At 40.0% G+C, this 72,089-nt stretch overlaps 1 protein-coding gene and 1 long non-coding RNA gene across 2 annotated transcripts; both read left to right on the forward strand.

Annotated features, from left to right (window-relative positions):
* The first annotated feature begins 23,662 nt into the window (after positions 1-23,662).
* On the forward strand, positions 23,663-25,336 carry LOC107272458 (EF-hand calcium-binding domain-containing protein 1-like). Its single transcript, XM_015749630.2, has 5 exons — positions 23,663-23,858; positions 24,016-24,176; positions 24,236-24,316; positions 24,383-24,493; positions 24,564-25,336. Exons 1-5 carry the CDS (start codon positions 23,732-23,734, stop codon positions 24,750-24,752), a joined length of 669 nt encoding a protein of 222 aa, XP_015605116.1. The 5' UTR covers positions 23,663-23,731; the 3' UTR covers positions 24,753-25,336.
* Positions 25,337-69,646: 44,310 nt separating this feature from the next.
* LOC112495057 lies at positions 69,647-70,977 on the forward strand. Its single transcript, XR_003061226.1, has 4 exons — positions 69,647-69,820; positions 69,878-69,986; positions 70,357-70,604; positions 70,727-70,977. It is a non-coding gene; the product is annotated as an uncharacterized LOC112495057 (long non-coding RNA).
* Positions 70,978-72,089: the final 1,112 nt, after the last annotated feature.

The raw sequence follows: 72,089 nt of genomic DNA on the forward strand, positions 1-72,089 counted from the left end.
AATGAGTTTTGAAGATTATCTTGGCGACGCTTACTGGTGGCTTGTTATAAGTGCGCCGGTCGACACTCTATTTTGGCAGATCAGACAATCAGCCTGTCACAATATGTACCAGTTCAGTTCTGTACCACGTGAGTAAACTGCCAATCATAATATTGATCAAAATCATCATATTGAAATGCCGTTTTTTTTGTACTTGTCAAAAAATCCATTCGATATTTTCATAATCCATTTTTTATTTACGTAATTGGAAAACGTGCTAATATCAAATTACAAACAGAACCTGACTCGTTCAAAGTCTCCACTTTTCTCCGTCAGATATCCCTGCAATCTTTTCTTTAATCAAGCACGGAACACACCCTCTTCATAGAATGTTTACTTGTGGTGTTATACACGAGGAATGATCCTGAGATCGTACGTGGTTGAATTATATATTTTCAGGATGGCCATATTTGAAATTGGCTTTTTTATCGTCAAGACTAATAACGTCATTAAGAGTCGTTTGCAATTTTGTTGCGCAGTCGATTCGAACGGTACAGCCTGAAATGAGATTCTTGGCGGTGTTTCTTCGGGTAAAATAAAATTAAAAAATAAGAATGATGAAAATTAAAGATTAAAATTATTATTAACAAATACGATAATATTTTAGTTCTACTTCGAACGCATGACGCATGTAACCGTTGACCGACAGAGAAGACGAAATGGAAGAAGAAAAAAAGATTGAAAATCCTCAGCAGCTAAAGGGCATTGCCTACGCTTCACGTGGCATAACTGCTAAGGGTAGTTAAGTGAGTCGAGGATGCATTCAAGGGCCGGAAGTGGGCGGAACTGCAGGCTGCGCTTCTGCATTGTCGAGAAACTTGGTTTTTTTTTCTCTTCAAACTACGTGGGTCTTTCACATTATAACCAAGGCATGGAGGTACTGGGCCAAAAAGGACATTCGATATCCGTAATACCGTAATAACAAGAACTGCTAGAATTTACCAGAGAGTAGGTACCCACTTCTCTATGTAAAAAAGGAATAGCTAGGGAACTAGAAGAAGAGGATGAAAAAAATATTCAATGGTACAACAGAGAATTATTTAAAGAGGCGTGGAAGCATCTGACGTAAGCCGAAAGTAAAGCAGGAAATCGAGTGGGTACAACCTTTAAAAAAAAAAAAAAAATCAAATTTGACTATACTTCAACAAAACTTTGAATGATATTAAAAAGTGTAAAAAAAAGTTTTCCACTAACGTTGCAATTATTCATTGAACTGCCTGTGGGGTCCTGCTCTAGATTTCCAAAAAATAACACTCGTCCAGCACTAGGGTGGTATGATTTTTCGTAACTACCACACCCATAGACGCCCACGCGTCTCGCCTTAGGTAGAAAACAAGTAAAACGTTTTTCCACCCTTGTATTCTTGTCTATGGGGGTTTTATGGCGGTTATACGACGACGTAGAAGATACGTGTAGTTGGCTTGACACACCCTGTACCACCCACTTCCATCCTGCCCAATGTTATGGGACACCGGTTAAGAACCCATGTAAGTCAAACGCACGTGTATTATTTTCTATAAGGGATACTCGAGATTTGCATCGTGTACACCAGTTGCGTTACACTTCTATGGTATTCTCGCCATGAAATTGAACAATTTTTTTTTTCCACGCGAATTTAATTTATCACCCAAGATTCGCATCCGTTTATCCGTACAAGGGAACGACAATGATGCTCTTGTGAGAGCAGCAGGTAAAAGCATCGAATAAACGTCAAGATTATTTATCACGAGTTATGTATAAGGCTATGGCCACATTAAGTCACTTCTGCGACCGTACGAGTATCAAACTTTACCACGGCTCGTACGAGTCATTAAGTGCCTTCGATGTTCGGGTGTGCAGTAAGTACTAAGCGCGCCTTAATAAGACGAAAAGCTTCCTTCAGACAAAGCGTCTTTCTATACGCAAAGTCATAAACGATAGCCGAAGGCATTGCGATAAGAGGACCAGACCACTCTATACATATCGCCTTTATATATGTCTATATATATGCCTTCCTCATGGCCTAACTCGCCTCTTGGTTCGGTTTTAGTACTTTAGTATTCGCGATTCCATTTTATTACACGATTCCACCGTGAACGTGAACTCCCGAATGGCTCGTAAAAAGATACGTGGATCCACGCGTCCACGAGAAGCAGAAAGAACTTCTTGGTACCAGGTCCATACACTTTACGGCATTCTGGAGCAGCTTCATCTGTCTGGTAGTACTATAAGAATACCATAAGATTCATCCGTTAACATATGCCATACACTTTTACGTCCTTACATACCTATGTCCACATACTATTTTTTAATGCTCTATTAAAATGTGTCTGAGATATTTTTTTGGAGTATACCAAGATTTTTTGAGTCTGCAAAAAAAGATGTCATCTTGGTGCAACATGGTCGAAGCCACAAGTATCGCTCGAACATTTCTAATTAACCACTGACTATGGTGATCTGGAAAATCTCAGTGTTGAGTTCGCAAGGTTTTCACATGTGGGCACTAGGGAAATAATGCATGGGTTTTGGGATTGACTTTTTTTTTTTAAAAGAATACTACCTCTCTCTTTTCGAGGATAGGCTGGGTGCCTGAGAGTGACCACGTTGCACGCCGCTTCTCGTGAACTTCTGGAGTGCAAGTGGTCGGTAACTGGAAACCTAACGAACGGGATCGACAACAAACAGGAACTGAAATGGGCGGTCCACTTATCGGGTTACGTACGGTCAGCGAGACAGATTTACTGATTTATTGGCGGAAGTCGATTAGGCACAATCTTACACTTCGTTATGAGTCGACTGAAATTTAGCCCGAAACTTGTGCAAATTGTTGAATAAGCAAAAACACAATATTGCGTATACCGTAAGAAATTCACATAACCGTCAATTTGGTATAGCTGTATTTCTTTAAAAAAAAATCAGTATCCGAATTTGCTGTTGAAAAATCGTTCACCCTTATAATTTCATGATTCTACGTAATCCGTATCAGAACCGTACAAAGATTTCCCTGGAATAGAAAAATCAAAGAAATTCATAGGGATGATCCTAAATAAACACGAGCATGGTCACACGACCCATATCCCCACTTCATCGGATGGTGGTACCTCTACCCGCATCAGGATAGGATTTTTCCGTACAGCCCTTGAGCAAACAACCATCTACAATGGTCGCCATTGTCGTGTCCCGTACAAGAGAGATCTGTGCATGTTCCATTTCGAAGGTTGGTACCTACAGCCACCTATTCACTTTGGTAAAGGGAAGAAATTCGTACGAGGGCGTAAAAGGTGCAACCTTTTTGGCAAGCCCTTATTTTCTATCCTTACAATGCACTGCCTACGAATTCACCACCTTTCGTCCATATTATGTCACTAGCCCTTCGTGACTCGTATTTTGAAATAGGAGCAGTGACTGTGCACTGGTAGAAACATCTTGCGAATACAAATAATAGCAAGGGATGATGGATTGGATGCTGGAGTTAGTCAACTCAGAAAAAATCTGTCCAACTTGTATTTAAGCTCGGTCCACGTGGTTGGTAACCTTATAACCATACGCATCTGCATATAGCTGGATATTTGAATGGATGTAGAACTGTTCTAGCGATGCTAATTCCAAGCTAGGATATATCCATGGTATAGAATCTAGTTCTTTTCGTGGTCAGGTTATCCTGGTGAAAGAACATTCGTCATTACGTCTGTCCGTTGGCAACCGGGATCTGGCCTTTCGAGTCCCACAGGAAGTGGGTCGGCCGGATCAAGGAGCAAGCTGCCCTTTTCCATTTTACTGCCCTCCATTCAGGTGTAATGGTCAGTTAAAGACTATCCAAACACAGGATCCATACCGGTTTTGGTACCAGAGAAATATAAGTGTATCCTGTAGATTGACGTTACACTTTCGGTCATTGAATAGAACCTAATATAAATTTTCAACTCGTACGTTTTATTGCACTCCAATTGAAGGTAACGATTGATTATATTGGGTGTGGTATTTATAAAATTTTCGAATCGTCATACCCACTGATCAGTTCCTAAGGATCAAACGTTTAGGGGCTCTTGATGAGAATTCACGAAGAGGCCACCCGCGGTAACTAAATAAAGAAATCATCTTGGAGTATATTTATCCACGTGATCTTCGAATAACAAACCTAGAAATCCTTAAATCCTAAATCAACCTGCTGGCAGCCTAAACCGTAGCCAGACTGCAAACAAGCAGCGGTAGCCGAAGACCAGGGTCTGCAGTCAGTGCAATCTGCCGAAAGTCAAATATTAGATAAATAAATAAAGGACTCACTTCAACCCTATGGAAAATGTCACGAGCTCACTTTTTCTTGTTCAACGCCATTTTTACAATAGATGCCATTAGGACGTTTAACTTTATTAAGTTTAGGATAAAATAAATCTTGTATTGACCCATAATAAGTGTTATTTCTGGCATGAAAAATTTGTCAAAGCGAATCCTCTTTATTGAAATTTTGAAAAAGGAAATTTTTCATAAATAGTAGAGGATTGCATTTTTGTAGACAAAATTTTATCCAGCAGGACTAAGAGCCTTCCTCATCCAATGCATTCACCTTTTCGCAGTATAGTAGCGAGGAAGAAAATGGCACAGGGAGACAATGCCTCCTGTTTAAACAGCAGCCGACTTCAAAAGTCCTGCCGGCGGATTTCGTGCGAGTTGCCACTGGCCTGACATTAGCAGACGCAGCCACTTCCTCGGAGTGTCGTACCGTGCGTATCCATCCTTTCGAGTTCTCTAAGGACATCCGGAGCCTGAAATAATAAATATTTGAGGAGAATGTACGGAACAGTGGAGACGCGGCGAACCCTTTCATTTGTACGGACAAGCTGAAATTAGTAGAATTAGGCGGAAGAAGTTATTACCAGAGGATGTTTTACTAGGACACTTCAAATATGGATGTAGCGACTGCTTTTACTGTCAAGAACTTGAAATAACTATATCTCTGTAAATACAGGTGCCACTACTAAGCATCACACCCTCTTTAGATAAGTTTCCGTGAAATTGTTTCTTGGAAAAAAATTTACTACCAAATTTTGACACGCTACTGTCTGCTTTTTTTTTGAATTCATTTCAGTAAAATATTAATTTTCATCTCCTTATTTTAGTCGAAAATCTCGTTGAATGCATCGGCAGGTTTAACCCGCTAACCCAGCAGCTGATGGCAGAAAGATCCCTTGATGATTTTTCTTTTTAAAATCCAAAGAACGCATAAGCACGTATCTGCATACGCCGATCCGCTTTGACTTGACTGACGAGCGCCGCCTCCCTAATCGCTCAATCACCAAAAAATTAACAAAAAACAAGCAAGCCCCACGTCGGAGCTTAAGAACAAACTGAGACCAAACTCGAGCGGGACCGCCCCTGCACTCCACCCATCCATCTCAGCCTGCATATTTTGGGCAGCTAGTTTTTTACACGGGAAGATTTATCACATCCCTGCGCCTCCGCAGTCTGAGTGCATACTCAGTCGCGATGCATGTCGAGCAATAATTGGCAAGTTCAAAGTCAGCTGACATTCTATGCGCGGAATGAAAATGGTAAAAAAAAATAATTTTAAGAGTTAAATTAAGTATATGTTAATTTTCACCTTCGACATCAGGAGCCACTGACGTCAGATGGACCGTACTTGAAAAATTGGATGCAAAGAGTTAAAATGAAGTCACTTGGAGTAATTAAGTCTTTTTACGTAGCGATACGAACCTCGTTCGTAACTACCGTGGACGAGGGGCTGGGGAAGATGGGGGCAGGGTTAATCGACCCACTTCCCTTCGGCATTTCTGCAATTTCTGAACGACGTAATTGCGATCCGAAGAAAATAACTGACTGCACCAAGAGCGCACGGAGCGTTAACGCGATTCTTTGTAAGTTGGTACACTCCGTGAAGAAATATTCTTCATTGCCAGCAATTACATAGGGGCTTTCGTTTCGACTTTATCGAGACAATATTTAAGTACCTCAGTCGCAGGGTTCGCAAACTGCACGTGCATAAATGATTAAAGGGCAAAGTATAGTAGGGCAGGATACAACTGTTTGTTAAGACGTAGTAATTACAAAGCATCAATCAGTGGTTGTCTTCACCTGTAGTCAAAGATCCACACCCAACGTACGTAAGAAAAGTATAGAAACCATATTCGAATACGTACAAGAGATTTACATTCTTGATTGTCCTCAATGTTGTCTTGAAGAAAAAGCCAAGAAAAAATTATACAACCGGTCAGTCCTGAATATTAAAAGATACAAAACTGCGAATGGATCTACCAGCAGATTAGTGAAGCATTTTAAATAAACAAAAAAAAATTTAGGCTGTATATACAGCGTGACTCCGAGCACTCGAGGAAAAATAAATCAGCAGCTGTTTCGGTAGTTAGCTAAGCGTCGAAGCCTTTCATTCGTCAAATAAGCAGGAATTAGTTGGAACACAGAAGGGAGGTTCTATTGGCAAAATACAAGAAAGACTTCGTGCAAACTGGCCTCAGTGGATTCCGTGCAAATACAGGTGTGGAGAAAGCCACGTTCCCTCACGTCAGAACGAAAGGGATTATACAGTCCGTAGAGTCGAGTGGTTGACTATTTTTTAAAAATGATATTTAAAATATTCAACAGCAGATTACGGCAAAAAAATGTTCCCATTATCTTCTGCTTGATTCTTATTGTAATCTCCTTCGTTGAGGGATCCTCTTTTTTTTCGTCTCCCTCATTTTATTAGTCGAAGGGGTAATTTTTCAACAGCGGCAACTATTAGCTCGATCGTTGCTCGCGGCCCAGCTACGGCAATCCGTCAACCGGTGGCATTTTGCGGTGCAAAAAGTGTACCGTCCATTTTGAAAAGGAGGCGGTATTCGTCTTACCGTTCTTTTCCTCTTGAGCGACAGCGTAACTGTGTAAGCATCCCAGCGGCCACACTCAATCATACACAGACTTTCACGGCTTGGTTACGTGTTGGTACATTAGCCAAGGGCTACCAGAGATGCATCTACTGAGAGAAGCGAACACCTTGCGCACTTAAATGCAACGTAGAGATGCTGAGAGCCCATAGATTGCGTTTGTGGATGAAAATTGTTAAGAGCAAATCGTTGTTTGATCGTTCCTAAATTCCACTACCACCACAACCATGGACAATAGGTCGGTGCTCGAGATGCAGAGATGATCGGATCGCGGTCCAGTGGATGCTGCGAAAATTTTTTTACTTTTGCACAGTGAGTGATTTAAAAAAAAAATGTCTTCAACGATACCGGCAGGGATCGTGAAGAGATAAAGGTGAAGGGCGTGGATATGGGGAAGACCTTTGGATATTGGACCTTTAGTCTACATGAGAAAATCGCTTTTTTAACCCCTTTAACCTTAAGCATCCTTGCATTTCGTTACCTACGTCAGAACCTCGTTTTCTTCTTGACGCATTCATCATTCTCGGCGATTAACATCTTCCGATCGAAAATCAGTGTTCCCCTGCCAACCCCTACTATCGAGTATTAGTTTCTTCCTAGTTAATTACAAGAAGCGTTTAGGCGTTGCTTGACACCTGCTGCACTCATCGATCATAGCTCGATCCATATTTTGACTGTAGCTATAACGCTTAAGCATTTACCTATGGAAGATTGAACATTACCAAGGCGTCTATTAACAGACAGTTTTTTAGGTTAGGTAACCCCAGGCAAGGTAAAATACCTATAGGCTCATTTAGAACAATATTATTTTATTTTAAGAGAACACTTGCGTATCTCGAATCTAAATAGATTTTTATCCCACGCTGTTTACATCTGTATATCATTTTATATTAACACGTTGATTAAAGTAATAACGAGCATGAACAGAATCAAGGATACATTTCTTATATAAATTTCATTATTTTTTTAATTAAAAAAAATTTTATTTCACTACCCCAATAGCAGCTACTGAAAAATCCACTTTTCGTGAGTCATCCCAGCATCCAACGTGTATCTGTTAAACTATAGGAATGCTTCCATACCCTTCCAGAATGCATTACTGGAACAATGGAAGCAGGAATCCTGGTCAGAGTCTGGACCAGGCCAAAGAAGAGGGCATTAAGACTGCCTAGTTTAGCTGGAAGGCGTCTTAAGCAACGTCCCGATACCAGGAGGCCTAATGTCCGAGGAAGTTTGGTGAGAAAGTTCATAAGTCAGTCCCGAACACCTTGAAACGTACCACGAAGAGACGTGCTGGTCGTTTTTCGTGCCACGAGCCATTATTATCCGCCGAAGAATTCAACGCTGGAACGAGCATAGCTGGTATATACAATAATAATGAAAAAGAAACTAGATATCAGAATTATCGGTATATATGAAAAGATTACGATAGAAATATTTTTTAAGATAAATTTATTCCCAATCATCTCATCCACCTTGGGCAGCTTCATCGTATGGGGAATTCTTTGGTACGTAAATATATTGGTACATGCTATATTGTATACTCAATTTACGTTGGGCACAAACTCGACTTTGAATAGGTGCAAAAAATACAAAAGTCAAGGACGAGCAAAACATCGAGTCCATCAGTTCTGCCACCGTTACGACGTAATCGGTGGTGGTGGTGCCGGTGGCAGGTGCCAGTTTGTGCAGAAATGAATTTGCGAGACGCAAGTTTTTCATCGGCACGCCCCGAAAGAGGCGCGATACGCTGTACCGGGTTGCGTAGTGTATAAAAGTGACTGCCCTCGTAAAGAGGGAAGAGGGCATTTATCGTGGTGGTCGCTTCAGCTTCTTGGACGTTGGCCGATAAAAACAAATCGCATCTTTGGAAAAACACACGCGCGCCCTGGCGAAAAAAAGTATTCAGCAATTTTGGCGCTGATGGAGGACGTTCCTGTCGTGGTAACTTTTGTCGGTCTTTCTGATCATGTCCGTGTCGAGTTAGCGCGACGCCACGTCGAGTATAAATCATAAAGTAAGCACGCGTTTGTCTCCTCTTGGCTTTTTCGCAACTTTACGCGAATCTCGTTCGTAGCTGCCTCGTCGAGGAACACGAAAACTTTCACTACGGAGATGATCTATGTTGGAGTCGGGTAACAGCTTGGTCGAAAAATGACCCGTGGAAATTACCGGTCGTGAATTCGGTTCATGTGTAATAGGAAATTCCTGGCAGTCTAGCGAACAGTAGACCAAAATTAACACGGTACGATAAATGATTTGCATTTAATTGAACTTCATTGTAAATAAATTTGTTTGATATTTTGGAAAATTGTTGTTTTGAATAATTTAACAGGTGAACATGTTGCATGCGGACTTTGTCTACTGTGGAACAGTGTTATATGTTAATGTGACAGGGAGACACGTGGACTATGGGAATCACGAGAGCAACGTTAGCTAACCTGTAATTTGCTAGCCGTTTAAGTGCGAGCAGTTGCTGAGCAGGCTGACATTTATTGCCAGGTACGTTTGATAGTTTCTATGCAAAGTAAAATCGTTGCATGTTACGTAGTAAAAAAAGTGCAAAAAAATGAAAAGAGAACTGTACCGCTTGCTATGCGTCTCAGGTCCGTGCATAACCTGGGGCCTTGTGGGGCGAAGGGATCGGCAGTGGGTCCCCTTTTGAAGCCCACAATGCCCACAAAGCTAACCAAAGGGGGATGATTACACGTGTCTTGTTAACACAAAAGGCTCGAAAACCAACACCGTAATACGACGGCCGTAGCGCGCCCTGTAATCTATGCTGGGAGTGAGGCCAGTGATGAGACAACCATTTTCAAAATTACGATAGCTGGCCCCAAAGTAAGGTGAGATTGGTTTAAGCGCCGCGCCAGACGCTCCAGCCGCACCAGTCGCGCCTCGTGGGCAAGTTATTATTTGTTTTTACCCCAAGGAGACCCCTAACGCTACTTATCGACTCACTGTTTGCGTCCGCTTCGGGTTGCCTTCACGCCCATTTTTTTCAAAATTCTCCAAAATCTGAGGAAAAAATTAGAAACGATCGTTAAAACTGTCCTCGTGACTTCAACCTTCCTAAAAGACATTTATACAATCAGATATCAATATTTTAAGATGATTACAAGAAATTTAGCAAATAGCGACCATTTCCAGTGATATGATCTTCAGTCAGACGTATATTTCATCATGGATATTTTTCATCTCCAGACACTAACTGTATGTACCATCGTGAAGGATCTGTGCAAAAAATTCAGTGGTAAATCATGAAACGAGTAAATTGGCAAGTAGCGAGGGAATCGGATGCTGAAAAGTGGTACAGCCCGAGACCTTACATAACAGTCTCGGCGGCTTTCGATCGGTAATTGATATCACCTGCCATGTAAATTTTGGGTTTCACGGACAGTGTGGCATCTAAACGAAAACGGGCGTTAGGTGTGGAGTCAAGAGGGATGGCAGAAAAACGAAAAATGACGAAATGACTGAGCGCGAGATAATTAAGTGTTGGTTTTAGAAAATCGACTGAACTTTAATACCACGTCCAGCCGTCAAAAAGTGGCTCCAGCGTTTCGTAGGGGTGAATTAGCCCAGGACGTGAAGAGAATTTGGCCGAAATTTCTCTGCTGCGCGATCCCAGGTCTCTTTCCGATCATCAAACAATACCGATCCTCGATAAATCATCGATAAAGAGCTACGATGCTCAATAAATAACATATAGATCTAGGGCAACGATACACAACAATAGCAACCTAGAGAAATCAAAGCTGTTCGTATAAAATTAAACTAAGTTCCATCCTCCATATCGCAGATCTTAAATCATCTCACCTCTAATAAACGAACTCAATTTGAGTAGCGATTTTAAAACTGGTTTTCATCGAGATATCAATTCGGAGTCTGCATTCGATCGGTTCTATCTTGGTGCGTTAACGACCAGTCTTCAAGTATAGCGAGACGCGGATCGAGATCACGAATAAGCACCTTCGATATCTTTGGTACTTGATTTGTGTAGGATTGGTAATGAAAAGAAAAAAAAAAGAAAAAAAAAACATTCAACAGCAAACCAGGATGAGTACCAGCGTTGAGAACGAGTGTTCGTGTTGAACCGTCTGGCGGCTCTTTGGCACCTGTAGTGAAGATCCATGGCAATACGCGAGACATTTCATATCTCGATCTTCACTCAACACCTTTCTTATCGATGGCCCTTTACGCGCCCGGTAATGACACGTTATGCCGATTTGCCCCTGCGGCCATATTGGTTTTAAAAAGTATAGCGTTTGCTTAGTAACGCGATAGGTTACCGGTTGCCCCGGAGCATATATTCCTCGGATACATTTGCGACCTCGAGAGAAGTATCTTCGCGCTCCTTGTACGTACCGATCTATAGATCATAGACAATAGATTCATAAATCGTTGTCCGTGGCTTCAACACCATCACGTGCACCACTGCGTTATGGAAATTAGGAAGCCTCTGGCTAACCTTCGTCTTCGTGCGGGTCTTTCGACCTGTTCGAAAAATCCTTGAGGAGAACGAGCAAGAGAGAGAGAGAGAGAGAGAGAGGAGGAAAAAAGAAAAATAAGGTTATGAATTCTGACACAAGTCTCTTCGGTCAGGTCACGGAATAAGGTAGGGTTTTTCGATATATATTTTTTTTCCTTTTTTTTTTCTCTCTAGGCTGTTCTTTTTTTTTAACGCTTTTTTAAGCTTTCGCCAGAGAGGAAAAGATAAAACTGTCAAAATCGTGGGCGTCGCGTAGACGTAGAACTTGATTTGGGTCTTCGAGGAAGATTCAACGTTTCGATAATTAAATGTTTGAACAGTGGCCTGTAATTAAGGGCGTTAAGAAAGAGTTTCTCCGCGATGGGCTGGGCAGTGGATATGCGGCAGCTGCATTGTGCATTCTTAAGAGGCGTTAAACCATTGTGAACGATAAGCTGCAATTAAATAGATTGGCCTGCGGAATACAGTCACGGGGAATAATCGCGCTTTTAAATAATCCACGTAGTCCAAACGAGTTTCTTAACTTTTTTCTTGCATATACATCATGGTCGCTCCGACTTGTTTTTCATGCAGGTTGCCTTACAAGGGGGAAAAAGAAAATCTCTTACATTACCGAGTCACCTCAAATAGATTTAATTGAAGTTAAACTGTTTTTCATTCAGCAAGAAAATCGGTACGAGATATAAAAAAAATTAGTAAAACAATAAAAAGGGGGTGAGCATCTCGTAAACACGCAACAAGGGTTTCATGTAGTGCGGTCTGGCGAACCGATGAAGTGTGCCTATAAATAACCCCAAGATCGGTATTTATGGCAGTCTAATTAATTCCTATGTGTTTTCAGCCACTTCCCATGCAAATACCCCCCCTTTTTATGGGTCTTCATGCGATATAAATGATCTGATAAAATGTTTAAACGTCTACGGCCACATGCCAGGCGGCAGCGAAGCAAGCGAGCGACCGAGAGTCGATCGTGAAGCGGAGGATGGCTATTATAAAAATAAATGTGTTAAAAATGTTCCTCGCTGTTATAGGTGTCTCGATTCTCATGAATATTCATACGCTTAAATATTCCTCGAACCCCATGCAATTTCACTTATTTATGAAACACCGCCGGTAAGTGTGAACCGCGTCGGAACGTCGCCGTTGTCTTTCCCGCATAAAGTACGAAAGAATTAAATTTCATTAGCAGGCACGATTCCGCAGAATACAACAAAATCACAAACGCGATCTCCCCGGCTGGATTCTTGTTTAAAACTCACGATCTTCATTAGCCTAAAAAGAAGAAAAAAAGAAAGGTTCATTACTTTCTAAAGGAATGCCCACTTCACATGCCATCGCAAATTCCTAACTATGTAGCTTGCATTTGCATAGGTACCTATCCCACCTAATTTATGACAGGAAAAATTAAAAATAAATACACAATAACAAAAGATCGAATACGTTAATTTTTTAGTATTAAAAAATTCACGTCAATCTTTTCATATATTTTTAGTACCGCTTCCCGTTTGCTTATATCGATAAACAGTCAGGAGATCTAACGAAAAAATTAAGTACCAAATGCCTATAAATAAACACGAGTTACAGAAATAGTCTTATACAAGTACGCCTCGGCATTTCTCACAATTGTGGATTTTATTGCGCAACCGAGTAACGCGTACGCGCAACTACGAGCTATCGCCACAGGGTATCCCCAGGGTAAGGAATATCCCAGTTGGCGCAGAAGGAATCGCATAAAATTAGCATTTATACCGTCGGGCTTAGCTTCCCACGGTGCCACGGTACCGCGGTGCAATATCTGCTACGTGGCGAACTAGTCTTGCGGAATAATAAGAAGCGGAATCCCGTCCCTCTTCTTCGAATTGACGCAGTCGAGAACGGTTCGCCAATAGGAAATTAGAAGGGATAAGTGGTGGAGGGTAGTGCTGATGATAATAATGATAGTGGTAGTGGGTCCTGATGACGGTGAGCGAAGTCCTATGTTCGTATGTATATACATATATACTATATATATGTATATACTAGGCTGAGAGAAGATTCCTAACTGCAGCACTCTGGACTCTTATACTATAGCTGTGTATAACTATATCTATACCTATTCATCTTCTCTCTTTGTTGCTCTACCTACTTCTAACTATACTACTGTGCCTCTACGGCCACTGCTTATACTTTCTTTTACTTCTACCTCTACCTCAACCAGAGACACGTGACACACGCGAGTGGCACGCGCGGCGTGCGCTCACTTCTACCCGATGGGAAGAACCAGTTCTCCATGGAATAGAAATAACATTCTCTAGCCGATGCATTTGCTAGCCGTGAACGCTCTTTGGTATATTATGAGATAAGGATGCGCTTCTACAATTTTTTGGTAGTGTTATTGTTTATGATGTTATTATTATTTAGAAGGGTATACATGGACTTTAGTATACGTTGGATAAGTTGGTTTAGAATTGTGGTTGGCGTTATTACTGGTCAAATAATAATCGATTGATAACTGTTCTTTAATTACTGATGGCATCTCAGAGGCTGGGGAGCATTCGATAGGCTGGCATTAATCATCGAAATTGAAGATTGGAAATCTTTGAGTATAGTCATCTTTTGAATTATATTTCTCTTTCGTTATGTGGATACTGTAAGTATATTTAGGATTTTGTTTTAGGTGTGGTAGATGGTGGTTTGTTTGGTGGAAAATATTTTTGATGAATTTGAAATTCGAGTCTTATGGGTGTCGAAGGTGTTGTGCGTTTTAGAAATTTTTGAGATTTTTTTTCTAGGTATCTTCATCTTGGGAATTTTTGAGACGAGATCCAGTGGTCTGACAACTAACTTCACAATATTTCTCTAACAATACCGTTTCTGTTCCGCTACTTAAGGAAACTATAGACACAATGGAAATAGCTCGAAGATTTTCTATGGGATATTCGTAGTAATTCAAAGGAGTCGCTACTGCCGATTGTTGTCTTCCTTTATATTCTAATGCGCTGTAAAAATGCTTAAGGACCACAGGAGGCAAACGTGGCGTGTGCCTTGTCTCCTATCTCGGTACAATTGTTTTCAAAGATTTTGGGTATTTGAATTTTCGAGTTTACCTCGAGAGTGCATAAGGAAGAAAAGTGCATCGGTGGTCCCTTAGAAAATTTTGGTGAAGATGCCACGTGCCGGTTGTTCCTTTTTTACAAAATGCTCGAAATAGCAAGAAACGGAATGACCCACCAAAAGAACAATCCCTGACACAAGTTTCGAAAAATACTCGAAAAAATTCGAGAAATTATACACCTACAAGAAATTCAATAAAATTTCATAGTAGGTTGGAATTTAATCTTCCGTTTTAAGGTTACTGCGGAATTCTTGAACTTTTAATCGTTCCTGACAATCACAACTGGATATTCGTTCGAATGCCGATTCAGTCGATTCACAGTGCCACAACCTTTTGTCTCGAGTTCGCCATCTTCTTCGGAGGGCATCCATGAATCGAAACAATGGCTTCTCCAGCCCACGCGCCATGCCCCAATACGATTGAAATCCATTGTTGAGCAGAGCGTGTATCGAGAGATTGAAGGTTATTATTGTTTAATACGGGCAATAAAGCTGCATTATAGTACTACACTCAGAGACGTAATGCTACGGTTCTGTGAGGTCTTAGGTTATGCCAGAGGCTCTCAATAAATCACATGAGCAACCTAATCACTCTTTTGGCAGTTCAAACAGACACATTTCCATAGCAATAAAAGTGATTCCTGGTGCCATAAAAAAAACGAATAACTCAATCCTAAATAATTCATTACACTATCCCCGATATTATCTATAACGTATTGCAAATAAGTACGAATTCAAAGCACTCCTAAAACGTCAAACACATAAATATCAATCAAGTCTGCATTTTGAAATTCATCAGATATTTTCAACTTTTGAACCTTACCATGCTACTCCAGTACCGATTTCCTAACACAGATGTTATCAACCGGTACCAAAGGTACGAAACAAAGAGAAGCAAAGCGCAAAATGATAGTAACACAAAATAAAAATAACAAGCATGAGAACCCCTGCCCGATCTTCCCGCGGCGTTTTCTCAACAGAACCGATCATGCTTCAAAATAATCAAGATCGCATTGGTCTGTCTCGGATCAAAAACATTAATTTAAAATTATCGAGATGGCACCGAACCGTTCCCGGATAACGTACAGCCCGATCCCAAAGGCAATGGCCGCCGATCAATGAACGCCGCGTCGCTCTGAGATTTCAAGGGCTATATTTGCCGATAATAAAAAAGGCTACAAGAGAGTAGCCGATACCGTACTTTCTCAAAGCCAAAACAGATTTCACTTTTGATATATTTTCCAGCGGTCCCGTCATGGCTCGCAAGGCTGTTGTATATAAATTGCAGCAAGCAACGTCGAAAAACCTCCAGGCCATGCACTTTCTTACCAATAAGATAAAGATGCCGCTTAAGAAATCACAACACCGTGATTTCCAGATCACCGGTTCGCTTTCGACTTTACATTAAACCCATCGACGTCTTGGGGTCTGGTTCGAACTAAATTTCATCCCATTGCTCAGCCCGGCGTCCAGCACTTGTGGATCCTATACGAATGGTACCCAACCTAACCTATACGTGTATAAAAGGATCGCGAGATATCATTAATTTACAGCAATCTAGATAGGAAGACGATCTCGAGATAGGATTATTCAGACACCCTCCCACAATGGCACCCCATCATGAATGCTACGATATCGTATTAACAGGGCAAACAAAGGGAATCAAAGTGAGATGCCTGTCGGCTGGTTTGTAAGGGATATATCTCTTCGCACCTAATTACCAGGGGAAGACACGTTGAAGACCGGATGAAATTGAAGATTCGTATCAACCGTATTTGCTTAGTAACATTAAATTAAACTTCTTCGTAAAGCCTTTTCGAACCTGTCAATATCTTCACGCTACTTTCCTACGCTTCAGCCGTAACGAGACTTGTATTGTCGATACTATCGTCATATCTATACGATATGCGATTCTACGTATCGCGACTTTTTATTTATCCTTTTATTCATGCTAAATCTTAGTCGCTACCAATCATTCTGATTAACGGTTTATAAATGTTGCGCTACAAGCGAATGCATGTAATCCAATGGCGAATATTTCGAAAGTTGATATAAATGTTAACGAGGGCTGAAACCGTTTCGTGGTTGATTGATTAACGTATGCTACGTCGTGGCCTTTTGCATTCTGCTTGCTGCAAACACCCGGGAATTTCGAATCAAGATAGATTACCGTCAGCCTCAATCATGGACGTATGATGTGTTTCTCCATTCCTGTTATATTAGGTTATACCGCGTGTATACGATGTGAATATATATATGTAAAGGTACTGGTAATTTCGTTTCCATCCTAATTATTTTGTATGCATAGGTTTAATTAAGAGCCGCTCACGTGTATGCCTGATAAATCGGTACGGTGCCAAAGGTTCCTCATCCGTGCATCGATAATCACATGGCAGCCGACTATCGCGAAATAAACCATAAATTTTCGAATTTCGTGACATATTCGGAAAAGAGTAAAAATATTAATTTATGAAGTGTGACGCAAGTGCATTTTTATTCGGGGAGGGTATACTGTATTAAGGACACTTAAGACCTGTGGTATGCGACCTAATTACGGAGTGAGTGTCGGTAACTTTAGATCAATAAATCCCGTTTTATAGGTAAAATATCAAATTTCTTGTTACTCAGGGATTATAATATTGGCGTTTGCGGTAATAATCCTTTCTTGGCGGAAAATAATAATATTCGTGAAATACGACACCACTTAGACACTTTCGCGTGAGCTTGATCGAAGATTGAATTTCCTGCATTGACCTGGGCTTATTGTTTCTGATAGTTGATTTAAAAAAAAGGTATTTGTGGATTATTGATATTACGTTGCAGGATATTATTATATCAGCTCGTGAGAAGACTCCGTTCCGTGTCTGCGAGTTAAGGTTAAGTTCCAAATCCTCTTTGCGAGCTTTTTCACGGTTTTATGTTTCATAAACACGAGTGAAACCGAAAAGGCTTATTATTATATAATTTTTATTCATCTTCTTAACCCTGAACTGGACAAATCCTTAAATCTTGTTTACAAGCAAATTCCACAATAACAAATATACAGGATTTAATGGCGACTGTTGTCAAGGTACGAGTCTCCTTTAAAGTGTAATTTACTACTAAAGGATTATTCCCATCGAAAATGTCCTTTGCATTCTGTGCCAGCACGGAAGCCATTCCTTGTAAACGTTTGCCAAACTCGTTCCCACTGTTCCCAGGACAACAGATGCGATTTGGCCGAAAAATTATGACAATGCGAGAGGAGGGAATCCAAAGTAATATTCCCAGTATATTGAAAACAGGGAAAAAAAAAGAAAAAGGATTTCTAGTCAAAATTTTCGGATTTGTCCACCGTGATTTTTGCCTCTGAACGATTTAAAGGATCAACGTGGCTTTGACTGGGATCCAATGAATTTATGTGGAAACTGACCACAGGTATCCTAATGTACATTTCTCACATCATGAATCCCAATGAAAAGGACTAGAATTTATCTTGAATAAGTCAGTTTATAAAGACTCGATTTCAGGTGAAACCAATTTTTCCCCCTTTTTTTTATTTTTCTCTCCTTTCTAAAACCGACACACACCCAGGTTATCAGGACTCAGATTGGCTGAATCCACCCACGCAATGGTACCCTCTTTGCTCTCCCAGCAGGGTGTCTTGCGGTCAGTCGAGCGTCTCCTAACAGGATTACTTTGACGTGATTGTGTACGCGTCAAGGAAATAGAGTGGCATTGTGCTTCACAGGTTTGGATTGGATGTAGGCTAGACTGAAAATTAGGAATGCGGTCCCTTCAAATCTATATGTTAAACATTTCCTATTCCTTTATTTGCTCAGAGTACACCTGCTCGGTATACGAAAGCTGCAACGAGAATTGGACTATGGTCCAATTCTTTAATCTCAATCGCGTAATGTCACCATCGGGCAACCCATACGGTTTTAATATAACCAAAAGTTGTGTGTGAATTTCCATTTTTTATATGGAGACCAAAGAATTTCCTAAACTGTTTCTACGTTATCTTACTGTTTCCCGAGAGTTAGGTTAGGTCAAATAACTGTCGGTCGTTACAGATTAGGATATCAATTGGGACTAAAACGCGATGCACCGATCGCATTTTCTTCGCGATAAACCAAACCTCCTTTAAAAGGGACGAACTATTTCTCAAGATAGTCCAGAAAGTCTCAGTGACTAAGATATTTTTTGAAAATCGATCCAGACACGAGGCTGAAAATAAATGCAAATAAAATGGAATTCAACCATGAAAAAGTGTAACAAAAATTTTCTGTTCTTGAAGTTTTAGACGTAAAACGTATTTAAGTTTTTTTCCCGTCTTATCCACATTCCCGAAATTCATCCACCCACTCTCTGTCACTCTCACGGAATTCCCTTGCGGCCAGACTACGGATAAACTTTCTGGCGCAGAACCCTACTTAAAAATGACTCTAGTTTAAAAAGCATTGCCTGATAAAGCCCACGTAATTTTTCAGTCGCACCATCACTCGATAGGGGGATGATAGAGGGAGCCGCCACGTGTGACCAGAACGAGCAGCTGTACTATGACTTAGAGAAGGCAGACATCTAGCACCCCATTTGTCCTAAAAACCCAACTCATTTGTAAGAAGGGTTGGAGACGTGTCCGCGAGATAAAAATAAGAGTGGGTGAAAGTGCTCGTCATTAATTCCCACGGAGTTCAATCTATCTCACTCCTCCTGTCCCACCCATATACTTGATGCCATTTCGAAATAAAAAAAAAATATTACAAAATTATATCCATTTGTCACGCGCTTAAAAATATAAATTCAAGAAATTCATTGGTTCTGACTCAAAACTTGCACCACCCACGCCTACGAGTTTAGGATACACACAGAGAAAAATCTCGAAACTCACACCTTTCCTCACGTTGCTCGTAATTTTTTCCCCCTATTGCACAATGCCGCTGCATGGGGTCCAAGGTGTCCTGGCACAATAGCAAAAGTATATCCCATGGAGAAAAAGATTCTTACGAATGGCACAGGATCCATTCCCTAGATTCACGCTTCACTTAGTTCGAGCCCTTAGCTACGACATTTGTCGTACAACTTACTGGAATATTGTTACATAACAAGCCTCGTATTCGAATGGGCGAAAATGCTGCTGCAGCTACTGGTCAGCGATTCTTGCATTGTGGTAGACAACAAAAAATGGTCTATTCTAAAGAATTTTCACTTAGTGGTCCAAAATTTTGATGTACAAAATTTCTTCAAAATATCAGACAAATTTATTCATTCGTCTGATAGATCTAATTAAGCTTTTATTTATGGCTTATGTTGCCTTCGCGCTTGACGCGTTATGAGTTTGCAAGGGGTTGAATTTACGACCGCGACTATCGTTAGGAATTTTATTGAAATCTGTTACGGACTGGATGCTGCGTGACTAATATCAAATTTAGATGATAATTCCTGCGGTTGGTCGACGAAAATATGGAGATTCCAGGATCATCAGCATAAAAACTATGCACGTGGGTATTTCGATGTCAGATATTTTTTGTGAGAAGTGTCAACATGCTAATTATGAAAAACTGTTAACCGCATTTTTGAAAAGTTTGAAAATCCCACCGAAACACGTGGAAGCGATCATTATATAAAATCGAGCAATTGCGAAAACAACAAGACACACCGGAAGCTGTCCATGAGTTGGATAAGTCGCGTAGGTATAATTGACTCTCGATGTCATCAATCATTGGCTGCCGAACGTCACATACTCGAAGTGCCAGGACAACTGAATAAATATATACTGACGCACGGACCAGATGAAAGCAGAGCAGACCCAGAAGTCCCCTTTTATCATTAGTAACCAAGTTCGGATATCTTAGCTTCCGATGAATTTACCACAAGAGATCCCAACTCCAGTTGGATATGGTATAGCGTAAGACTGTTTTTACGAAACGCCTAAAGAAACAACTGCGCGTTTACATTCCGGGGCGATTAATCAGTCGCGACCGGTTGCGGTAAATTAGCTGTAGAAAAATCGTCCTATTTGTTTTACAAGTTTTTACTATACGCTGCTTACATGACTGCCAGTAAGTCATTTTGAGATCCTGTGAGACAGGAGTATACATAGATACACAGTGCTTATCTTGTACGCAGCAATGAAATATATCTGGCGTGCGTTACGTGATCGATCAATCGATAATACGTTATGTAAATATATATACGATCTAATGTTATACACTTTAGTAACAAACGTAATAAATTTCGGTACCAAGAGGTTTTGTGAAATTTGATCATATTTTTTATCGCCTCGTATGACAGTACAGGTAGAGCAACATATGAGGACCATGCACACGTGGTCTCCGTGGGAGCAATCGTTTTCGCTTAATTATCATAAATAATGAAAAAAAAAGATCTGTCTGATTTACGGGGATGCTTTGGCGAAACGAGATGAAATATTGGCGCATGACCGAGGTCAAAGGTTAAAATAAACTGGTCTTTTACAACTCTTTGCATCTCTTTACCGTGCAACCTATTAATCTACGAAAAACCTGTTTGTGATTTATGCTTTATAAAATTTCAATATTTATTCATTAAATCTGTAGATCTTACATCGTAATCATGCTGACAAGACAGTGATTGAAATTTACGCAAATCCTCTGAAAATTATGAATTTCACTCTTAGCTTCTTATTTCTCATTTCAATTTTATCAGCATCATTTTTTTTATTCCAATCGATTATCTTCCAGGCGCCCTTGCCAAATGCTCCTTTAGGATATAGACTCTACCATTATATTGAAGATGAAGCTGAAGCTTCAGGTGAGACGCACGCGAGCATCTCCGGCAGTAACTTTGAAATTTGATTAGGCCCAGCCAAAATGGAGACTACCCCAAGGCTACCACGTAATAGGTTCCCAACCCTTGAATCCGTATGGATAGGTGTGTACGATATCTATAGGTATACACATATGTGTATATGTTAAGTCAGAAGTCAGCGCATCGTAAATAAAACGAAATTGTTGACCGGGACGTTCAGCTGTTAAGCGTTAAACAAAGGCTCCGGGATGTCGGGCGCCATATCTTTGATCTCTGTTTGCCAAGGCATGCATCACCCCCCAGCCAAGATAATCAAGAATAATTATTTGTTAGATAAATACGATCGCATCGCGCGATAATCTGCGAAATTTATGATGGACCACTGCCTTATAAATGACGCGCTACGTGCACTCACCAATATACGAAGAGGATCGGTTAGAGATTTCTTTTTCTTTCTTTTTTTTCATTCGCTTATACTTACTACTCTTTATATATATATATATGTATACATGGCTTACGTAACGATCGATACGGATCTCGATCTTTGGATACTGGTAGATCTCTTCGACCTCATGGTCCATTTAGTCTCGTGTTGATCGAGCACCTTGAATTTGGAATTTTGAAAGGATCGTTTTACCTGAAAATGGAGAAAAAATAAAAAATATTAAACAAACGTATAAAGTGGTTGTATTACTTTTGATATTCCGAAAAAGAAAACAGGGGAAAGTTCAATTTATATGTTTGAAGATATGTACTTTTTTTCTTTATTTTTAAACACAATTACTATGTATTTTGAAATCGTCGAAATTCATCTAGAAGAGACTATTTTGACCATGAAGAAGAGTCAGCGCGCCATGTCGTACATCAACGTCCTAGCAGTGGGCGGACGTGATGTCAGCCGCTGACGCCCCGCGAAATTGAATCTAAAGTTTAAGTCTGTTTTCTCCTGCCATGCACTTTTGCTCCAGGGAGGTCGCAAATCATCACCTCGGAACGTTTACTACGTTAGATGGCCGAAGATTACAGCTGTATATGATTTTACAGTGCAGAGAATGTACAGTTGGCACCTAAGGTATAACATGAAAATTCTTTGTTATATAGTCGCTGCATAATAAAATACCAAGAAAAGTCTCATTTCGTTCACAGCAGGACGTGGACGCATTTAGTCAGCATATTAAATAAGATATATATAAAATGGAAGAGCCCTTTGAAAATTCCATTATCCGTGGAAAGACTGTTAAAGCCGGATTTCCAAAGAAAACAGGTTTGTCGGTGATTTTCAAAGTCGCGACACTTTTTTTTTTCTTAACGAGAACGCAATTTGATAGCTTGAAAAACGAATTGACTGAAAATACAGTGTATAATATCTTGCGGTAAACTTTTTTTTCCTTATGTTCATGTCGAAGACTCCTACGTAGAAGAAAATTCTTGACATCCTCGACTTACGAGCAGAACCGCTTTTGAGACTTTACGTCTTTCTATGGGTCTTCATATTTTTTAAATCTTTTTTTTCTCTTCCTTCCTTAAGCCCACCACCCCGTGATCCCTTCTGGGTCCAGGGACTCTTTTTTACATCTTCGACGAAATCCCCGTGAGGCTTTGTACGCGTTTATTACATTTGGCGGTGAGATGATGTCATTAGATATACTTAGGTGGGACTTTATTGTCGTCTTTGTGCTGGACCAACAGCTCCCGTGAAGTAATTCCATGCCGCGTTCACGATTCATCAGTTATCGCACTGAAATACGCGGGGCCCTTTATTGCTTGGGGCCTTAGCTGAGACCCCTTTATTGCCCTTATTGCCCAGCACAAGGGGCCAGTCAGCTTTTCCTGTAAGACGCCTGGACTCTTACGGTCTCACCACCTTCGATGTACGCAGATACCTACTTTTTTTATGGTAATGAATATTCAAGAGGAGAGGAGTCCTCCTTCCTTACATCTCGTGAGAGGACTTTACAAGACATCGAAGGACTCAGGATGCTGGATTAGCTCCAGGCACAAAACTTCGAAAGTCTGTATGATTAATGATTCGTAAGCCATTTCGAAAATTGCCGAATAAATAAAAAAAGATAGGATCGTTTTAAATATTTTTATGCTTTAGACTCGTCGAGGAGTAAAAAATAATAATACAACTTTTTAATCATTAAATAAATCACTTAATCATTAAGGGCATATAAATTGTTTAGTATAAAACGAAAAAAAAAAAATGAGTTATAAGGGGATCGAACCAGCGACCTTAATGCTGTTAGTACGATGCTCGGATTTTTCTTTTCTAACATTTTTTATTAAACCGGATACCACCAGAGACCACTATATGTATACTGTAAAAGAGTATGATATACTGTATATGATTGTTTATTAAATAAAGAATCGATGATATATAGACCCTTTCTTGTTCTTTTCCAATCTTATCAAAATTATAGAATAATTTTTCCTACTAAATTATATTAACTCTAGAAACATGCCTGCGGAATTGCCAGTTGACATGCTAAACGCCTCCTTGAAGGAGATCGTCGTGAGAAGAAAGAATCATCAGCTTTTCAAGAAACTCGCTCAACAAACTCATCTCAATTACAGAGAAGTGGAAGGTTATAACATTCGCATTGCACCCTATAGCAATTACGAATGCTGTGTCATAAAATATGAGTTTTATTAATGACCTGTTCAAAATGATAAAGCATCCGCGATCTTTTCTATATTAATGAATACCTGAAACGATTTCATACGAAATACAATCTTTTGCAGCACTGGCCCTTATACATGATAAAATCGTAAGAGTGATGGGACCAGTACAAAGGTTAGTTTTTCGTGACGTTTTACATTCCGGATTCGACCATACAGAAAACATTCGTCATTTGCTAGTCGATCGAATATTCGCAGCAATGGATAAGCAAAATATACTTCAGGTAATTAAAAACTTAATACATAATTAATTAACACTATACCACTTGTGTCTAATTTTTAGATTTTCATGGACCAATGGAACGAAGGAATGTCTATAATTTTACGTGGAACTCTAAACGAAAGAATAAATTTCGGTTACAGGGTATTCCCTATAAAATATTCAAATTTCCCACTCTTTTACTATATATATCACTCATTCCATTCTTAGGTATACGATCTAATGAAAAATAATAGAATCCGAAAGGAACAAATCTTTCCAATAATGAGAGGCTGTCTGATAAAACAACAACCAGACGAAGATCCCGACGAGGGTGTCAAAGTGAGTGAAAAAAATAATCTGACAACTCAAATAATAAATTTCGTACTAATACAAAGTAATGTTGAATCAGGACCTCATTGAATTGATGTTAAAAAAACTGGATGTTGATCGCGATGGGAAAGTATCTTTCGAAGATTACAGTACGGCTGTTAAAGATAGAAATGCATTGTTCCTAGAATGTATTGGTCCTATATTCCCGTCACGAGATGCACGTAATGCATTTCTAACATCGTTTACAGACAGAACGGGTCGATTTTGATTTTTCTTTTTCAAACAAATTTTTTCTTTCGATGCCACCATAAAGTCCGAGAATACCGTCCATCGTGAGCAACGTTGTTGGCGCAAGCCTCCTCGCGACGGTAGGCTTATTATCGTATTTACGACGAGGTGAACGAGTCTTCTCTAGTTGAGGACTGTTGAGGTTGAGGACTGGTTATCCCTCAGACAAGTATACGAGTATACTTCTATATCTACTATGTATTCCTACGTGCATATATATGTATATAAGAGTGTATACGATTCTCGCGCCAGTGAACAGGCAAACGCGTGAAATCAGACAGAAAATATCCGCCTAGACGATCGCGTGACGCTTCACTAAATTTTCGAGGCTGTCGATCCTTTTGCGACTCATCCAACGGTGAAAAGACTCGTTCACTTTGTCAACAATTGCAAATGGACCGCGTGTAAATACCATTAATCGCATCAAGGAATAAATCGATCTAGAAGGACCGTCGCGAAGATATTCATTGTACGTTCTTATTATTATCATAATACGCGGATAGATAAACGATGCACTTTAAATCTGTGAATAATATTACATAAATTTCAATGTAAAAAAATTCACTTTATATGCCGTAATAAAATTATTCAAAATCACTACTGACGTCAACATTCCGCTATTTATGGCTGAAGTGACCTGTATTGATCCTGTATGACTGCCATTTTGTATTTTAATAAGAATAACATATATTGCAAGACTCTTACAATTCTGTGGCAGTGTATGTATATTATATTTTTGTATGGTCCAGAGACATGTGCAATTTATAAAAAAATATGAAACATCCTATAAGTAGGACGAACGTGTTACAAAAATATAATGAATCTTTCAGGACAGTTTAGTCGTGAATAAAGTCCTATTGGCTTTTCATTCTACAAGCAGCTATAATAACAAATTAAATCTAGAAATCTTTAAAGTCCCTTTCGCTTTGATCGTCGACAATTCGGTAAACGTTAAGGCGTTTCAATGGCAACGGAGGCTTCTTCTTTACAGTCCTTTCGGCGAGTGGAATGATATTGTGTAAAGAGTATAATGACGTACGTACGAAAGGTCCTCGGTCCTTTGTGGCTAGCCGAGCGTGTCCTGAAAGGATCTTCCCGTTTTGAAATGCGGTTCAGCGATCGCAGGGCGCCAGCTGAGAAAACACCCCTTCGGCATATACACAGTAAATACATTTACAGGTACGTATAGACTAGACCTTCACTTGAAAACAGATGATATATTATTAAAGAGTTTTGTTAATTGAAAAACACGGTATATCATAAAGACACAGGGAATATAGTAATAAATTATAAATCAAATTCTACGGTAACACGAATCGAATTCACAGTCGACAGGTTTACGTCAAAAGCAAAGAATACAACGTGGCATTAAGCGATTCGATTTGTACGTTCTACACGCCCACGCATCAAAGACGCCGCTCCTTGCATGGTCCTCAAAAGGATTACGAAAAATATGCGTTTCGTGTCTCTGATACGACTTGGTAATCTTCAATAATTTGTGAAATGTTCTATCGTGATTGTTATATGAAAACAAAATTTGCATTTTTATCTTATTTTTTTTTTTTTTTCATTAGGATTCTGGTTGTAGCTTACACATATACGTTTTAAAATGGCGCTCATAAATATCTTTGCAACACTATTTCCCATCCGATGCCTCTTGCACAATGTCTCGCGTGAGGAATGTTTAATGAAGCATACAGATGTGCTCCTAGGGTACCATGTGCTGCCCAGTTAGGATACTAGAGCAGCATGACGTACCCCTTCGAACACGACACCGGCTTGTCCGAACAGCGGGATCGGTTCTGACACGAGAACCGAACAAATGGATTCGGGAAGACGATTCTCTAATGAATTCCATGATTTATTGTATTTCCTTAAGGGACGCCTGTTACGTTTTACTCCGAATGAACGGACTTGATTTCACATTTGGTCTACTGCTCGGGGTAAACGCGAGGTCTTTTCTAGGGAACCAGTGAACACAGATGGACGTGGACAGTTAGGTTGGAAGATTTAACCCAAATTAGAAGGCTGTCGTATTAATAATTGAAAGTCAAGAATTAAATTAAATAAAAAAATGTTTGACAACCATTTAACAGTACTTACGTTACATTGTCAGCCACGTGCCTAGCCAGACTTCCAAGAGTCGAATAAACGGAGTTTGTCTTCTGAAGATGGAGACGCGACATGACGGACGGCCACATTAAGTCAACCAGTGTCGTCTAGCTGTTTGTTTTCTGGGTCGGATTCAATTTGGTCCCCGACATCTTGTAAATCGAGGAATATAATTGGACGGCTGAACTTTTCAACATGACGTTTGACGTGATATACCTGTGTAAAAATGCATTGTGCGTACTGGCTCGTACATGCAAGTGTTCACGAATGCAGTGACTATCATTTGGTTCAGGGATAGAAAAATTGTCTACCAATCGTGTGATATGGATAAAAATATTTAATACCACATGATATATTATTGTGAGAAATACGATATAACGTTACTGACCATACGTACGAGGATTTTTGGTTTACGCAATAAAGTATCTCAGGGTGTCGCGTTCGTCATGGTCACGCGAGGCCGAGTTTTCAAAACAGGATTAGCCTGAGGATTACGCTGAAGTATCACTGCTGCACCCTTGGAAACCCGGCGAAATGTGCAGCGTCCATTTCTCAACCGATGTCTTCGACTCCTGCCATTCTTTATCTTCTGCTTTTTTTTTTTTCATACAGACAATTTTTTGTCCTGATACTTTTTGCCATGCGGCGAGGATTATCCACATCCGGTCATTTCTGTTTAATTTTTACCTATTTTCCTTCCTTTTTTTTCTCTCCTACAGTTCTGCCTCTTCTCTTCTTTCGTCTGCAGACATTCGGGAAGCCATTCAGACGTATCGAGTGGTTTATTGATGTATCGCGGAGGCGTCCATTCATGTATTATACGCCGTGGCTCTCTCAATGGCTCCTTCCATTCTTCGAATCATCCACCAAGAATATTCTCGTCCTTCAAAGCCATAATTGTCCTGAGAGAATTTTTTTATGCTTCCTGCTTGCCCCGTGTATTTTTTTTTCAAAAATTTCCCATTTTCAATTCTGTTACACGTCAGAGGGAATGATGCTCTTCTGAGAAGATATTCGTTTGCCGAAGATTTTTCCTCTCCCAAATACAACTTAACGCCTGTGGCATATTTTCATTATCGTGACGGGATACCCCGTTAGAGTGACAGGTTTTTTAAGTCCCAGGTCAAAAGTCATATATGATATGTAAAGTATGGTGGATTAGCATAATGAAGAAGGTTGGTAAAAAACATTTTGACTAGAACGAAGGGATGAGGTCCATTTACTTCTTCTCATATTTTAGGCAACTCTACTGTTTTAAAGCTCGATTTGACACGAGCCACGTTTTCAGGATTAAGTTCTAATCTGACCCATCTACACGTTGAGGAAAGCTTGAAAAAAAATTGTATTTAAAAATTCCAAATTTTTCACGTCCCCTAGACAGCATTCGACGAGCTTAGTAAATCGATGCAGTAGACTTTGTGCATCTGGTGAATTTAACATAATAGGATACTATTGGTAAAAAATGCATACAAACGTATGTATGCACGTGGAACATAAAGATACCGTGTATAAGGGCGTTGGGGTTAAGGGTGTAACATTTTATCGTTACGTGTATGCAGATATTACTAGCCAAAGTAATAATTTCAGATCTATTCAAGATACTTGCAGCAAACCCAAGCGAATGTTTTTTTATTTATAAAAAAAAAAACAGATACAACTTTTTCTAGCAAAAGATATAAATTACCATTGAATTTTCATATTAACCAAGAAACTTCAGTATCATTCGACTATCCACGAAATACATATATTCAAGTATGCATTACATATGCACACGACCGTAAGATTAAACGGGTTTGAAATCTCCTCGTAATGTAGGATTATGAAAATGAATTCTATGTAATAATCATTTAAAGAAGAGATTTTTGAAAAAGTTCAATTAAATCGCGCAAACCTAACTCGTCGACTTACCAATTATCGTCGTTGAACATATGCTCGCATGAATATACCTTTTGAATATATCGCAGAACATCGTCAAGTCGTTCCAGATACATTTTAAATGTAAACGCGTGTTTTCTCCTTGGACATTTCAATCTTCCGTGGGACAGAATGCCTGCAGTAATTTTATTCTTTACGTGCAGATAATCGTAACTGGACAAGGCATACCGACTGCATATACGTTAAATGAATACGGGTAATTATTTCAGTGGGAGTATATAGTAGCCACCATCGCTCCTTTGATATTTTATTGCACCAAGTGCATATAGCGGCCGTCTGTATTTCTTCTGAATGCAATAATATGCACGTCTTCGGGTGCATAAAATGCAGCAATATGGCAAGTTTATTTATCAACCTGACGTTGGCCATACTTCACTTTAAATACCATAAGTATGGTGGAATTCCTGCTGCGCGTATTATTCACGAAAACGACGTGCACTCGGTGGCTCTAGGAAAATTGCATTTCTCGCGTGTACGTTAATTGCTTAGCCTCTGCGAAGATCATGCGAAATATCATTTGCCTATATCTGTATATCCTTACCTGACTACGTTCGTACCGGATATCACTTATATCACGGCAACCGGTCACGATTCGCCGAACTTTCTCTGGATTCATGGACAATGCATGCATACGCCACGGCAAGGAGGCGGACGGCTGTCGGAAAGTATGCGAATATTTTGCGTAACCACCTTAGCAGCCTAATTGGCTGTAGAGGACAGCTGCGCGGATGCAACATCAAATTTCAATCAGCGCGACACAATCGGAGGAAAGTGTAATTTTTCACTGTAACGACTTATGTCCAGTTGCTTTGGGTTTCTTTCATTTTTTTTTTCTTTATCCTTTTATTCTGCTTTTGCCGGACTGTGCTTGGAACTACCCTTTCTTGCCTAATGGTCACACCCCCTTGGATCTTTTCACCCATGGAAGATCCTAATAGTCCCCTTTTGCATTTGCATGTGAATCGTTATTTTTTTTAACTTACTGATCCTTCCGGTTACAAAGATTTGGAAAAAATATGCGGTATAATTATGTGAAATATTTTGTAATTTTTTGTTGTGGTTTTTATAAAATCGGCATAATTATTATCTAGAGAAATTTTGTCAAGGACGAGGATAATTTTTAAAAATCAATTTTTCAAGGATTGCCAGATGGAGGATCTCTGTAAGAGATCAGTCGTTAGCGCGTTATTATTCGAACGTCGTCACGCTCTTTGAAAATTCAAATTTTCGATATTTCTCAAAAACATGTCAGCCGCCCACGTTAACAATGGACGAACTGTCATTCGCAAATATTCATCTTCGTCCATTGTAAGAGACATTGACATTTCCTCGGGAGAATACATAGAGCCCGTGAAAAATCGTCTCACTGAAAATACTATAAGAATCTTATGAACCGAGCATAAACCTTGCCTAGTATTTTCCACTTAGTGATTTTCATATTTTCAAAATATTTTCAGTGTCGGTCCTACGTATCGAATCGCAGGTATAAACGAATCGTTAGAATCCTTTTAAATATTTCTGACGTACGAAGGAACCGAGTAGGCGGATTGACAGTCGAAAAATCTGAAACACGTAATTGGCTGGGAACGGTACTTCTGGGTGGATTGCAAATTTACTTTGTAACGTCGAATACGTATCTGACTTCGTTACTGCTCGTTGCACTCGTGCCCGTAACGGTTCTCCGAACAGGCCGATTAATCTTGCATTAGTTACCAGAGCCAATGAATATATTCCTAATATGAGAGACAGTGTAAGTAAGTGAGTTTCATTTATCCGGTTCCAGTTAAATAGGTAAAAAGGACACAGCCACCATTTTACGGATCAGCTGCTTGACATATGCGGTCGATTGACTTTATTCAAATCAACGTAAATCCCACTGACTCGTAAGCCATTTGCAGATCGATCTTTACGTGATCCATTGTAGATCTGCCAATCAGCCATTGGTCACAGTAACGATCACGATTGGTTCTTAGAATACGACATTGAATAAAAGTCACAATAGTTTCTTCAATTCGAAAAAATATATATAAAAATGAACACCCGGTACAATGGCAGTCCATGGAGATACAAATTGCAGGAATAGAAAATCCAAAGTGGTTGCGCATTGTTAAAGGAGACGAAAAATCTCGAGTGAAGAATCATGAATCATTCGAGCAAGAAATGGATCGATGATCATTACCAGATCTTATGGGTATGAAAAAGAGATCACGGGAAGATGTATCATTAAAGGTCGATTAAGCCATACAAATCGGTAGATGCTCCCGATTCGCAGACCGCACTTCAGTTCTCCTGGACCGTACAGTCTAACTTACTATACAGGACCCTTTAAGTAGGGTCCGCGTGAATTACATGATTACAACACGCTGGGCCCACTTTATCGGTATCTCATTACTTACTGATCATTATTACCGCGACTTCACACCGTACATACTTACGGAAAATTACGAGCGATCCAATTTCCGGGGACGTGAGGCACCCTCGATTAAAATAAAAGGCCCAAAAATATTCATCGATGCTCCGTATTACGTTTAAACGGTACCCTTTTAAAATGGCCGATCGCTTGTTTTTGCACATACTACAGTATAATTCCTTCCTGCCTGCCATCACTGGACAGGTAGGTATTTCAATTAATACAAGTAAATTAGCTCACCTAATCGAATACCACATTCCACTCCTTAATTACTTATGGCTACACACATGATGCTGATTATTAAGAGCAATACAAATTTCACTTTCACGTTACTTATATATATATATATACACTGTTCAATTAGAAATTGTTAAAGTCGATTTAACAATTTCGACAATTTTCTTTTATTTCTTAACTTCTTTACCTGTCTCTCCCTTCTTTTCTTTCATTTTACAAAAATCCACCTACTACCAATGGCCAACAACTTTTTCGTGGTTGATGCTGTTTCCCGCGATGCAGTTAGCAATTACTTGCAGCCTACCCGGTAAGTTGAGGCGGTCCGACCTATGACCCCTGGGCTATGTCTGCTGCCACGGAGGCTGCCGGTAATCACGTACTCTACCGTGCTGTAGCGTGCGTGCTGCCCAATGGAACGACTATGTAATTTTCTTCGAGCCTCAAAAATAATACGAGGAGATTGATACTGCATTCCCGTGTGGCAAGGGATATGCGAAAATTACGAAGTATTACGCGTTCGTACGACCTGTGCGTGTAAGAGGTGAAGGTGCGATACACCCTGTACATCAAAAATACCGATGGATTCTATCCGTGAATAAAAATTCAAATCCACGAATTTTTAGAGTAACGCAATACAGTATTGATAAGCTTGAAAAATAATGGAGATCAATTACAAAAAAAAAATATTTTCATTCATATCCCGTAATAAGGTATCTTTTACACGTATGTACGTATATGGTGGGATCGTGCAATAAATGCTCAATGTTCAATAAATATCACCTCCACTCCTCAAGGCGTGTAATTACTGGGCAAACATAGCGGCCCGCAGAAAGAAAAGAACGAATAAAAGGAAGAAGAGGAGAAAAACATTTGGCAATAATCGTAAAACAGTTGGAGGAACTGAGATAAGCCGTTATTAACCACCGACACTTACGTAACTGTCCGACCAGAGACCTTTTGCCAGTATGTCTCTGCCGCGGCTTTGCTTCTTTGCCACTCTGATTACTCGCCTGTTCACATATGAGTACGAGTACGTAGTATGTACTACACCTATGTGCACAAGTGACTGAGTTCGAGGCCATGTGTAAATTCAGAATCAGCTATAGGTAGGTATACCATGTGTATGCATACATGGTTTTTCTTTTCACAATATGGGAAACTTCCTTATGGCGAACCTTAAACGATACGTATGTAGCTGTATATGTGTTTATTTTGTCACATATCAGTTATACATCTCTCTTTCAATTATATTTTTAGATATTTTTATTTGTGTAGCTACATGTTATATGGGTGTTATTTTTTGACTGGTTTGTCCTGTTGACATAGTAACGTCATCTGGATTTAAGGGATGCTGGAAACGATACAGTGGAGCTCCAAAAATTTAAGAAGGTTTTGGAAAATTATTATGGTATACCTTTTTTGGTATTCTGTTGAAAGAATTTTTCGATCTCGCATTGTCAAAGTAACGGGACAATAATGGCTATTTAGGAAGTTTTTCAAAAAATACTAAGAACTGTCTTTTAAAGGACCGAAATGTTTAATATACTGGAAAAAATGTGGATATTCAATTCACGTATTTCTCTACGGTGAATACTGAATGGACGATGTAGGTACCAGGGGCGAGTGTAATGGTTAAACGAAAATTGCAAACTTATGATATTCTACTTCGTTCAATTCCAATAATAATAGTTGTTATACGGATGGACTTTGCAGCTGTTCTAAGAATCTTTGAAATCGCAGCATCCGACGTACGATCCACTATGGTAATATCTTCCCAGCAATCCATAAGGCTTTCCATAAATTTTACTGAATCCTTCGACCCAGTGGACAGGCGTAATCATTACAGACATTTATGCACGTTAGGAGAAAGTGAACTGGGACTTCTGTACTTGTACGATTGCCACACGTATTATACAGTAGTAACGAATAATCAATTACTCGCTAATAATACCACTAGGTGAATTCATCCCATTCCTGAGATTATACCACGTAGTCGAATTGAATTCAATGTGACTTCCGCGATTCGATGACAAGTGTATCAAATACGCATATACAGACTATACAAGAAAATATGGGATTTTGAAAAAAAAAAAGATCGAATGATACTTTTTGATTTTTGCAACATAACTGTTCATCGATTAAAATCGAGGTATATTTTGATGAAAAATAAATTAAAAAATTTCAAGCTCGCCCTCATGACCTCTGGGGTCAGCCATTACGTACGAACGTGTATCACGGCCGACATTGTATAAGAGTATCTATTGAGTGTTCGAAGTGATCAGTACTGGCCCTGGGCCTCATTCGAGGTCAGCCGTGCAATAATCCCTACGGGCAACAATAACAGCCATATCATCTGGTGCTCCCATTACACCATTATAAATCATGCCTCTTCTTATTTTCGTGATCATACTTCGTACAGCATCCATGGTTGTTTGACGTGTTGGGTCAATGGGTCGGATGCCAAGTGAAACCATCGAAAATGAAGGGCGCCGTAGTTACTCCTGGCCAATTTGGCGTTCATGAGATTTTACGGTGATTTAGTAAATTGGAGTATAACTCTACGTGGGTGTGTACACCCAATTTGATTTTATTATTAGGATCAGTTCTTGACATTTTTTTCTATGCATCTCACATGTATGAGAATAATTTTTAAAAAATATTTCAACCCTCCATACTGTTTTCTGATAACAAGCTTTATACTACAAAATGTCTCGGCAAAAGAAAAACCGATCATAGATATTCATAGTGTGTATTTACTTTAATTCTTTGGTCGAAATTATATACGGACAAGAGAAAAAAATTTCAATATTTTTTTCGTTTCACTTTAATCACCCTTACGCTACACTTTGATGATCCGATGGTTGCATCGCGTCAGGCGTTTCGAGTCTCGATGGTACCAAGAAAAAACCAGTCGGTCGGCAGTGCACGTAAAGTGCATCGTGGATATGTAAGACGATAAATGCGCTTCCGAGCGAGAAATTAAAGTGCTTAAATCTCCTTTCGGGATTGAAGCACCTGCTGGGATTTAAAAGCGATGACGTTCACGTGTCTCAGGTATTCCTTTCAGCTCTTGTATACGAATATTTTATAATCGAAGATAAGATCCGTCGTAGCGTGCATTTTTAATCGGTGTAAGCATTTAAAATGAAATTTAGGAAACGTGTTTCCGATAAGCTTAACACATACGACAGAATGACTTGGGGGGGGAGAGGAAGGGGGGAGAGGTTATTAATTTCATCAGTCCCGAATATTTATCTCGATGTCATCAATAAGTTTCGACCAAGTTTCGTATAACCTATGTACGTAAGAATTTATACAAGAATTTTTTGTACGTACACATTTCATTCTTCATGCTTTTGTAATAAGCGCATCAACGTAGTAACAGATTACATTATTTTTTATATTTTTATTAACGAATGAACTAACCAGGCAAACCCGACGTAGCCGGCAGGCTTTGTTATGCCTGAATTCCGATCACGTGCGCGGGACTTAAATTAGAGGCTATAAAATTTTAATTAATCGCGCCTAATCCGAACACCATCCACTTAGTAATTATACAAAGGAAAATTTAATAATCTATCGACCGGCAAGTGTAACACTAACCACAGACAAGATTCCAGTAACATATTACAATTTACCGCATATATACATCGCATAAAATTTCAATCACCATAAAGTCACATATTTAATCGAGAGGCTGGTTCTCGCGAGTTTTTACCACTTTTAAATCGCACCACGAAATGCTTTCTCGGGTACTGCAAATTGCCACGTAACGACGGAGGGCTTTACATTGTAAAGTGGTGACAGGGGGATATGAGCATAAAAATATGTAGGTTGCGTCAATCGTAAGATCTGTAAATAGCAATAGGACATATAAGGGAGTGAATGGGATAAGATGCTTCTCTCAAGGAAATATCGTCAGACCAATTTCAAAAATTTATCACGACTGGCCTTATATTAATTTTCATTTTATGAGTAGCCCCTCTTACTACTCCACCACTTTTGCGTTATTTCTCAGCATGTAAATATTATGTATCATTTTCAGAAATGTAATGCCCTTTTCATAGACCACCAATGCAGTCTTCATGTAGGAATCAAAGAAAATACAAATTGATCGTAAGAACGAAACGAACTAAGGCAGGAAATGATGATTGTTACTGATTCGAAGTTTACGGTCTCGAAAGGAATATCGGCGTGTATAACGGCGAAGGGTTCGTGTTACTGAAAAAAAATGCGGAAATATTAAGACGGCGGCGTAACGCGAGTAGCCAGCAAAGCGTTGATGAATGGCTCGGTCGTTTCGTTACAGGTACACGCATATATGACGCTGCTATAATTTGTTTGGTTGTTACGAGACGACGGAGAACCTTGGACCTGAGACACAGTAGTTTCTCCGTTACTCGTGTAATAACTTTCCTGATAGGCTAGAAAGACGTACCGTGAGAGTTCTCAAGTAACGACGATAAATAAAAAATATTTCCTACGACCGTAGCAATTGAATAATGAAAATTCGAAATATATCAAGTTCCACGAATTTACCTTAAAAATGTCTATCTTTAAGGAAACGGAGATTGTGAAAAAAAGAAATTGAATTTTTAAGTAAACTCGATGAGCAAGCACCCTTCGCATCTGTCAGTCATTGGAATTTCAGTGGGCAGTACGTGTCGTTAATAATGAGGTAGTATCGAGGGCCGGTAAATTCGTGTTAAACTATGCACAGGTAGCTGTGAAATTCGTGGTAATCTGGTCTCGTCATGAGATTGGATAGTTTTTGTCAAAAGCGTTAAAAAATACACGACGAACAGAAACAAGGGAATTCTACGAATTGCATAAGCGTTGCACCAGGGCTGCGTGGGCTGCAGGCACACATTACGCATCGATTCTGAAAGTGGTTACGCGCGGCGTGAGGGGTCAGGCAGGTGCGTGCCAGAGGTTACGCCTTACACATACTCCCCCCTTCACTATTTCTCATTATATTATCTTTCCCATCCTCGATCTCCCTTCTCCCCCTATACGTGAGAAGCTCACTGACCGGGTGCGTCCGAATGCGTAAGAAGCTTGGACGCTGCGTGTTGTACACAGTATAGATATATATATACCCAGTATAGTCGCACGTGGCCTAATGAGACTTATGGATAAGTATGAATATACGTGGATGCACATAAAATTATTATTGATTTTGTGGAATTCAGTGGAATTTTATGCGTTAGAATGAATTGAAAAAATGTGTAAAAAAGGTTATTGGAATTTTATTATTTGAAAAATAGAATTTCATTATTTGTAATACTATGGTATAATACATAGTTATACCTATATAGACATTTCTATTTGATCTACCAGCGTTCAGTGCTGTGGATCAGGGTTAATCTTTCTCACAACTTCATGGCTAATGCTAAAAGGACAATCTGCCATATGGCTTGTGTAGTAACAAATTCTCCATGCGATTTTATGATACGTGTGGGGAAAATTGATTACGATCGGTTTCTTGGTTACAAGTTTATTGCACTTTGATAAAGTACCGTGTTACGTTTCTCGGATTGATTTGCGTTTCTACTTCCGTGGGAAATGGGTCAAATTATTGCACGTCAGTGTACAGAAATAAATGAGAGTTTTAAGGTGAAAAGGTATTGAAGCCACCTATTTCAACTTGATTTCCAGTCTGGCTGCAGAGAGCGATAACGATTTCGCAATACCAATGAAATTGCAATCGCGGTAAATTCGTTGCACGAAAAGGATTCGTTCGAAGAGAAATGAAAAAAAAAGACGGTGGGTCTCTTGGATCGCATGTGAATTCGCCGCGCTGAATCGTGTTATTATCCGTTAGCTTCCCATCATGCAATGCAACTGGATCTATCGGTAATTACGGGCGTACACAGAAATCGTGACACGCCATTTATCTTTCAGGAAACACAAAATTAATCACTTTCTCCCATTACAGCAATAATCCCCCCAATAAACCCAATTCATGATTTCTGTCTATATTAATTGTCAGCCCATTAAAAAAAAATTTATTTTCCATATCAAAGAACTACCTATCGTACTTTTCTGTGCGGTATCGCAAAATAGACCTCAGTCTCCAGCTCTACTTTCTATAGAGTGTTAATAAGTTTCATAAATGTCTAATAATAATTTCCTTGCACGAACCGCTCATAGAGACTGGATTGCAGTTGATGCTGGACAGTTCATTTATGTTCGAGCCTACGCCGACTACACTCGCCTAGTACGTAATGCCACGTTTGCTAGTCATGACTTCGTGATCTACAAGTTTCACTTCCTAGTTCCCACAGCTCGCTTGGACTTGGCTGGCGGTTCGAAAATTGGCTACCGTTAAGTTGGGTTAAAGATAGAAAGAAAAATTTCTGCGGTTGATCATTCGAAAAGTGACTGTGGCATTTCGATGTGAATAATGTCACGAAAGACACGATCTGTCAGTATCGTTAAATGGACTGACTTCTATTTAGCATTTCTTTTATATCTTTTTCTTTAAGTATCTTATTCTCCGTGAATCTTTTTAACATCTCCCTGCCACTACTTCATGACAGACCAACAAGAGAACGTCTGCTGAAGGCAGTAAAATAACTTTAGGTTAAGACGTGGCTAACTACCAGAGGATCATCATCTATGCCTTTGCCTACTCGGTATAGCTATAGGTATACTTATATATATATGCCGAGGGTATGTAGCTAACAACGCTAGTGGATTTCAAAGAACCCGAGAAGAGATCCTCGAGAGCCGACACGCTCTCTTAATCATTAGTCTTTCGTGTGAATAAAAAAACGTCTGCGAGGGATATACCTCGGAGTAGTGGTAAAATAAAGCTCGAGGCAAACGTCGGGTAGGGCCGCGAGCATGGAATTAAATTAATATTAATCTGGAGCACAGAGCCAACAAAATTCTCGGTTACTCGGAGCAATCTACATAATGTCTGATTTCACGGCTGCTTCCTTCTTTTTTCCCCATTCAGATTGCTTTACGTGTAATATAACCTTCCATCTTCCGTCAAGAGTCCACAGGTGAGCGTACTGAAGGAATATACGTAAGTTTCTTAATTACGTCGTATTTGCCGGAAACGAAGCTGCTACCTGAATTCATTGACTGGATGGACCACACCGAGATTCAAAGATCGAACGTATCAGATACGGGCGCCCAGTTCGAGTCTCGTGAAGTCTCGTCTGGGAATTAGTGTGTTGTCACGCGCGTAGCACAAGTGCACTCCGTGACAATCGGTTAGTCACCGGAGTGTCGTGACGTCGCGAAGCACCGAGTTAGCTCTTGCATGGTGGTCAGACCGTTGGAATTCGGATAACAATAGTCGGATTAGCTCTCCCACGCTATCGGCACGAGATGCGTGAAAATCACTCTTAGAAATGAATTCGATCAATTTTAGCTGGTCTATTCGAACTTCTAGAATACCAGGACACGAGAGTCTATTATGAGTCTGAACCATTGGTGGTCCGAGACGCGGTGGCCGTGCTGCACTATACGAAATGAAACTTCGTCGACGACCACCGTGCTGCGTTACGCGGATAAATTCTGATTTATCGAGACGCCAGTCGTCGGATCAAGAACGCAGCTGGAAACGATCGTGCCACCTATCGGATAACGTCGCTACTAATAATAAAACCCCTAGATGAAAATCTGCCTAGCACGTTCACACCAATGAAAGGACGATCGTGCTACAATGCCATTAGACCAGAAGTATGATGCTGGTTAACGTAGACTCTCTCAGGTTATCCTTGCCATCCTGGCACGAGTCCTAGTTACATAAAGTCACGTCCACACAGCCCACCCAACTTTGCTGCAGTGAGTATGTGCGCTACCCACTCGTACAGCTAGTTCGTGTTCGGTGTACCTATGTATCTGCGTATATCTCACCAGCAAGTAAGGTAGGTCATGACTTTGAAACTGTACAGTCTTTTTGACGAGTCAATGCACTTGGATAGATCGGCGAATATCTTTTCTTGAGATAAAACTAGAATCTAGGGATATTTTAATCATATCATATTTTTAATGTACTCGAAAAATAATGATTCGGAAAGTTGAAATTTTTTATGAAATTTTTTATTCATCTTTCCTCCTCACACGGAGTTGCCTCTTTCATTTAGTTCACGTGCGAAAGCATACGCCAAGAGTTTGCCAAAATTTTATGTGAATGCCGGGAACTTTTTTACACTCCAATCCTGTTAGTTTATCCGGGCGTAATGGAGGTGTAAATTACGGCTGCGTGCTCTTTCCAGAACCCGGCTCGCGCGTCAGCGGCGTAACTGTATACCTACATCTGCTCGTATATATCGTATAGATATATGTAGATGCAAGTCGAACGAAGATTGCGATGCAGTTGATGGCCGAGGGACGAGATTTCGAGTTACGGTCCTGATACCTTTCAACTTTCTTTTTCGTCCTTGCCGAAAGCCTCCCGGCACTCAGGCCGTATAGGATACTCTCGACGTGGCACGCACTCTTTGTCTCCGGGCTGCTACAGTTCTTCCATTTTTCTTCCCTTCTCCATCTTCTTCCGTTTCGTGTCTCTTTTTTATCCTATTCGTGCCTTTGCTTCACTCTTCGCGTATTAGCCTCATTCTTCGATGTTTTGTGCAATTCTGCAAAAGGCTGTAATTAGATGAAAATTGTAAAAATGCCACAATTTCATATAACAGGTGTCGTGAAAGATAAAAATATAGATATAACGTAAAACCTTCCAATCGTTTCTAAATATTTATTTTTTTATATATACATAGCATCGAGGCAAATTTTTTTTTAATACAAAATTTATACCCACAGGAATTGTGGCTGCGGGTATCGCGCAGTGTGGAGATGCGCCTCGATGGTCTTGCTCCGAGTTGCGTGTCTCTTTGCAAAATCTTTTGGGAGAATCCGAAAATAATATTCATAGTGCCCGTAGAAGGATAAATACAGTTTGCAAATTAAACCACGGCGCCTTTCGCGTGATTCTTAACGTTAGCTTTAATGGCCGATGAGTCACGCACGGAGCAACGCGCGGACATGCCACGATATGCTTTATAATTCCACGTCTTAATCGCGTCGCAAATTACCACTCTCCTCGACGAATCCTTCGAAATACACGTGGCCACGTAATTGGTTCGAAAAAGCATGGCGCTACCGAGTCCCCCGTTTCTCGATCGAGGCCGCGTCTGATGTATCCAACTTGGTTTTTGTAAATACCGGCGCCCGGTTCAACACTTCTTTGCCAATATGAGAGTAGTTCTTGATTACCAGTAGATACAAGATACTGGAATGATCTTTTTCGATAATTAAAATTTCGCCTAATGACAATTAACCCATCCACTTTTCATCATATTCCTTACTGCAGCCTAACACAAGAATGGTGGTTACGTACAATTATCAAATTTAAAAAATTTATTTTTATTCTCTATCTACCTAGTATTAAAATTGACTTTGGTTTTAGTTTGAGCTACACCTAATTTACGGGAGCGGAATGATCCGTGACGAACACTGAATACAGGGGCGAATGGAACACTTTTTGTAATACAAGTCCCCGACTATAATCATCCGGTGGAATGCCGATCACCGTCCCAAAGGTAGGGTACGATATGATATTGGCAACTTGGTCGTTCGTTTTCAAATGAAAGATGGTCGGTGCCTGCAGCGATCGAGTCAAGATCTGCAACAGCACCAGGTCTGGCTAACCTATGCATACAGAATGGTGCTACCAAGCTGGTCCAGGAAAGAATTCTATGAACTAATTTAAGAGAGCTTGATGTACGGAGACGGCTGCCTAGTAAGGGCTTGCACCTTGGGAAGTAGCTTACGATAATGATTACGTTAGATAGTTACGTAAGGTGCGATAAGGACTGGAATATACTTGAATGCTCATAACTGAACATTCTCAAAGTTTTTTACAATCGTGTAGAATTATTGAAATTACTACGTAACGACAATTTATTTACTGTTACCGTAATCATGTAAATTTCAAATTACAGAACGAGCAAATACAAGCATTTTTTAAGACCTGTTTACAGTGAAGAGCTAACTTCTTCCTGCTGAGCCTGTCGGCTTCGCGAAGAGCCGTGAACCTATCAACGTAAATCAATAACGAGAGCACTTCGCCAGCCTATTGACCACCTGCTGCTGCACTGGCATTCCATTGGCTATTGCTTTTTCTTTAAGCCAATGCTTTACGAGTGCAAGGAACGATACCGGATTTAACGAATTCCTTGAAATCGCCACGAAGCAAGATTTAGAATATTGAAGTAACAATAATTGATACTTACTCCAAAAAAAAAATTGGATCGAAAAATAAATTATCAATTAAGCAATCCATTCGAGATACAAAAAAAATCAAGTACGCGTAAAGGAGTAGCGCAAAAGATCGTGTAAAAATGATTTCGCTCCGGCAATCCTGTTCGACCGATAAATTGCACTACGGTTTCTTGCGCGGTGCAATCGTAACTCGTGATAAAATACGAGGCGTTTTTATCGGCCACTCCTTCGGGCCCAGGAACGGTAAGCCAACGGGTTAACCAATTTCCACGGAATCCAGCCAAGGATTCTTGGTTAAGAGATCCAACCGCTGGATCAATTTTACCATCGTAGATTTAGGTGTCTGGTATTACCTAACCTTACCTACATACTTACCTCGTACATGCAACGAAAAGGGAAAGCGGTTTTGGTACTTCAAAGTAACAAGTGTACACACGTATGAAGATAAGAGAGGTAAAATTTCACCGACGTTTAAATAATCCCGGGCCTCTTCAATAAAATCAATGTTCACGTGTGCTCCTATATGTGTCACATAAAGCACGTAAAGGCATAATGATATGCTATTATCAAGTCCCTGGGACCCTATCACTTGCGGTGTTTAAAGCTGTCATTACCAACTGACAGGAGGTGCTGAGTGTGCTGGCAATTTATCGTCATTTTGTGAAATATTTTTTTTTTCACTCAGGTTGCCACCCTTCAACCCCCCCCCCTGATTTACCACTTTGCCTCGTTTTTCGTTCAACGTATAGGTACCAATTCGGAAAAGACCTGTCGCTTTTTAGCAAGGCGATCACTTTTGACGTGCGAGATCACCGGCGCATGTGAAAACGATACCCGTATCCTTCATGTACAATGAGCAGCTAACGGAATTTATGCATCGTGTGGCGCAACCCGTCATTATTTCCGTAAATATTCATCGACTCGTTACGGACCTGAAGAAACACAGATACATGTCCTTTCCAATTTACTCGATGCTTCTCAATCGATCACCTAATACGTCGGACGTCTAATCACTTTGATTAGCTCGCACGAAACAATATAGCCTGATGCTTTATTTCTTGTTGAAGAATTAGTAAGATTCCTTGGATGATCTATAGTTAAGATCCATTGTAGGATCGGTGTAGGTGGCAGAGTCCATTGGGATGGTAGATCATCGATGTGGAATCAGAGAAAGAAAGAGAGATACGAAAGCGAATGATATGGAGGAACAAGAAACTAAAGGATATATATATGGAGGTATGACGAGAGTAAGGGACAAGATGAACGAGGGAAAGAGTACTGAAGGTAGAGAAGGGACCGAGGAGGCTTAATTAATGAGACGTACGCGGCAGCTGCAGATACCAGGATGCATTGTAAATACGCGCTCTGAAAAACTATTGTCCTACAGAGAGAGATTTATATCTGTCCCAATTACAATCGCGTCGAAGCCCTCAAGCGTTTTCTTCTTTTTTTTTAATTTTTATTACTGTCTGTACGCAAAACGTCACAATAACGTTGGAGATCGAGCCTTACGTTTCTCGTGGTGTTATCCATTGCGTGTGCCTTTTTATTCGCGACCATATTACACTTTACTATACACGGATGCAACACGTGTCCGCCTGCGCGAATTTGCAGTACTCGTAAAATGCACCCACGCATCCCAATTCGCCTGCAGTCCTGCAACGAAATGAAACCAAACGAAACTCACTCCTTGGCTCTGTGATTTATCGGCAGGACCAATAAGTATCTTGTAATGGTTATGTTTCCAATTTGTATCACGAAGCGGGATGATTAAATGGTATCATTCAAAAATCTAATATCGTGAGAATGAATGATTATTTTAATTAACCCTGATATGTGTATACACAGTTATTTCAGGCATATCGCACCTATTGACGTTAGACCGTAAATTTGATTTCTATGGCGGAACCACCCTTAGGTGGTGAGGTACTCTTGAATAGCCCTATTGTATATGTTTTCTTTATTTCTACACGAAGATCCATACGATTGAGAATAATAAAAAATGTCCGCTTCTGGTATTTAAATCGGACGCTGAAATATTCCAAAGAAGAAACCACTAGGTGGTTTTAATATCCTAAAGCATTTCGTACTCTCAACAAATCCAAAATTAAATTCATCAAAATCCAATCCAGAATGAATACCCGTAGGGGTATAGAGATTTAATGAATAATGCATATGCACATATGTACAAACGTTTACCGCCATTGGAAATTTACACAACTGCATTCTATAATCCATACTCATCTTCTTGACGTTTTGTGATTAGATCAGCGCCGATCTGTTTACCATCATGAACACGTTATACTAAGAAGCAAATAATTTTCGTATTAAAGAGATGAACGATCGTAATTGCAAAAAAGTAGCAGTAATATAGTCAGCCTCAAGGATAATGTACAGTATAAAATCTCGGAGTTGTGTGAAAGATAAAAAAATTTCGTAATTAAAAAATAATGACCAAATTCCATGGACTTCCATTGACTATAGTGAAATTATCGAAAATATCAAAAAACCAAAACAATCTTCTACACTGTACGTGTACACGTACTATACACGCATAGTTGATCCTGAAGGGAATCAGAGTTTGGATTGTATGCAAATTACAGTAGCGGCTACTTGAAGCCGGCGCATTTGAGCAGCATCAACTGAGCAAGGATGAGCATAACAGTGAGTAGGTTTCGCTGGAAGAGGCCCGCGGTGTCTCTGAATAAAACATCTCGTGAGGAATTTCAGGCTGCGCGATGAGCCCTACCGTATACAGGGTATACAGTACACTGGATGCTGAAGTTGTTAAGTACACGTCGCACCAGCTGATGCTAATTAAAACGAGACTCACTTTGCTCAGACATTTGCTTCGTTACTTCCATGCTCACTGACTTGCTGTCTGACTGACTGCTTTCCTTCTCTGCTTTCTTGTACATATATACGTATATATATCTTGGTTATAGGTACCTACCTTATTCCTACCTACCTACCTTCTTAGGTTCTACCTGCCTTTCTTCTTTGGTTCTTCTTCTTCTACTTCGTGGCCACCGATCTGCGCTCTTTGCCTCACGGCTAAGAATATAAAGATCCTACTTAGCCGTTATTACGTAGCTACCTCGTGGGCAGATCATTTCGTGCCACTGTTTTTATCGGGCATACGGCACTGGACTCTTCGAACGTTTACCAACGGTAGTCATTCTTTGGTAGAACTATTTGCCGTGGTACACAGCTTCGTGTACGCTATGCATTTATGTACGGGGATACGTAGAAAAGGGTATAGAAGTGCTCGGAGGTGACATCGAAATATTTGCGGGTAAAAAGATAATCGACGCTATTCGAGTTCTGCGTAATTGTGGTTCTTTAGTATTTTTTTATTTATTTTTTATTTTACAGATTGACCGTATTTAATTGATGGCTATTGCGACGAATGAGAGATTTAGGATTGGGATTATTTATTTTAATGCTAATTTTTATAATTACTGTTAAGCTGAAATTATTTTATCCATGGTGTACGTATCTGTATTTCGTTTTATAGGTTACTTGATACTCGTCCGAATTGATCTGCAAATTATAAATGTATTTGCAATAGACTTCTTGCGGCTAATCGTTTAAACCAAATGGATGGCTAGAATGTAATCAATGGTGGATCAACCATATATCTTCGGTCACGAAGATCTAATGGTATTATAACTCAAGAAATTCCCTAATGATCTGTATGGAATACACGCGAAAGTACCGTAAGTTTGCAATTGCTGTAACGTATACTGCTAAATGGAGTTACTAACATACTAGTCACGATTCAATACATAATATTCCCAGGAGAGTTAGCGCGTAAGAAGTATAGGGATTCTTTAACGATCTGCTATAATCAGAGGAGTCGGATTTTAATTATTCTATCAATGTTTATAGGAATAAGAAATATAAAGGAAATCTTTACGACTTGCTTGGTATATAGGAGTAATTGGAGCAGGTGCTTCATTAAGCAAACAATTCCTAGTAATATAATCCATAAGACGTAATTGCGTATTGCGAGAAAGGTACGTATTATGAATTTTTATTATTTCTTTTAAATTCGCATTTTTCTCAAAATTATATTTAACGGAGAACAGCCACTATAATATCTAAATTTCGCTACGAGAGACGTGAACAGGATATAATAATGTTGTAACTAATAGAAAAATAACGGCAGGTGTAGCATGCAGTGATTTTTTAAAGCCGATGAGGTCGTTTTGCCCAGCTTCCAGTCTTCCTTGAGCAGTTAACTACAAATTGAGTACCAGCAGTACCAGAGTGAGAACAAAGATTGGAAGAGTGGATCCGTCAATACTCACAGGTGCACCTATGTTCGAGGTCATACGTGTCATAAAATGAAGAGAGTTCTTGTAGTACTTTCGTATTGTAATTAAGATTGTTTTTTTCCCGTAAAGGATATAGCTACGTGAATACACAAGAGAACGGAGCGAATATGTTTAAAGCGATATGGAAGAGGCTGGGAGGAAAAGACAGATCGTAAATCATCTTCAAATTCGCCTGCGGTTCGATCGATATCAATTAACCATCAGTATAAAATATTGCCAAGTAGTCATCAGAGTGATGATCAGGAATGACAAAAGTCTTGTCATCGTCTTATACACTTTCGTTCACTCTCGTCGGTCTCTCAGTGCCCTGGACCACAAACACTTATTAGCTATAGCTCTTGGCTATATGACTTTAAAATCTGACGGATCCAGTTGATCGACAGCAATACAGCCAGCGTGTAATTCATCATTGCGGATTAATAATTTTTAAGGAGCCACCTTGCCGTCCCGCTCCTCCTCCTATGGGCGAGACTTTCAATTCTCGGCCCGGCCAATTTGCACTGGTGACTTGCCATTTTTCTGTACGACGTCCGCGCACACGAGGAATGCCTACGTAAATAATGACCTCGAAAAGGGAGTCCCGGAGATGTCAAAAATTCTCTAATTAGTGAAATTAAAAATTGATTTCTTTGAAAATCAAACTTTTTTGAATTCATACAAATGGGTTGGAAGGAGATAAATTTCTTTTACCGTTATCAAAGTTACGTTAGGCAACATAGGTACGGTGAATGTGGCGAATAAGATGGAGAGTGATGATCAAGTTCATTAATTATCACGCTGACGGGCTCTGTTACAAGCGGGACTTTACATTCAAATTTCGTAGTCAGCTGATGATTATCTAAATTGGGCTCGATGTACCACCGTATTCGCCGTCAAACGAAGCGCACCTTGGTTGCGTATATTTTTCTGTTTCTTTTTCTTCGAATTTTCTTGCTTTTATTTTTCTCAAACATTTTCCTACCTTACGCGTCTGCCCCTTTCATTACGTACGAAGTTATTAATTATTCAAAGTGTATACGCGCACTTAACGTCATTCCACGTGAGAGCACCTAACCTTACTCAAAGGATAAGCCGTAATGGCTGATTCCATCTTATTGAATATACATGAGTATACATACTGAGGGTACGGAGTAATTAGTACAGGGCTTAATGATCCCCTGGAGACGAATTACGCTTCTTCTTTCGCAAGTTAAGAAGAATTACCTATTGTCATCAGGTCCACGTGGTAATTGATTCAGGGGAGACCGACAAATCCTGTACGGTAGACGTTACGAAGATAATGCGAGGAGAACGACGTGGAGTAGGCTTAATTTATACAACTCGAGTGGGTATTTCTTAGCGCCTAAAACCGTCTTATCGGTGATCAATACCCGATCGATATTCCACGGAGATGAGATCGCAGAGGAGGCCGAAAGCAAAGAGTTTCAGATCCCATCGCATCGAAAGCGGTCCTATTGTTCTTCGTGGGGCCACGCCTCGTGTCTGTAATTACAGGCAGGTCTCCGAAGAAGGGCTCTTTGATGCACGCGGTCCGTTCACAAAGAATGGGTCCTTCCGTCTCTCGCGCAAGGCCCCTCTCCTAGATAGAACCACAAATCGAACGAGATAGATCGATTTTGAAATTAAAGATTCGCGATAAAAGCAGAATCTTCTGGATGCCACTGGTGTTGGCAAAATAGAAGGAGAGGACCACATAGGGATCTTGGATCTGTATTGTACTGTATAGGCATGCCCTAATAAATCAGATCCCGCTACGAGAAGTTACGAGACGGAAAACTATCTGTTTTCACTGGCACTGGCAATCATGTGAAAATTAAAGAGCGAACACAAAACAGAACGTTTTTGTACTTTATGTGACACGTAATCACCGAGTTTTTAGGTTGCCGACAAAAGGGGTCCTATTTTTTCTAGTTGTGCCCTGCGAATACCTGGTGGGCCCCAAATCAAGGCTATACCTATGTATATATGGTCGTGCACCCTCCAGTGCTTTTTAAGTTATGTCCTAAAGGTGGAACTAGCTGAAAAAATATGTATACTTGGTTTTTTTTTTTAACGTGTTAAACCGTGCAGAGCGGCTATGGCGGACAATGGAAAAGTTTTTCCAGTTTTGGGTCGTAACTTTAAGCTGGGCCTCGATTTGGGCCTTGCTGAATTATCGACTTAGCAATTAGTCGCATCTGGCATCTTAGGAAATGTTAAACGTGTATACTGGTGCAAGAAAAAATATCGGCCGCTCCTTCGTGATGTTTATTTCGTGTTGTTTTATCAGAGGGTAAAGGATGCATTTTTTTTAAGGGCTGTTATCGAATGGAAATTTTCGGTAGCACTTGGATATTATCACCGGGACGAATTTCATTTTGAAAACTTATTCCACTCGGCTATTGGTAGCTTAATGAAAGGAAGAAAAAAGTTCTTTTACAACCCTTGGGGTTTGCTTTTGATCAAAAGCCGCCAATATCCTATCTCAGCTATCGGCGCTAGTAACGCGCCAGCTCCTAGTAGGCGCGTCTCCAATTTCAGTCGATAGTTTTTTGCGATCGTAAACGCGTCTCGGATTAACTTTGGCGCTTCGACGCTGCGCAAACCCAATTAAGAGTCAGTCGTATAACGCGTGACCTTTGACCTTGTGGATTCTACACGGTGAGGGCTTTAAACCGAAAGTTTAACATAAGAATTGCAAGAATCATCAGCTTTAAACTATAAAACAATACTGGACAACATAATTACTACCTTACAAGCCCTAACCATCAAAATTAATTGTAGCTAATCGATTAAATTATTAATTCGAAATAATCGAATAACTTTATCAACCCTAACGTAAATCCACATCCGTTACCAATTTTCTTCGTATAATTATACACGGTGTCTAATTTGTTCGCGAATACGTCGCTCGTACCCGTCGCTCTTCTCTCAGGGGGTTGCTTTAAAAATTGGTGGTTACTTTTTTGGTAGAGAGCGGGATGGAATCGTAAAGATTGGCGATCGTGAGTGTAATAGCATTCCCTGCTGAGCACGCCTCATAATCTGTGGGAAACATAGGTCATGACCTCACCGCGGGAGAATGTGATCCTGTAAAGTGCAAGGTCACCCATATGGGGTGTTCGCCAAACCGATTCGTTAAGGGTTTGATGGTAGAAAGCACAAAGATAGCAAATACAAATGTCTTGAGTCAGTTTGGTTAAGGAATAATTTTTTTTGTATTACTTTTTCAACATGTATGTAAGTTTAGTAAGGTTAATTAGTTTCTCTTAATTTACTACAGTAAAATTCACACGATCCAATCATACGGGTATCGAATCACGTGGAACGTCGACCTGCTGAACATTCATCCTTGAATGCCAACCCCTTTCGTGTATCCCGATAATAATTTCACTAGCCGGCCGTGGACGTTTAAAATATCGCCTATTAATTATTAATGGCGCACTTTGAACTACCAGCATTTTTAAATATTTTTCGGTTTGTTTTGTCTTATGTTTCGTCATTAGGCATTGGTCGGGTACGATAGTCGCCATTTACTCAATACCAGGGATAGGCCTATCCTGCAAGCGAATAATAAAAATAAATCCTTGGGGTGGAGTGGTGAGGGGAGAGAGCTCATTTTTATGGGGTTGCTTAAGGCCGAAATATATTGTACTATAATTATATAAAATTTTGAGATTTAATTATATTTTTGAAATCGATACATTTTTTGGAAAAAAGAGTTTATAACCATTTCAGGTTTACGTGAATAATAGAAAAATGACTTTCTATCGAGATTGTATATATGATGGTGAGTGAAGTAATTTTTTTTTTTCTAGAAAAAACAAGATTACATGCACAAATCTCAGCGATAGGTATAAATGTAAATTTGAAATACCCGTAAAATTACACGTTACGAAAAGATTTTCTAGGATTCAAGGAATAATGTATTCTATCTTAATTACTTAATCACACGTGTAACGTAATCATACTATCCACCCCTTAATTACACCGAAACTGATACAGCTATAATTTCAATTAGTGCTGCTGAGCGATTGCGCAAGATTTCATCCTATGGGATTAACATGTTCCCGGTACAATTAGCATATGTCGCATGTGTGGTCCTAAAAAACGTACTAAAGGAATTTTCTTCGATTATGTTGTCATGCGCACTCGCTGCACTGATAACCGCGTTATCGCAAGGAATCCCAAAAATTTCCTATAAGCGATCCCTAACGATCGTCGGAAATCTTTCTAGTGGCTTTTACGAGATATACACACGTTGTTCGCATACCATAACTTATTACAGCATATCACGTAATTTTACGTGTTTTTCGGTAATAATGAAAACATACGATAAAATTTTACCTTCTTAAAGGCAAATCGCTGAAGAATTTATTTACCGGCCACCTGAGAGTCACTGGATGATTTAATCGAGATTCTTATAGAATATCAGTAGAATAGATACCACACACGCTCTTGTAAGCATTAGCCCTTCTATAGGTTCAATCAATGCTTAGGCAATGCCTTCATTAACCGTACGACGGACCTCCTCATCGAAGCGGCGCATTTTGATGGTTTTGCTCGGCCACCCCGTATACAAAAGACCCTCTTCTTAATGAAAACACGATCTGGTACATTAGAATATCGCTCCCGATAGAAATTGACTACGTTGTTCTCCATTGAGCCTACCTGATAGACGGATGATGTGCAATCTAATATAAAATACAGGCAAACCATGAAGGTGCACTATGAAAATTTTTGTATGAAAAAGAAATATAATTTTTACTACGTCGTCATGAAAATACTTAAAAAAGTAAAATTTCGAAGATGAAAAATTTTTTCACATTCAGCAATCTGCAGTTTTATAGCCAAGGAAGCACCCTTAATAAAGAGTGAGGTTAGACTGTTTTGAGGAAAGCAGTGGCCGCGAAGGGTGTTTGTTTTTGCCGCTGCCGGCGCCGCACGAGGAACGCCTCGTCTGCCACCAAACTGCGACGAGAAAAATCACTCCGTTTTAATTAACAGTTTCATGGATTGTTGGGTCTACGAGGCGGGGAATTTTACGTTATTAGATTACATTGGCTTTGGGTTTGGATATATAATGGTCGGCAGTGTTTGGTTCCGCTGAGCTGTCCTCCATAAAGATTCAAGGGATACTCCCGAGTGAAATACAAAAGGATCGAATTGGAGAGTGTGTTCATTTAACTAATATTAATTATCGGTTAAAATGAATAATTATCCATACCCTACGAGGCATAGCGTGAATTAGGTGTCTGAAAAAGCGAACAAGATCCAATATAAATTCCATCCAATAAGAAATCGATTAATATGAACATTCCGTAGTCGACTGTAATTCTTTTACTATTAATGAAAAGCCGTGTATCCGGCAGATGCAACGGTGTCGGTCTAGCGAAAGAAAAGACGATGCGGCATCATCGCTAAAATGATGATGATCTTTATATAATTATATATGCGCGCATGTGCCGTAGCCACCGCCAAGTTGCCTGGACTTTGAGACGAAGTGGTGGTGAACCGCAAAGAACGATGATTTTGTTCTGCATAGAGAAGTAGCATCTGTCCGCAGTGATTCTCATATATGATACACTCTATGTTATTAAGGTACAGTATAATACATAATATGCCAATAGAAGAATTTAACATAGAAAAACAAAGTCGCGCTGTACGTATACGTACCTAACCTATCTGACGTAAGACCTTAAGGGGCATGAAGGATCGTAACTAACGAATCACAGTCTTCAAGGTCTCTCGCATTAACTTTTTTTTTTTCATACCCAAGATAATTCTTTCGGCAGTACCCATACATACGTACATACAGTTTTGTAGGTACACGTCGCAATTACATGTAATAACTCGACGCCTCCGGCGACCATGAGGACTCGGGCCTGCGTGAAGCTACCGCACAATATAATTTTATAGCTCGGTGCAGTAAAGACAAGATTGCGGATCTTCGCTGTGTTTGCACACTTGGCCGCTGTGCGAATTTTAGCTCGGTGCGCTTTAGGGATAAAGCGCGCCGGATGCCTTGACGTACTTTGCCCGTAGGCCGATTCTCTATGGTCGTGTGTAATCGCGAGAGGAGAAAAAGGAGAAATTCCTATTGTATCGAGTATCGTGCGGTTGAGAAATCAGACAAGAAATAATGAAATTTATGATCTTGAATCTTGAGTGCACACGTGTATGTAGATTTTCTACCAGTAAAGTAACTTTTTAATGCATAGTTAGCTAAGGGTTGGTAAATGTTTTTATTACGCGAAAATTTTTTTTTCTCAATCTCATCGAATGTCCTGAGAACCTCTGCTCCATGTAGGTAACCATCACGCTTGGTGTGGTCCACATTGTCCGCGGTCAAATTACATGGAACGGGGTGCTTCTAATGGCAGTTCTCGTCCCAAGAGTGAAACCGGGCGAGTCCGAGAGGAGGGACGAGGATGAAGAGGAAAAGAAAGAGGTGAGTGGAAATACGCTCACGGGTGAGAGAGGAGAGTGAACCGGGCTTCTCCGCAACTCGCGTTGGTCACGCTTCGGCTCCGCTTCAACTTCACTTCTCCGAGCCTCTTCGACCCCGCGTTGGCCACGCGACGACCGTGAAGCAACCAACCCGAAACACCTGCCTGCGTCGTTGACATGCAAAGAAAATTTCTTGTTACGTGGCAATCGTCGAAATATGAGATTACGGATGATCGTACGAAAGAATGTTCTATGGACCAAAAAAAAAAATGGTACGAATGATTTTTGTATTTTTCAAAATTTAACACTTTATTGCAATTTTACTGTACTTCGCAGTCACCCTTGTGACTTTAGGTTAGATATCTCCGGTAATCGTTGAAATTCGACTGTGGCCAATTTCACTCCTGTCTAAGGTATATAACTAAGGAATTCCGTCGTTCTCAGGAATCACGGCTGTTAAAGCGTTCCGAGCTTCGATATCGGGAATACGAAACCCATAAGAAAGGCTATAAAAACACAGTGTGTAATACCCGTTTCTGCACTGGTATCCACTCATTACAAAGCACTGCTTTCGTGTAAGGATCTTTTGACCTAATAAGTTTTACAGGGTGGTCTTCGATATTTCTTGGGCCATCTCAACGCTTTAAACGCTTCTTCTTATACCCGACTACCAATTCGTTTTTCTAGAGTACAATTTTTTAATATTCTTAAATATGACATTTTCTTTCGACCTGACCGAAGGGGTTATTACGAAACTCTGACGTATAAATTAATCTTTATTCGGCGATAATGCAGTAACGATTATACGAGCTATAGTATGTATTCATTAAATTGTATTAATCATCATAATTGACATTTTATGACGACGTTCAAAGTGCTATCCTTCAACGTCGTATCTTGCATTAGTTCTGAAATCATCCGCGAGATCGCGTGACTGTAGGAGTCACCTTGAAATTTTCTACTTAGAAGATCGTCCTTATCTTACCGACCCAGCTGATATTCCTTTGCAAGGATGATCCTTCTTGGTGCTTATGCAAGGATTGTTAGCCCTCCCAGACACCGCCGTTAATAGGGCACATTAATTTTGTAATTAAATCGTCGTGGATAATAACAGAGCGCGAACTCGGTACACCCGATCGACCGGCTATTCCAAGTCATGACGAGATTATTAAGGACCAATTACGCCGCGTTTTATTGGCGAATAGATGCGTCGAGAATCGCTGGTTCACTACCGCCCTCTACTTAGCCGCGACGTTGATTTATCGTGACGTCACTCCCCGTGGAGATTGCTTATTTATTGCGCGAATTAGTCGCAGATATCTGGCCCGTGCGAAAGTCGCGATTTCGTTGATGCAGATCGGCTGATTATTTGATCCGGGTAGGAGGGGTAGGGACTTTTTAATTAATCGAGACTGCCTATATAGGGCAGGGCTAGAATTTAATTCTGATTATGAAATACATGTGAAATATAATTTATCAATATTTTATACCTTGTTACAAGTTTTACCAAAGGTATGAGAGAAGAGGAATTCATGAGGTTAATAACTCTGTACTCTCTAAAGAAGATTGGTCCATTTTGGATGCTGCCAATGCTCTCGTTCCCATGATCCTTCTTTGATTCTCCTCCGATCGTTTTAATCATGCAATCTTGCAATTTTTATTTTAACGACTTAAAAAGTCGGGCAATTTTGTAATTTGAATTTCGCAGTGCGAAGATTAATGAATCATCTTGTAATAATCTCTTAAATGTTTCTAAAGGACTTTACCGGAAAGGAAATCTGGACCCGTCATTTTTAATATATTTCTCAGGTACCGCATATCGATTAATAAATTTGATTTTTAAAGCGTACGATCCATTAAAAAAATTATTTTTTAATTAAATACCTTCGACTGTATCTAAAGTATATACAGGTATACTTGAATCAATGATTGTGATATATTGTATACTGTAGTTTTTTGCCCGATATAAAATATTTAAAAATGCACTAATAATTTAATTATTTAAATTACCATGATCGTAGCTTAGAAATTAATGACTGTACTTACGTTTTATTTTATATATCTATACGTAATCGTGCGTAAAGTTTTAATTAATTTTCTCCAGCTTCTTTTCCGCGTGTAGCAAACACATGCTGCATGGAAACTGCTTCAACGAGTAAAATTCTCAATGAGTCAGCATCCGTTTAATTATCAATAATAAATTACTCTGATAACGATATTACCGATTAAATAATTACTATACGGTCTAAGTACTATTTCTCTTTTGATCTCAAAGTCTGTATCGTAAAACAGTCAAAATACCAAGTACAAAATATCCCAGGAACAGCTGGACCGCAAGAAGATATCCAAGAGTATGGCGATTCTCGAAGAGAAGAAGGATAATTAATTTTAATTGTCCCAAGTAAACGAGGATGTACGCTGACCGCGTGGCTAAAATGTCCGGAATATTTCCAAGTTGGTCCATTAAGAACAGCTTGTTGTAATTGCCGCAACTTCGTCTCCAATTCCATCCACTCACTCACCCCCAGGGTCTCGAGATTTAAGTACTCTTGGTGGCATGCCGCCCGGCCACGCTCACGTACTCTTCTATATAGAAGATACAACGAGGACCAACGCGTACCAATGCGTACCTCGTTCCACATACCAAGTTACGGCTCCTGCTACGAGAGCCACCTGCACAGCTTTCAAATTTCTGGAAAAAATTTTTTTTTTAAATTTCACTGATAGTGAATTATGACACCGATAGTTCGTCTCAATAGTTATACTACCTGCATCTATCTCATTCATATAATAAATATAATTCATTTCGATATATGTAAAAAAAAATGTCTTTCTCTATACAGAAAACGTGACTGCACGATGATCCAGGCCAATTCCCAAGTGGTCGATAATCATCAGAAAACCTTAGAGGATTCTGAAAATCGTCGAAATACTCGGATCTCTCGAAATCGTGAGAATTCATAATCTCAGAGTCTTAGTGGGTGCTGGTAGACGTGAAGATTCAACAATACGGTCACTAATGCAGCCGCTTACTTTTGAACATGTCAATACTTTGTTTTGTACACAAACGTCAAAACACAATGACGTCCCGCAGTGTCGGGAAGCCAACAGTGAAAAACATGTTACGCTAACTGGCGCGGCTGCTGGGCGCCTGACGTCGAATAGCCACCAGGGATTATGTCACATCGGCAATGCTCGATCCTTTATAGGAATAAACCCGAGCCCGAGCAAAGACTAATACGAAATTATGAACGTTGCGGCCTCTTTAAGACGAATATATTGCTACGGCTTCATTAGCAAAAGGATACCGCGTACTGGGAACGCTATAGTGAGATTACCATACCAGGAGACTAATAGTCGTTATACTTTTTGATACCAAAAAATTGACACGCATTTACGTTACATGTATACGCATCCAATTTGGACGCACCTTTACCAAACGTTTCATTGGGACTTTTTATCATTTCTCTCAATGACTCTATACTCCGCCCCCAGAAACACAGTACTGATACAAATCCATGGAGAATGATTGATAAACTCTTCTCTAGACACGTCAGGAGTTGAGACGACAGGATGAAAGGGTGGATGCTGGGTATGTGTATATAGCATAGAGAAGCCAGGTAACACGGGATAGTTAAGATGAAAAATTATTTGTACAAGGCAGGTGTTTCCCCGCGAACATACCATGGAGACACCATCCTTTGACATTCCACATTCCCCATGTCCCAGCATCCGTCATCGGAGACACCTTCCTGCTGCTTCAGTTCCCCCATTCCTCTAGTTCTCATTCCTATCGCGTTATTTCCCTCGTTCCAGGGTTCCTCCTCTTTCACAGTAAGATGAAAGATTCTTTCGGACCTGTCATCGAGATTTTGCTTCTCGACTGTTGATGTGAAAAAACGAAAAAAGGGATGACTAAATGAAAAGGAAAGAGAAAAACGTGACGGTCGGAACCAGATTCCTGCAAACAGCATCGGAGATAGCTGTCCCGAACACGGTGCCTATTTAATGGGATTTTCCTAATGGTTTTGTGGGGTTAACGAGACCCCATGGAATTCCACTGTACTCTATGGGTATCGACTCGAAAGGGTTAGCGATATTAACATTTACATAGGGCGACTCCTGAGGGTGGTTTTACTTGGGGTTAGGACTGCATTCCAAATGAGACCGTGTGTTTCTTGAACTTTGGAATTCTTATGGTGGTCAACGTGAATTTCTATGTAAACGTTCTTTAACGCGTGGATGCACGAGGATTTTTCGAAAATATACCAGCCGGACGTGTGTATTCACGGTTTTCGAATGGTTCTCCTCGGGGCGGGTGAACAGGATTTTGAGAATGCATTGACATCATTAACTATGGTCCTTTTTAAAATTCCTGTTGGGATCTATGAAGGGGCTTCTTTTTCTTTTGTTAACCGGAGGGGGGTTACGTATTGGAAGGATTTTAAATTTGACTTCTTCCTACCGGAAATACATAGTTGCCATCAGAGCGAAGAGAGCATACCAATGCGACTGCTGTTAACATAAACAGGAAGTATGACAAACGATAATTTTTTTACTTGGATCACACTGTCCATTTGTATATGCGAATATTCACAGGCGGGCAAAAGTATGAAGAATTTGCAAAATGACACGGACAACCTTACTGATTTCTCCTTCGAGCTCTGTCGTATATCAAGGCATTTAAAACGGATAAGCATTACTTCGTGACGGTGAGATACGGAGATAAGGTATATGGTATACCGAGATTGCCATCTCTGTCAGATGATAAATTCCCCTTGGCATAGCAAAAAAAGAGCCTTATACGATAGCGCATAAATTCATGCGAAAATCCTTGGCTTTGGGGCCCGACGAAAGACCGCCGGCTCGTATCTCCCCGGAGAATGTCTGCTTTCAGGCATTCTACCTATTATTATTCCATATGGAGTATACCTATATACACGTGTAGTTGAATTTCAGTCTCTCCCGCAAAGGGTTGTAGAAAATTGGGTAGAGTCAGAGGGAAGGGAGATCTTTAGATTTTCAAGCCATTTTTCAACCCCTTTCTCTTGATCCTTATCGCGTTGTCAGCCGACAGCGCTGCGATGATTGGTTGGCTGAGATTCTCATGTGGACAGCCGAGGGTTGTTTTCATAATTGGCTGTATAGTCTTCCGCGCCCAGGGCTGTTTCCTCCCTGTTCACCTTCTCTCATTCAACCCCCTACCGAATGCAGCCCTGGATGTGTTGAATGTTAACGAGCGACGCCTCCGACGTATCTGACGCTCAGGACCATAACTCTACCATCCCTTATGTTAATCCTGTCATATACAAACTTCCTTTGACCATTGGCCAAACCATTTCATATTTACAATCCTCAACACCAACCCTCTACCCCATGAACGGACGCGTGTTTTAGGGGCTAAAATTTTAATTGGTCCTACAGTTTACATAATTAGTCAAGACTTTAAGGACGTACCTACACGTTCCGCGTTTCCACTCGTGTCGGTTTTTTTTTTTTTCACGTTTCTCATATGCTACCAGTAAGGTTCCTAAGTAGCCCCTAGAGTCGGTTGTTAATTATAAGAAGTACACTGATATCGCCACGTCGACGAGTGTTAATTAATGAAAGTTATGATCAATGTACTTTTTATGATACGGTAGACGCACTACAAGATATTCCAGCATAATGAACTGCACCTTGATATTGAATTCTCATCGTGGCTTGGCTAAGAAAAAGAATTCCGTTCTCTCGAGATTTCGTATAACGTACAGAATACTGGAGACTGCAAAGTTCATGTCCCTATTTTGTATGCAAACCGCGCAGATCGGTTTTAAATAATAAAAGTAACTTCCTATACCGTATTAACGCACGGAGAATTTCTTCCACCAGCTGACACGGCGCCACTTTGTCGTACTAGGGAAACTAACGAATTCGTCTGGAGTCACCAATTTTTCATGGGTATACAAAAGAAGGGTTGACTAGCGGTACAATGGCGGTGCTGGTATGGGGCTAGTTTACACGTAGATAATTCACTAAGATATTCATCTGGCCACCTTGATTAAGCACGGAATGTGAGCAACGTGCCCAAGTACCAAAGTGAAATACGATAATCGTGTAAGCGATCCGTGAGCAGCCATTTTAATTTCCTCCCCATTTTTTTTTTCAACATTTATCCCCCTAATATCCTCTCCATCCATTCGGGGTATCAACGGGCGTACTAATTGGAATTATATCAATGGGACTAAACCTGAAAAGCAATATCTTCGATTTATCCGTATCCCGTCTCTCTCTCTCTCTCTCTCTCGCACAATCTTCGGATTGCTCTTAAGAGTCGAAGATCGAGTCGATCCTTTCCGAGAAAATAAATCCAAAGCGTTAAAAAAATCTACGAGATATAATAACACGAAGCTGAATTCACTTTGGGCCCATCTGCTATACAACCTATACGTGTTTGATATTTCGACAATGTCCATTACGAATAGATTGATACAGTGGCCAGCGGCTGGATCCAGCATCCAATCGAGAGTATGAATGGAGAGAGAGATCGTAATTAAGACCGCGAGAAAAGTGTACAAACATTGTTTTGTCTACGATGGAGATGACTGATGATTTTCTCATTGGCTATACAGCCGGAGGATGATGTTGGAGGAGAGTGAAGAAAAAAAAAATGAGGTATATACACCGAAGAAATAAAAGAAGAGAATGAGGGGAGGGAGGAGAAAAATAAGAAAAATAAAGGAAGTTCATGAGAGGATCCAGACTCCTATCTAAATGCGTGTTACCTGTGGATACCTGCCACTCATGTTTTTTCCTTCTGGATCCACCGAACTACACCTTGCGGGAACCTTCGAACAGGTTCGTATTCTAGTTATAGTAATTATTATTATTCCATGCAGTAATGTAAAGTAGTGACGGGGGCCCCCCAGTGGGCCCTAACAAGAGCCCTCGAGAGATCCTCATCCTTCAGGATGTGCTTGACAGCTGAAGTGAAACTCAAAAGAATATTTGCACCGATAGACACGGGAGCTGGATGATTTTTGAAGATGGCAGGGAGCACGTGGTGCGTGCCAAAAAAATCTGACACCCGAATGGATTAACGAGGTGACGTATGGTGATTATAAAATTGACTTTGGGTAAAGATGAAATAAAGGCGAATAAAAATGATCTCGTCGTATCTGGTTGTCGTTAATGCTGTTAATGACCGAACAGTTGGCGATGCTGTATAGGTATAAGATTTTGCACAGTGACTAACATTGGACTGGCATACCATAAATTCAGTGGACTGCCGAGAAATAAGTATTGGCAATTTAAATACAAAATAGCGGAGATCCGATCTCTAAAGGGGTAATCCGATTGCGTTGTAGTAGCGCTGGTCGATTCGGCGATACACTTGGGTATCGATTTAAATCGATTGATACGACCAGATCCCGATATTCGTTATGCTGGTAATTACTAACTCGAGATGTTATTTACTAACTCTGTGGCACTTTAAATTAAGGCAGCTATTTACAGCCGTACCGTAAATTACGATTGGTCTTAATAGTACATTTTTTTTTATAAAAAAAAGATAATTAATAAATGTTCGATTTATACGACTTGTCACTTTAAACCTTCGTTCTCTCTGTACAGCGCACTTGAATATCCTGGTTTTATGCAAATATCGAAAGTTATTGCTTTTCGATTAAAAGACTGTCCGATTGGAAAGTCACGTTACTTGCGATTCTTCTCGTATATCGTACAGATCGAATTGGCAGAGGACAGTATAAAAAATTTCAATAATAAAAAAATAAGAGGATTCACCAAGAAACACGGAGAGTTTCCAAAAGTATGTAAGTCGGTAAGATAGCGGACTAAAAGCATATTAAATAACCTTAAATTCAATTAAGGAATACACTTAGCACGCCGGCAAAAAATCGTCCCCCGATGCAGCGGGACCCGCGAAGTAATTACGGTGGCGCGGGCGCTTCGTCCTCGGACGCACCCGGACCGCCTCCCGGCAATAAATCCACGTTTTTGCCCCAGCTGGATCTGATTGGCTCCCGCGGGAAAGGACTGGAGGCACAACGCGCATTATCTCCTTCCTTCAATTAGTGTCACGGTTTATCCGGGAAACTTCAAGAAGTCACATTTGCTTGACGTTCTCTTAAGCTAAACTAAAATAAATGACCGAAGCCCAAAGTGCGCGTGATTCTCGTTTCACGGCAACCAACAGTTCCTTGATGAGTTGATGGATGGATCAAGCCTACCAACAAGTAATGTTTATAATGTTAAAAAATAATCGCGCTATAGGTATGCATAGTGGATGTGCGGAAGGAGTTAACCTTGAAAAAATCCAATTAAGAGACTCGCCTGAGTGATACTCTTATTAAGATTCGATTCACGCAATGGCAAGTGGGTCTTTTCACGAATTTTTTGGTTATAAAAATCCAACTGAAATATACTATCCAAAAACATGAAAATCGCGAGAGGATCGTACCAAACGCGGTTTGTCCCGAAGTTTTTCGAGGATTTAGGAGCTGGCTTGTGCCTGGTCCAGCCGTTCACAGCAGGTGGCGCATTCGGCTGTTCTTGAAAGGTTGTTTTGTTCCCTCAGTTGGTTCCCTGGTTAGGTTTGGTTAAGATGGTTGAGTCGGTGGTTAACTGGTTAACCGGGAACGCGTAACTCAGCGGGCACCATTAGCGCTATCTCTTTGCGGATACGTGGGTCCCCTTGTAAGCGTGGGTTTCTCCTGTGCATTACTATTTACGAAATGCCAGGAAAAATGCAAATTCGTGTGAGTCCATATGGTACAGACCTGTGTACATAAACTACAGCACGGTATATATATACAACCAAATTAATGTGTTATGAAAGAAGCGTGAAGAAAAAATTTGTCAGTTAAATCGGTAACAGAGTCATTACGAAGCATGAAAATCAACGTGGGACATCATACGTGACGTTTGGCAAGCGATAATCCAGTTGTAAATCAAAAATAAAAATAACAGCTCGGTTAAAAAATAAATATGAAAAAATAAGGGGGACACCATTGAAAAGAGAGTGTACGAAGGTGGTAGTGTATAATAAAAAAAATGGAACATATAATAGAGAGAGAGAGAGGGAGGGAAGAAAGAATAACAGTAAAGATATAAATTCTTTATCGAAGACCTCGTTCCGTGATTTCTTTTGGGCATTGCTGGCCTCCCTGTCTACTTCGGTGAATTACTGCCTACGCCCTCCAGGTCGCGATTTACGAGCATATTGTAAGAGATTTTCAATTTCGCATAATTGGCGCCTTGGCTGGCGCACGCGTGCGCTCATGAGCAGGCGCGTGCAGAGTCAAGCATTGCTTCCGGGTAGTGAGGCCCCAGTTAAGAGTCCCAGCAGCATGGTCATGGATATTCGGGGCCCCAGTTTATTGGTCAATCTTTTGGGATGCGTATGGAAATCGACTCCGGCCCCGGCTCTCTTGGACTTGCCGAACAATGGACTCCCGGGCATCCTTCCTTACTCATGCCGAATTTGGCCCGGTAACGATTTAAGAGTGGAGCCCCATTCTGTGCGCGGGCCATGAATACGCGAAGTCGCGCAGTCCCGAATAATTTTCATAAATTTCATCGGGCCCTCGTAAACATCGAATCGGCAATCCTGTCCGCGCCCCAAATGGAGCCGATCGCCCCGTCGGACCGTTAAGTCTATCGCAACGATTTATAAGGTTATTACCAACCCAGAGCAAAGAACATCCGATCTCTCGCCGGAATAATCTTTCAACCAGTAACAAAAACAAATACAACAAAGAAGTACAGACAAATATATTCAATCGATACGTAACATCTCCAGCCTGCCTCTGCTCCAGCGCAGCTTCCTCCTAGGCCCGTGCCTATGTGCCATCCCGTATAAGACGCATCTCTCCTTCGATAGACTCACCATCTTTTTATCATCCTCCAATGGAGCTGAGATGATCTTCCTGGGATGGAACGAGGTGCGCGTGCCTTCGGAATCCCTTCGGCTAGATCCTTAGATCGGTAACTGGATCTTGAGGCGCCCTTACTTCAGTCTCGACCAGATCAAAGAAACGTGACTGGTCATTCTAGTTGAATCGGTCCGGTTTACAGCCACCGTACTTTGCAATGCCACTACTCATGGAATTTCTTTTGCAGTTTGATTGGTACATGTGCTCCTTGCCTTTTGTAGCCTTCGGGTGAAATCGCGCGAGTGCAGTTTCATGATTTTCTTTTTTTCATCATAACACCTTAATGTTACTTGAGACAAATATTATTCAGCATTACACTCGAGGTATGTAATAATATTGGGAACTTATTATTTCCATTTCAATTAGGTCTGTATAAGGATACTGAAATTATGTATGCAAGCTACGTTCTACGTTACCGATACTTTTGCACGTTATTCACGGAATAATTATTCGCGTGTAAATTTCGCCCACGCGTACAAATCCAACACGGATGACTGTCGCGTATCCAAAAGGTTGAAAATCGGTATTTGCACTTGCATGCATTCTATCGGGCACTGGTATAGGAATACCACGTGTTTTGTTAATGAATTGAACGCAGTATCGAAATTCCCTGCTGCTCGTCCACCATTCATTATCTTTAATTGCATCGCCATTTTGTTATCCGCTTAATTACCGTACCACGCTTTAACCCCCGCCTGTGGAATTTATTGCGAGCTATGTTCTCGTACGCCCTTCAAGCTACGAGGCGGAGACTTTACTTGCCGCGTGTCTTCCTTAGAACGTAGTAAATCCCATCGTGATACAAGAATCTTTCTAAAATCCGTGCAACGCGCGATTACATACTCGCCAAGTGCATCGGGCCGTTTCCAATGCACTGAATCACCGGAGAATTTATACCTATGCAATTTACCAAGATTCCATCTATTCCCAAGGTCTAACTTCAAAACCACCGTATACTCTATACCAGGTAGAATATTATTTTATAGAAATTTAAAAATCCTAAAAATAAGCTGAAACCCAGTAAAAATAAATTACAGGAATTTCAAAAGATACCTACATATAATATAACGATAATTAAATCCTGTTTGTATGATAGTTTTAATACAATTAAATAAATCGTAAAATATTATATTCCAATACGGAAATGCACAAGGAAGCATCTCGATGCAACCGGTGCATCAGAATCGAGAACCGGCAGAGAAATCGAAAGAAAAATAATAACCCTCCGCAGCCGCTTGATACCAGGGCGTAATGAGGTGGCGGCCCGAGGGTGGTTTTTAATCAAGAATCGATACATAACCTCGAATCCAGCGCCTTCAGCTACCGCGGACAACAAACCATCCTGCTTAATAAGGCAGCGTCTATTGGCTCGACGCCTCGGGTTGAACACGGGCAATTATCGAGGCATAAGAGCCACCATTAGATAACGTAAGGGGCAGATGCTCTTGGCATCCCTGCTGGACCCCTTGTTTACGAGACTGAGAGGCTGTAGAGGTGGCTGTGTTTATTGCAAGCTACCGCCAAGAAGCTTTACGTTTAATGCGAATCTTAACCCCCAGGATCCTGCCGATCTTCATATGTTAGCACAGGGCAGAGTATATATACGACTGGGTATCGAAAGGTGGTACAGCGTTGGGATGCTGGAACCTGGTTAAGAGTGAGAATTCAAGCTGAACGATACGGAGATGGAGGTTAAGACAGAGGATAGTTAAAAGGAATAAGAGTGGACTGGAACACGTAGGAATACGCGGAATCGCAGATACCACATGTGATATGTGAAACTTATAAGAGTCGAGGGTATATCGCACGGGATAGGATACGTGATCACGTAACCATGTCCTCGGATTCTCATACCACCCTGAATTCCGTTAGGTTGCATCGCGCGAGCAATTCAGCTGGAAGAACCTTGGAACACGCAATGCTCAACGGGAAAGGACGATCTTCACTAATTTTCTGTGTAATCTTCATGGAGGAATCTTTTTACGGTCAATTTTATACGAGGAAGATGCTGATGTTGTTGACGATGACTGGGTCGTATCTGTATATACGTGTCCATCGGGAAAGTCAAAGTCAATTCGGAATAATGGCGGATATTAATTTATTTAAAAAATGACTTTTCTTATCGTGGGATTATGAGAGGGGGAGGGCTGAATAAATGGAAAAAAAACATTTTGTTATTAATTGGATGGCTAATTATGGATGGGATAGCTAAAGAAAATGGGTTATTATAGTTGGTGGATACCAAAAGTCAGGTAGCGGAATTTGTATGGTATTTTGGGATTGTAAAAAATCATGAGACTGCGTTAACTCGTCGTGATAGGCTCATCACACGCATGGAACTATACTTGTTTGTGGATATGACGCATATGAGAATATCTGTATAATGGATATTATTGGTTTTTTGTTATTTGTGATAAGAAAAAAAAAATCATCTCGTGAGAGGACCGTCTTATATTTAATTGGCCATTACGAATCTGTATGGTCGAGTTATGAAGAGATATTTTTTTTGTCTTTTAAGCATATTCATATTTGTATCATTATCGTTTCATGGATTAACTAGGGATCTTTTGCTTTTTGTTAGGCATCTGCTTTTTTATCCAGCATCCCTTTCTCTTTGGACCATACGGAGGTGCCCTTGTTAGTTATAGTTTGCTGTGTGATATGGGATAACTAGATTACCCATAGTAAATACAGATATTTGTATTGACTCGATACACTTTGATAATGCTTGTAGAAATTTTTTTTTTGAAAAATTTGAAAATCGCTGAATCATCATATCTTACCCAATAGCCAGAAAGCTTTGTTCGGAATCGAAGGTTGGTACGAGGGGGAAAGAAAAATATGAAATACCGAAATATCCATTAGAAAATCGTATGGGAGTGATTCGAAAATCTCCCAAAAGCTGAAAGTAACGTTACGAATCAATTTGTACAGTATTTCGTAAAATGCCAAAACACGATTCCAAAAAACGTACGAGATCCCTTATATCTATAATCTTGCCGTAAGGCATTGTGTCCCTGGAGAGGAGTGACTCAAAAGAGAAATCGACACGTTTCGTCGACCAATATAAAAATTCTTCGAACCGCATAGACCTGGTCCTTGCAAAATTTTGAAATGTCATGTGGCAACCATTAGAAATATACGTTCGAGAACTTTGAGTTCCAAAAGACTGGAAACACGTGTTTGCCAGAAATTCAGAATAAATGAATTTCTGTATTGAAAATCATCGCAGCATGCATTCGATAAAAAAAAAACGTGAAAAAAATGTATTACACACAAAATATGAAAACTAATTTTTTTTAAACAAGTTTTGTTTCAAACAAAATTGTATAATCTTCATTGTAATCGGACAAGAATATATTGCAGATATAAATTCACGTTGCCAATTTTTCTGTACTTAGGCTGTGTTATCTAGTGGAATAGAATAGCAAAGTGCACATGCGACATGCAGACAAGACAAGGAATACTTTGATAGATTCATTTGTTTGTGTAACGTCGGCTTAAAGAAAGCCTGTTGCGGATGCTTAAGCTCTTACAAAATGGTAGGTTGTGTGAGGTTTCTATGCGAGCGATAAATTAAGCGGAGGGCTGTACCCTATACGCTTCTTGCATACGCGAGTTAGCGAGTCAGGTTGCTGGGACTAGAAAAACACGTTCAGGAATGCTGCCGGAGACCCGGTGGCTCCGTATCTCTTACGAGGACGTAGTCAGGACTCGCGATAATTTCACGTATTATCGCGAATAAATTCGCAATATTTCAGTGATAACGTCCCGTGGATAATCTCCAACGATATCTCATAGCTACCGCCTTAAGGAAAGGAAATGAATTCCAGAGACTGAGAAATTCGACATTCCAGTCTCAGATTGGCTCGTTCCTACGTTGCTCTAGGAATGCGAAAGATTCGAGAAAATTTTCGAAATTGAAAATTCTCGTTATACGACAGTCTAACACGAGATACAAAAATGTGAAAAAATCATTTCCAAGTACCACGTTAAATTTCATGACAGTTAAATTTTTTCATATGAATGATATCGTATGACGATCATTACGAGAACGCATTGCGTACAAAGTAAGAGGCTGAAAGCCATGCTCCGGTTTTAATAAAGATAAATCGCTTGAAGTAATTACACATTTATATGTAATAAATTTCAAAGTCATTTGCATGAATCGCGTGCAAATGTAGACATTATAGATTGGCATACGAATAATGATTTGTTTGATCTCGTATCAAACTATGTGAATCAAGAAAAAATATGATTAATTCGGATATTAATTATATGTATAAAAAATTTCAAAATTCATATATACATATATAATTAATACGATTTAAAGATAATATCGAACTATGTGAAAAATTCAGGCACTCGTTTCATATGTATATATAACCAAATGAATTCCGCAGATTATCATTCCGCTATAATACGAACTTATTACGCAGCCTCCATGCAATGGTATCTGTGGCAGTTAGTGCGTCAAATGTGGCTTTGTTGGTTGATTAATGCCCTCTCCGGGGCTGACACCTCGCCGAGTTTAATTGCACCTTATTCTGCATGAATATGGATGCCTGCCTCGCGGGCGAGTGCATCTGCAGCCGTGTAGCAGCGAGGAGGGAGAAGAAGCGTGGTATAAAAAATGCAATTATAATTTTGAAAAATGGTCCAGCCCCTTGGAGTGTTTTATTCTCGAATAGTTAAAACCGTGTTAGAATTCGATATCAGTTTAAAAAAAAAGAAAATTAACGTGCAAAGATATAACCCCACTAAAGGCTCCCCCACCCTTGCCCCATTGCCCCAGTCACTCCACCCCTAACAAGAAAATCTAACTATTCATCCAGCATCAATAATCAAAATCTTTCTCATGTAAAATATGTTCCCAAGAATCCCATTAAACCCTTCAATCTGATCTACACAGTAAAAGTCATTATCCGAAGAATTAAAAAAAAGTTCCAAGAAATATTCATCGAAAATGAAAAAAAAAATTACAAATAAATGATCCTAATATACCTATATTTTAATGTGATATGAATTAAAAATTTGTCTCCGTCATTTCATCATTCAATAGTTCACCTGAAAATCCTCAATACGGAGTAATAGTAGTTCACACGCTATATGCATACGTGTGTACAAGGAAGCTGCAGTGGGTAGAAGCAAAGAGGAGCGAAAGCAGCTCTCGATGATCTGGAAATCGTAAATCTCTCGAAGCAGCCTTTATAACACGGTGAGTGTGCACATCTCTGGTGCCGATGGAGAGAAGATTTCGAATCTTTCTTTAACAATCTTATCGGAGATCGCAGCTACGGTAGCCGATGGGATCCGTAGCTTCCGTGCACCCTATTGTTTCAACGAGGGATGAACACTTACGCGCCCCTAATGAAGCGGCGGCTATCAAAGACGTTAAAACTAACTGAGGATGACGTAGGAAAATCGATCTCGAGAATAAATCGTTCTTTAATCGTAATACACTTTAGCAGGTTGATTTTCTCATTTAAAGCAATAATAATCAAATTGATCTAAATAAAGAGATACACTGTACGATTAATCAAAAAATTTCATATGATAAGTTCAACCGTTAATTGAAGTCGATACCGATCTTTTGATCACTTACTGTATATATTGGATTTTTTTAAATTCCATAACGTAGAATGGCAAGCAGATCTTTCGATGCAAAAATATATTCGTCTACCCTTTAGCATCCATTAGTGCTATTCGATCTTAAAGAGTAATTATATCGCAAGGGTAGTCAGTTCTATAAACAACCGAAACCACTTAGCACCTAAGCCAATGTCGGCTTCTACCCACCAATCTATACCCAATCTTCTAGTCAATGGAAACCATAAAAATCTGCACTTCGTATCCCATCGATAAAGCCCTAATTACACGACGCGCCAATCCATAAAGCCCTCTAATAACAGCCTTACCTGTTGGAATCGGTTAGATATCAGGGCTCTTGCTCGATACCTTTATATAGTAGTGGCTCATGGGACAGGAGCGTGTTGCGAAATTTTCCCACGCCTTACAGGGGATGCCTGTATATATACATACGTTCCGTGACTTTAGACTCTTTTTTTACTGTAAATTACTACCGAGTTTCGATTAGTACATCGTTCTCACGATACGCCTTTAATTTACAGTGTCATTCCAGAACTGCGTTCAGCACGATCAACGGGAGTTACCCGGTAGATAATTCTCTTGGAAGTACAAAAATTTAATATGGTTTAATAGTCATGCAGCTTCCCTGTAATATCTCTGATTTAATACCCTCAACCTTTTATGCCGATACAATTGAAAATTATAGAAATTAAATGGCACGGATCGATAAATCAATAATCGATATCCAATCAAATATATCTATAGGGATATACCCGTTGCAGTAAGAACACGTGAGAAAATTTAATGTCATAGATCAATTTTACGTTAATTTGAAATCTCACGGAATTCCTGAATATTATTAATAACAAGCCGGAAGTTAATATAGAAATGTAAGGATCGTCTTATCCTAAGATAATTTTCAGCCGGTATCGCAGCTTCCCTCGTAGATCAGCTGAGTATGTATAGGCTGGCTGGATGTACAGTTTTTATCGTGGCGCCTTTGCAAAACGGCATTAAACATGCAAGCGTCTTCACGCACGCTTAATTTTCAATTAATTTCGCCGGGTGCAACGGGAGGGTGAATGGCTGCTAAGAGGAACGAGAAGGAAGGGATGAAAAAAAAAATATGCGAACAAGGCGCGACTAACGTCGTGCATGCGTGTCGTGATTTATCGCGAAGCAGTCGCACGCACACGTGCGTACGGATGCGTAGCTTTGGCATTAGCATTTATGTTTCACAAATACGATGACTTTACGAGTGTTTAAATCAAGCCGCAGGGGACGCAGTGGTCTAAAACAAAACCGTGAGAAATAGAGAATAAAAAAAGAGACAAAAAAAGTAAAAGAAGGTCTAATAGATGTATCGTAAAGAAAAATGAAAAAAAAAATAGTCATCATCCACGATAATTTATCGGTTGTACTTCACTCTGTATACTCGAAATGACTACAGTCTTGAGTTTATTGCGCGTTAACGTTAGGTTGAGTTTTTGATTGGACGAACCGAAAATAGCGGAAATGACTATCAAACGATTCGTATCAAAGACAAATTGACTGTTTGACGATTATTAAAAAAAAAAAGACAAGAAAAATTTATCCAATCGATAACTTTTACTATCTTGACACGTTATTTCGAGTTTTTAACCTAAGTTATTTTTTTTATCAAAGAATTATGGAATTGCTCGTTTATCGCCATAAGGGACTTGTACCTCGGATGCAAGTGTAAAGAAACATTGACCCTCGTGGAATTTGTATAGAATTCCCATTAAATGGTGGACATTAGCCGAGAATGCTTCGTTGCCCATTCGTAGATGGGCCGATAATGGTAGAGAATCTTTATGGTTATTTCATTATGTTTAAATCGTTTTTCCCTATTTTACAGGAGGCAAAGACTAAATGGGAGGTCGAATCTTCTTGTGCACTATACGATCGATCGATACGAGATAAGAGATCGCGATCTTGGTCTTCGATATCGACACTGCACGAAATCGGTAATATATAGTTCAGCGAAGGACTTAATAAACCATCGATAACCCTGTATGCGAGAGAAGATACACTTACAATTTTTCATACGATTTGGTTCAGTGAATCTCAAAAAATATTGTATCTTGACATAAGGTCTTTTGGATTTTTATAAGATCGTTTATTTCGATCATTTCTTCTTGGAGGAAACTCGACGAAGCGAATCGCCAAAAGATCGTATCTGAGTCGGTAACGTGTTATTGGATTTACCCTCGGTGCACAATGTACAGATACTGCCCGATAAACTTTCGAAACTGATGATAGTAATACTCGTGTATAGCACAATGCCGAATCATGCTAACGGGAAGTAATGGTCAGTTGATCTGATTTCTTTTGCAGATGTTTGATAGCCGATTCGCCCTAAGGGAATCGGTATGCTTGATAAGAAAAAAAAAATGAGAAATTGCACGGGTCGATATACGAGTAACGAGATAAAAAAATAAACGACATAATTCGATCCGTTCGAAAAGCACGAGTAAAAGGAACAGCAGAGAAGCGGATGGCGGGAATTTTTAAATTGGATTAATACAAAATTATATGCTGGGGATGATATTTCGTATTTGGAATTATGGAAATCATACCAACTTGTACGTTTATGCGGCAAGGAATTTTTTTTCTTTGAATTTCAACTTTTTTTATTATGTTATATGCAGTCGTAATTTAAGATAAAATTAAATTAGCTACACGTTAAATATTTATATACCTGTAGTAGGTACATGTACGAGGGCTGAACCGAGTCGAATCTGAAATTCGATAATGCCTCACTCAGCAGGGACGCGCAATTCGCCCGGAAGCTGCGAATTATGCCGCGAGTTCAGATTAAAGAACTTTGGATTACATATAACCGTGTATTACGATCAAAGACCTATGCGCAGGTGGTGCAGTCTCTTTAGCCCGGTATATTTCTCTTGGATACAAATCGCCAAGCATGGAGCTCTCATTGATTATTATATGTGGAATTGATACGGGGGATGAAATCTTAAGAGGAAAAGTCCAAATGATAATTTTACAATGACAACCACGTTACGTATTATTTAAAAAAAACTATATAGATTTATAAAAAAAATGTTTGACACGTCATCAATTTCACATATACAATTTCATGTTATTTTTGTTTAAAATAAAAAAAAGTTTTTATTCATCAAAATTAATTTTGATACGTATCATTTGCTGTCGGATTAAAGGAATGTTACCTACGGTAGATCCTCACTGCGAATTCTGTTCCACAAGTATTTTTACGTGTTTCTAATAAATTCGTGAGCTCACGAAAAAAAAAATCGGGTCCTATACCCAATGGTATATCCGTTTGGGTATCGTAATTCAGGGACGGTGGCTTTGGGTGCTTTCGAAATGTCGTAGGGCGACGAAAAGATTTCCAACACGACATCGCACTCACCTGCCCCGCTTCTTATCTGCAGAACGAGTATTCCGCAACGGCGGTTTGTCTTGCGCAAAAGCCCAGAGAGAGGCCGGTCGTTTCCTTTGGTCTCAATGAAGTATCGCGATTATTTCCAGGTCCGAAAGAAACAATTTCGTCCTCGATTCTCGAACGATGTAAGCAAGCAAGTAAATAAGCCAGCGAGTAAGTACGTAAGTAAGTAAACGGCGTCGGTTCGAACGGGGCCAAGCGTCCCGATAAGAGCAACGGGTAAATAATTTCTGAGCAAGACCGAAGTCCCTCGTTGGGGATATACGTGTAGGAAGGTATTAAAGGTATATTCATATGAAAAATCGTGAAATCACTTTGACGATCGCCGACACGAACGAGCGCGTGCGAAATCTTAAAATTTAATTATGGGTACGGCCTATCGTGATATTTTTCGATAAAGCGATGGCTGCCATTATAACGGGATGATAAGCTTCCGTAATTGCGCGTATAAAAATATATAATTTTTCGCTTTTGAAAAAATCATTTTTTTCGCTCGTTTTTAAAAAAATGTTTTTAAAAAAATTTATTTTAGGACTTTTATAATTCGATTCTTAATTTTTCGAATAAATTGTACGATTTTTTCAAATGCAAAATTTTTGCAACTTCAAATGTGTTTCATGAATTTGTTTATCCAGTTAATGAA

Source organism: Cephus cinctus, unplaced genomic scaffold, assembly GCF_000341935.2.
Source record: "Cephus cinctus unplaced genomic scaffold, Ccin1 Ccin1_scaffold1184, whole genome shotgun sequence".
Lineage (NCBI taxonomy): Eukaryota > Metazoa > Arthropoda > Insecta > Hymenoptera > Cephidae > Cephus > Cephus cinctus.

Bases quoted from the DNA above. Each gene is read 5' to 3' on its own strand.
- LOC107272458 (XM_015749630.2), top strand. From the start codon at position 23,732: ATGCCTGCGGAATTGCCAGTTGACATGCTAAACGCCTCCTTGAAGGAG. The intron at 23,859-24,015 runs GTTATAACATTC...AATCTTTTGCAG, and splicing joins CAATTACAGAGAAGTGGAAG to CACTGGCCCTTATACATGAT. The intron at 24,317-24,382 runs GTATTCCCTATA...TTCCATTCTTAG, and splicing joins GAATAAATTTCGGTTACAGG to GTATACGATCTAATGAAAAA.